Source organism: Camelina sativa, chromosome 7, assembly GCF_030686135.1.
Source record: "Camelina sativa cultivar CO46 ecotype springtype chromosome 7, ASM3068613v1".
Taxonomy (NCBI): domain Eukaryota; kingdom Viridiplantae; phylum Streptophyta; class Magnoliopsida; order Brassicales; family Brassicaceae; genus Camelina; species Camelina sativa.
Window position 1 is genome coordinate 18,146,692 of NC_141886.1, and position 72,089 is coordinate 18,218,780.

Sequence of the window (72,089 nt, forward strand, 5' to 3'; positions counted from 1 at the left end):
GTTTTAAAATTTTCCCCAAATCGGTTTTAACCTAGAATTGTCCAATCCATATCTAAGTTGTTCAAACCGTTTTGTGTGTGGGAGTTGTTGGACAGAGACAATTTAAACCTGTTTCAATTATCGGTTTGTCCATGACCTGTTCATAATGAATTAAACTTAGGGTGACCATGGATAACTCGCCCATTTTAACAGTTCTAACATTTGCCTAAAAACACATTCCCAAATTTTCTAATACATATAAATTAGTTATCTTAATATTTTGATATAAATTTGTTCACATTAATGTTATTATTGTAGTAGTTGCCATTATTATCATATGCATATATATATATATATATATTTGTAACTTGTAAGATATTCTCTAGGTTTAATCATATAATAAACAAAACTAGTGTTGGCAATGGGAAAAAAAAATGAAATGTGGATATCAAACATGCACGCCACTTGTCTAACCCCTTTGAATAACACATTTCCGTGCACACGCACATTCACACTCTCTCTATATATATGTCTCCTAAGGATTCAATAAGCCACAACACACTCTATACAATTTCTTTTAAGTTATACAGTAATTTGGATATATACATTTAATTATTTATCTTTGGTCCATCCGTCCATGGAGGGTTCGTTCAGAGGGTTGACAAGAGGTGCATGGACTCCTGAAGAAGATAAACTCTTGAAGGAGTGCATTGATAAGTATGGAGAAGGAAAATGACACCTAATTCCTTTGAGAAGTGGTATATTATATCCACACGTACACTTATATTCTTATTTGTTTCGAATGAAAATATTTATTAACAAGTAACTGCATAATCACTGATCATATGTCTTAATGTATGACACAGATGAAATATATTATTTTGTTGTCCACATAAAAAAATAAAAATAAGAAATATGTAACCAAATGAGCTAAAAACTGGCTGTATATCTGTGTGATTGTTCTTGATAAGTAAGCATATATACTTCAAAGATCTGATCCCCCAGTATTGGTTATATAGGGTTAAACCGATGCAGGAAGAGCTGTAGACTAAGATGGGTGAATTACTTGGATCCCAATATCAAAAGAGGAGAATTTAGTTCTGATGAAGTTGATCTTCTCCTTCGTCTTCATAAGCTTCTAGGAAACAGGTTTGTGTTGTTCAAACAGGTTGGTGGTCACTGATTGCTGGTAGATTACCTGGTAGAACTGCTAATGACGTCAAGAATTACTGGAACACTAATAGGGCTAAGAAGCAAGAACCGTACTGTACGACCAAAATGAGAAAGAGAGAAGTGACTTCTTCAGCTACCACACCGGCCGAAAAACTCAATGCTACAAGGCTTCGACCTCTATCCTTCTCCAACAACAACGGGTGCACCAGCATCACTGGCCAGTTAGAAGTTGGCCTTAACAAAGTTGGCACCAAAGATGGTGGTATCACATGTAACAAAGATGATGAAAAGTTTGAGTTTTTGAATAATCTAATGGATGGAGAGACTATCTGGTGGGAGAGTTTGCTAGAGGAGAGCCACGAGGCAGACAATTCTTTGATCAAGTCAATGTCGTTAACGTTTGACGTTGATCAGCTTTGGAATCCGTTCAATGCAAATAGTGATTGTGAAGAGGTTTGATTTGAACTATTTAAGAGTTTATAGATCGAAACTCTATTGTGTGTTACATTTACTATATTCAACCGATCGAAACTCTATTTGATCAGCTTAGACATTTACTATATCCTCCTAATAAAATTTAAAATTCATACATGTACTTTCAAAATTGAGCCAAATTCCAAGGTCCACATGACGGATGCTGACTCAGACTCGACGTGTATAACGACGTTGCATCGTCTGCTCCAAACGACGTTGTCTTGCTCTTTTAATTTCAAAAAAATGTCTAAAATGGCAACCCCATTGGTTCGAACCCGCGACCTATAAGACATTTTAAATCTGCTTTAAACCAGTTGAGCCGAAAACCAAATTAGAAAGTAAAACACAATTTTATAATTATAAACCTAAATAATTGACCTATTTATCCATCGTTCACACACATGATCCGACAACCATATACATGGCTCACTCGAATCTTTGTAGCTCCTCGATAAAAACAATCAATTTATCAATTTTTAAGTAATTTTGTGTTAAGGTTTAAAGATTCAAATGAAAACAATGGATTATTAAAGTGAAATTCTTTGTAACCAATTAAATGTTTAGACGATGGATTATTAAACAATGGATTCGATCTCTGCATCTCAAGTTATGGAAGAGGAAAAATCGACGGCATACTACAACGCTCTCATGCGTAAAGGCGAAGGAGCTGCTCACTTCAAGCAAGGCCTCAGCTTCTCTTCCGGTGGCAACGCCGTTTCGGGAAGAAGAAAAACCCTTGATTTCTTAATTTCAGAGAAGAGGAAGAACAAATGAATTCCAAATGAGAAAATCGAATCATGAACCCTAAATTTCTTATTTTTCTCCTAATTCCAATGATGTCGTTTTATATTATCCAAAACTATGTATTATTTAGGTTTATAATTACAAAAGTGTATGTTACGTTTGTATATGGTTATTGGATCAATTGGTTATAAGCATACCCTAGCCAACTTACATGTTGCGGGTTCGAACATAGTGTGTTGCCATTTTAAACATTTTTTTTGAAATAAAAAGAGCAAGACGACGTCGTTTAGAGCAAACGATGCCACATCATTGTACACGTCGAGTCTGAGTCAGCGTTCGTCAATGTGGACTTCGGAATTTGGCTCAATTTTGAAAGTATATGTATGAATTTTAAATTTTATTAGAGTACATGTTTAAATTGGCACTAATAGTTTGTAAAGGTAGAAATTCGCACTTTTGAGAGTGTACATGTATAAAATGGCATTTTTCCCCGTTTAAGACGATGTTGACAACATCGCGGGAATGTAATTTGTACGTGTAAGAATATTTGTAATGTACGTTTTTAATTATATACAAATAATTACCAAAATTGAAGGCTCCAGAAAACTAGACATTTTTTTCTATTTTAAAGAAATTTAATAAATGAAAAAAAAATGTAAAATTGATTAATCAAGCCCTTTTGATACTCAAGTTAATGCGCAAATCACAATTTAAATTGATTAACTAACAAGCATGAATTTCTATCTCTCAATTGACTTGAATCATATATACTTACAAAGAAAGTACCAAGGAAGATCCTGAAAAAGATCACATGCCTTTACAAATATAAATCGTGAAATGACTTTAAAGGTAAGAACAATTTCCCTTAAAATTTCGTAAGAAATTATAACGGAAAATTAGCATTAGTATAACGGAGAAGATAATTGAAAGAAATGAAGAAGATTTTTGAGAATACCATAACCAATTTTTTTTTTTTTTTTGAATTTAATGTTAAAATTATATTTAAAAGTAAAAAATATCGTTTGTACAACTAATGCAACATAAGGTAGAAAAGTTTAAGGAAAGCTGAAAATGAAACTGAAAAATCAAAACCAAGACAGTCACATCCTAGAGTTAAACCAGAATTGTAACCCTTGGTCGTATCTACGATCGCCCAACCGTTGAAGTGCTAGGAGCTTGTTCCTCATCTGTCGATCAATACACTTAATTAATTGAGCAGGAGTAGTAGGTACGATCGCCGTGTATCGCCCAATACGATAACCAATTAACTATAACTAAACCATATTTTAGTTTTCAATTAATGTCTCGTTCATCTTTTTTTTTTTTTTCTTTCCCTGATAAGTATGTTATTTTTAAATTATGTTTATTAAGCAATTAAATGAAAGAGCTTATACAGCCATGAGACAAAACCATGCCAAAAATAAGTAAAAACTAAGGTGAAGCTAATAAAGATTAAAAAAACAGAAGACAATTTGATCTACTCCAGCCATAAAATTGCATTAATTAGGTTAATAAAAGGCTTTAGTGGTATAATAATTAGGTTATACAGAAAATACTCTTTTCAGGAAAACCATTATACTGTATTACTATATATTACTCTCTCTGTTTCACAAAAAAAATTATTTTGACATTATATTTTTTTGTTTTACAATAAGTGTTATTTTAAATTTTCAATGGAAATTTTAGCATACAATTCCAACTTTAACCTCATATCCATTGAAAAATATTAAAAATTAATTTAAATTTAAAGGGTATAAAATATTAATATATTTTCTTAATTTGTGTAAAAATTGTCATAATAACACTTAAATGATTTCACACAATTTAAAAATTAAAAAATATCCTTTTCAAGTGGCTCCAAACTATAAAGATGAATGAAATAGACATAGAGAGCTAAAGATAGGGGTTCCATGAGCTTAACAAAATGATTTTCACATTGAAAAGGTTTTGAGAAATCTATTGGAACCAGAGCGGATTCGTTTTTGAAGTCAGGCTTCACGAAATCCTCGACCAACGGGTGGTCATGAGCGGCTCTAGCGGATGGTACCGATGAGCTTTTAAAAGGGTGTTCCAAAAGAGGGAACGCTTGAGAGTTTTTCCGCCAACCTGAAAGGGTTCAAGGGCATGGGATAGTTTAAGCTTTGAAGAGCAAACATCATGGTTGTAGATGAAGCTGTATTCGGGGATCGCAGGCAGAGGTTATCAAAACATAACAAAGCAGGTGGGTCGTCCCTCTCATGGCAATGGAGGTAAATGAAATCCACACAAAGCTTGTAATCAGTTTGGCCCTGGAAAGCGGAAACATACCCAAGCTTTCGATCTAATGGCAGTCGGTGGTACAAGGGTTCAACGATTTTTGTCGCCAACCTGAGAGGGTTCAATCGCATGGAATACTTAAAGCTTTAAAGAACATACCTCATAGTTGTAGATGAAGCTATAATCGGGGATCGCAGGAAGAGGGTGTCAAACTGTAACAAAGCAGGTGGGTCATCCCTCACATGGCAATGGAGGTAAATGAATTCCACACAAAGCTTGGAGTCAGTTTGGTCCTTGAAAGTTTCAACAGACCCAAGCAATTGATCTACTGGTGGTAGGTGGTACATGGGGTCAAAGGGTTTAAGCAAGGGGTTCAAGCAAGCTATCGGATCTGATTCATAACTATGGTTATACAAGGCCGGCATCCGGACAAAGCTACTAAGCTGACCTCGACAAACAGATTTATCAAGCAGTTCTGAAGACACCAACATTCTGCTACCGGGGGAAACTCGACTTGATCCAGCAGAGACTATTGATACTAAAGAACTGGAACTTGACTTAAGCTTCTCAGTAACAGGTCTAGGTAGATAAATTCTAACACTAAGCAAGCATTGTCGACAATGGAACAACAACTTCACATACGCAGCAAGCAACGACCAAAGAGAAACCGGCAGCAGGCATTTAATATGATTGAACAGATGCATCACAAGGACAAACGTTCGTGTGGAAAATGAAAATACAGACCTGGGCCTCAAAAGATGGAAACAGGGATCGTTAGCTTTGGTAGTGGGCCGAGATGAGGTTACTGGGCCGAGATGAGGTTACTGGGCCTAACAATGGATACAAATCCATTAACAGAAACCCTAGGAAACCACCGGTTGAGCAGGGGGTGGCGATGGAAAGGCGCCGTGCTGACAAGTAGCTTTTCCGACTGGATCCACTGGACTCCAGGAGGGGCATGCACAGCAGAGATCTGGAGTCCTAAGGCTTTGCGGTGAGAGAGGGATTGAAGAGTAGAAAAAAGTAGCTTCGTTATCTCAGCTTCTCGCGGAAATGAGTTTCTTAGCCAGAAGGCGACACCACCGAGACATAGAAATTCAGGCAAGGTGAGGATTTGTTCAGATCTGTACACTGAGAGAGGGGTCAGGTCTACTAGCCGCATCATGGGATTTGGGGAGAGGGGTTGATTCGGGCTGAGGGTCAGCAGAGCGATCCCTCGCCGTCTGACTTTGGATGAGTATCGGATAAAAAGACTTTCCAACGGGGGAGAGGAGACTTGAGGATGAAACTGAGGGAGAATGATTGATTGAGATAGGCACAACACAAAATTAAAAGTAAATAGGACAAGTAAACAGAAGCAGAAAGAAGACGAAGGACCCGACGCCGGCAAGCCGGAGCTTTACCGGCGTCAGAGCAGAATTTGCTTGAGGGGTTCTCGATATTTGTGCTTGAGAGAAAAGGTTTTCTTGTTTGGTTCGTTTTGTTCTATCTGACCCCAAGTATATTAACTTGCGATTAAATGTATCAGGTTATTTTATTCGAGCAATCAACACCTATCAAAATTAAAGCAAGAAGGCTTTGTAATGTGTATTACTTTTTGAAATAACTTGATTATGGCATTTTACCTTTTTAGTAATTATGTTTCTTGAATTATTTGTTGTAGACCGTTATTATTTAACTAATTGCCAATTGATATGATCATGAGACCATCCAAGAAAATCCTTGAACCTTGTTCAACACCAACTAACTTGAAGATCAATTCTTCCAGTAAAACAACCATTTGTGATACATTCTTAACGCATCTAGAGCATATCTTGAAGTCGAATCAGAGTTCAAATGAATGAATTATTCATTTTACAAATCAGGTGAACTCATGGCTACGCGACTTGGACCTACAAGCATTACAAAGAGGATTCCGACCAAGCCAAAATGATTCAAGCTATGAACCAAACTGTTCTGGAATCTTGATCCATTCCAGAACCACGAAGAATTGGAATCACATTGAAATCAGTTCATATGTGAAAGATATGGATATTTCAAGTTAGTGGATCACAGTTTCACGTCGCCAAATATCGTGTTACACAGACCAACTCAGCAACAATTTTGACACAAAACCACTTGGAAGATGTTAATGATCTCTTATGTTTCCAACAAGCTTAGGAACATAATATTTGGTCCACGGAACACAAAGATACACTCCATTTGTCAAAGAAGATCAATCTAGTTCTTCACCTGAAGAGTTTGAGGTCCAATTGGTTTAAGTGCTTGCAGAATTATGTATGGCAACCAGGATTTGTTTCTACTAAGACCATGGTGAAGAAATCATACATCTCATGTTGTTTCTCATCAGCAAGTTGGATCAAAGAGTCAAAGTCAAAGAAGTTAAGGAAACACTTAATGGGTTAATTGAAGAGCTTATGGCGAAAGAGAGCATGATAAATTTTATTGGGGATGTTGTCTATCAAGTCCACTCCACTTTGAGCCTAATTCAAGTCCAAGAAAGCCCAAAATAATCATTTTATTTTGTGGTCAAAGAGGAGTGACGAAAATGAAGTTCAACTCACCTTGGAAATGATACCTTGGGAAGGAAAACTTCAAGAGTTAGGTATTCATTCAACCATCTATCTTTAATGTGTTTTAGTTTCAAGAAAAAAATAATAATTGGCCTTGTTACCAAGTTTCTTATCCTTATATAAACAAATGTAATCTCATTTGATAGTAATCAATCAATTTCCTTTTCATTTTTAGAGTCTATCTCTTTGTTCTTTGTCTAGAACACTTTCTTGTTTCTTGTTATGTAATATTCAAGCAACAACTTCCTCTTGCTAGACTAGTGTGTCATATCTAGCAGCGATTGGAGTTGGGAACATCAGCAGCCTTCCGCAACTGCTGTGCGACCCCTCAATCCATCAAATCTCCCTTGTTGCACCTTGCACCTTGGCGAGTTTCTATCCAATTTAATCTGACTGAGTAATCCTCGAATTTGGACGTATCAAGTGGTATCAGAGCCGCTCAACCGGTATTTGTCTGATCATGTTCTCATCTTCCATTTCTAAATACTTCTTATTCTTTCTATCTTAATTCTGGGCCATTTGGGATCAATTCTTTCAGTTAAACAACCATTTGGGATACATTATTAGCGCGTCTAGAGCATATCTCAAAGTCAAATCAGTCCAATCAGAGTTTAGATGAAGGAGTTATTCATTTTACAAATCAAGTGAACTCATGGCTACACGACTTGGACCTATGAGCATTAAAAAGAGGATTCTGACAAACCCAAAAGGATTCAAGCTATGAACCAAACTGTTCTGGAATCTTGATCCATTCTAGAACCACGGAGAATTGGAATCACATTGAGATCAGTTTATATGTGAAAGATATGGATATTTCAAGTCAGTGGATCTATCTCAATGACAGTTTCACGTCTGAGCCAAATATCGGGTTACACAGACCAACTCAGCAACAATTTCGACCCGAACCACTTGGAAGATGTTAATGGATCTCTTAGTTTCCAACAAGCTCAGGAACATAATATTTGGTCCACGGAACACAACGACACACTCCATTTGCCATAGGAGCTTGATCTAGTTCTTCACCTGAAGAGTTTAAGGTCCTATTTGTTTAAGTACTTGCAGAATTATGTATGGAAGCCAAGAGTTGTTTCTACTAAGACCATGGTGAAGAAATCATATAGACCATGTTGTTTCTCTTCAGCAAGTTGGATCAAAGAGTCAAAGTCAAAGAAGATCAAGGAAAGACTTAATGGGTTAATTGAAGAGCTTATGGCCAAAGAGAGCATTAGAAATTCTATTGGGTATGTTTGAAAAGGTAAGAACTAAACGGTTTGGATCTTTTATTTAAACAACACTCTTTTTATTAGAAAATAAGTTCTTACAAGGTTTCTCCTTAAATCTATTTTCTAATCCTATTCTCTTTAGCCTACTTTGAATCTTCAAACTAATATTTCTTGAAGTTTAAGATTCAAACACTAAGATCTCTTAATTTCTGAAGTGCTGATCTTTCTCAAGACCCAGCCTCTCCTATTTATACTAATTGGACTCAATCACACAATAGGTTAATTTCCAATTCTAATTAAACTAGGAATTGTTAATTTCCTTTTTTTTTTTATAGTTTAAGAAATTAACAATCTTTGTAAAACTTCCTTTTATCCTTATAACAAGAAAGTCTTTACTCTTCCAGAAACTTCTTCTTGCTTCATGTGACTTCTCTTAATTGCCGTAATAGATTTCCTTTCCTTGGTTTAATCCAGCTGATCCACATCTTGTACTACTTTTGTTTTGATACAACAACTATGTCAATAGATGCATCTTTAATCTCCCCCTTTTTAACCTTATGCTTCTTCAAGCAATCAAGATCAATAATTTCAGCAATTGATACTCAATACATAACCTTTATCAAAAGTCTGATTGCCAATCCTTCAACAAAGAACTGAACCAACGCAAAATCATCCCAAAAGATAATCAAACCGAATTGCAAAGTAGTTTTAAGGTTTCAAAACGAGCAAATCGAAACATCGAAAAAGAACTGAAAAAACAGAGAACATTCTGACATGATGCTCCCCCGCAAACATGACACTCCCCCATAAACTAATCCTTCTCCCCCTGCTTGAAGAGTATACAGGTTAAAAACCAATCAAATCATCTTTGACATGGGATGATTCTGGGTCAAACGATACACAACTCCAAACAGACTTTGTAGGACTCGAGCTGTATCACTCAGTGCTCCATAGACCAACTCCGGATCGTTCTGATCTACTAATGGCATATGAATGCTCCCAAGTTGAACCTCATAATAATTTTGACCAGGAGACGCAGCAGGAGGTGATTCAGACGATACCAGTGGAACATAAAAACTGGGACACTCAGGAAACTTAGTATCATAAGCCTTTCCAGTGCGAGCATCTTTCCGATAAGCTACAGGCTTAACATGAACTTTAGACCGAGTTGTTTCTATCTTCTTCTGATGCATAAGAACCTTAAAAATGGTCCTAGGAAACACTAACCATCGAGAATCATTCGTCTTGACCTTAGTCAACTCAAACACTTGATCATACACCATTCTCCCAAAGTCAAATCGAATCCCTTTGAAAATTTTGTAGACAAGCCTAGCACGCTGTTCAGACACATGATTCCTATGAGATGATGGTATCCAGTTAAAACCTGAGATGCTGAATAAAGCTCCAAACGCAGCTGGGAAATCCTTTGGATTCAAATTGTCCCACGTAATATGATCTTCTCCAATCAAAGTCTCAGCATTTTTTTCAAGACTGAGTAAATCAACAGCTGCAGCAGCTTGTTTCTCAACTTCGGACAAAGGTGACTGGTCAAAAACCCGATTAATGACAGCTGGAGAAAATTTATAAATGTGACCACGAACCAACACTTCTACACCATCAGCTGGAGCCTTGTCAGGTAGGTTAGCATAAAACTCAACAATAATCTCCTTCACATATGAACCCAAACCTTCAACACTAGCCGGAATACCCATTCTCTTAATCAAATCAAGATATCCCCATTCATCTTTAGCATCAAGATCTACAAGACGTTCCTCAGTAATGTTCCTAGAACTAAAAGATTTATACCTTGTTTGAGCCGGAATTGTAGCAAACACCTTAGGATCGAACTTTGAATTCGACTTCATGCGAGTGGAACTTGATTCCCCTGTTCTTCTTGTTTTCTTCGGTGGTGCAAGACCAAGTTTTTTGTGCACTCGCTTTTTCTTGGCCATTCGCTCAAATTGTTCTTGAACCGAGACTCCAATAGGATCAACTTCATCACCCGAAAGTTCTAATTCTATCCCCTTTTTAGATTTCTGAACTTGATCAATCGAACTTACAAACGTCGGTTCATCTGACTCCGTTTCTTCGGATTCACCCAGATCAACATCACATGCAGGTCCAAACGATTCGTCATTCTGTCCTTGGGTCTTCTCCGCCGATGATGAGTCCTCCGAATACGGAACCAAAACTGGTGCATGTTCTACTTCCTCGATTTCTTCATCAATCAATTGTGGTCTATTTTTGTCACCATCCATTCGCTTTTCAGATCCACCTTTCCTGTTAATCTTCCCTCTGCGAGTTGTGGTCACCATTGTTGTGATTCGAAGCCTCTTCTCTCAAAATCGTCGTTGTTCTCCCTTTGCGCCTTAGGTTTAATATTTTTGTTTTGTGTTTTTTTGTTTTTTTTTTCTCGAGACTCTTCTTCTTCCCTTTTTATAAAAACAAAACTTCTTCTATTAATCAGCCCAAGCCCATAATCCTTTAAACCATAAACACATAACTGATCCATTTTCTCAAAATAACTTTCAATAACTCCTGAACTAGTTCTTGTACCATGAGTATACACTCATGTAGTACAAACACCAATTAGATTTCTCAGCATCACAAATCTCTGAAAATCTAAAGATTTAGTGAACAGATCAGCCAACTGCATCTCAGTGGATAAATGATCAATCTGGACTTGCTTGTTCTCCACAAGCTCTCTAATAAAATGATGTCTTACATCAATATGCTTTGTTCTAGAGTGCTGTACAGGATTTTTTGAGAGATCTATGGCACTCTTATTATCACACAAGACTTGTAGAATCCCTGAGTCCATTCCATAGTCTGCAGACATCTGCTTCATCGAAAGTAATTGAGTACAGCAACTTCCCATAGCAATATACTCTGACTCAGCTGTTGATAATGATGCAAAATTCTGTTTCTTGCTCAACCAAGAGATTAAGTTCTTTCCCAAAAAGAAACAACCTCCACTTGTAATCTTTCGATCATCCAAACTTCCAGCATAATCTGCATCACAATATCCCACTAAACTTGAATTAGACCCTTTTGACATCCAAAGACCGAGATCGAGTGTTCCCTTGACATACTTAATAATCCTTTTTACAGCTTCTAAATGAGATTGCTTAGGTTTTGCTTGATATCTAGCACAAAATCCTACACTGTAGAACAAATCAGGTCTACTAGCTGTCAAGTATAACAAACTCCCGATCAGTCCTCTATACAAAGTCACATCATCATCTTGCCCTTTCTCATCCCTTGTTAACTTCTTTGTCGTACTCATTGGGATGACTGCTTCTTTGCACTTTTCCAACTTAAACTTTGTCAGTAGCTTCCTTGCATAAGTACTTTGGGACACAAAAATCCCTTCATCTGTTTGAGTGATCTGCAAACCCATAAAGTACTTCAATTCTCCAACAAGACTCATCTCAAATTCTTGAGGCATCTTCTCCACAAACTTATTCACTAAATCTTGCGATGTGCTTCCAAAAATAATATCATCCACATAGATTTATACCACCATGATATTCTGCTCTATGGTTAATACAAACAAGGTCTTGTCCACATTTCCTCGTTCATACCCTTGAAGCAACAGAAAATTAGTCAACCTTTCGTACCATGCCATTGGAGCCTGTTTCAAACCATACAAAGCTTTCTTTAGACTATACACATAATCTGGGTTCCTTGTATCTTCAAATCCTTTAGGCTGCTCCACATATACTTCCTCTTGTAGAATTCCATTTAAGAATGCACTTTTAACATCCATTTGAAACACTTTGAAGTTCATGATACATGCCATTCCCAAGAAGAACCTTATTGATTCAAGTCTTGCTACTGGAGCAAATGTTTCCTTAAAATCAATTCCTTCAATCTGTGTATATCCTTGAGCCACCAATCTGGCCTTGTTTCGAACCACAGTTCCATTCTCATCAGTCTTGTTTTTGAAAATCCATTTTGTCCCTATCACATTCACATTGTTAGGTCGAGGAACTAGATCCCATACCTCGTTTCGCTCAAACTGCTCTAACTCCTCTTCCATTGCTATAATCCATGAGTTATCAGCAAGAGCCTCATTATGATTTTTAGGCTCAACGAATGAGACAAAGCACTCAAAATGAACTTTTTCCCAGCTTGCAAAATTGCTTTCCATTTTCTTGAAATCAATTTTAATACCTCTGGTTTTCATACCTTCTTTGAGATCTCCTATAACATCTGATGATGAATGATTTTTATGAACTTGCAACAATGATTCTTGACTCTGAATTGCCTTTTCTTCAGTTTCATTTATAGCTTCTATATTACCTGATCCACTTGTAGTTAGTTCCTCTGATTCACTGTCAGATTCACATCCTGTCCACTGGTTAAATGAGTAATCATCAAAGACTATGTTGACTGATTCTACTATAGTGTCCAACCTCTTGGTGTAGATTCTGAACGCTGTACTACTCTCTGAATAACCAAGAAATATTCCTTCATCACTTTTAGAATCAAATTTTCCAAGATAATCTTTGTCATTCAAGATATAACATTTGCATCCAAACACATGGAAATAGCACAGATTTGGAACTTTTCCTTTCCAAAGCTCATAAGGGGTCTTGGTCGAGTTCTTCCTTACATATACTCGGTTTATGATGTACCAAGCAGTGTTTAATGCTCCTGCCCAGAATCTTTGTGACACATGATTTCCATGGATCATTGCTCGAGCCATTTCTTGCAATGTTCTATTCTTCCTCTCAACTACTCCATTTTGTTGAGGTGTCCTTGGAGCAGAAAACTGATGTGAAATACCAGTGAGGTCCTGTTTAGGAAATTTGACTGCCTTAGTGGCGACCCTTGTGATATTTTGATGATCTTGTGGGGTCATGAGGTATTCAAGTGAGGGAATATGTGTTGGTAGGACATCATGATGTTTTACGGGAACTATAGGAGGGAGACCTAGTTAGGAGATTGTAACATTCGCGAACCAAATAGTTGGTTTTGGGAGTGGGTGTCGATCGACACCAAGGGGAGTGTCAATCGACACCATAAATTTCTGGTTCGACCGGGTTGATTTAAATTGTCGATTTGGTTTGGTTTGGTTTAATTTAGAATCTCTAACCTACGTTTTTAAAGGGGGAAGTCGACTTGAGTGTTTGGGACAGCCGTTCTTTGTCGCTTTCGAGAGAGTTAGAAGAGGGAATATAGTTTTTGAGAGATTTCAGAGTTTTGGCGCTTTTCCTTGGAGATCTGTTGCTTTGGAGTGAAGATCTTGTGCTAGGAATGAAGGAGAAGCCTTCTACGGGTTGGATTCTTCGTTTTTGGGTCATAATCTATGGCTGATCTAAGCGTGAGAATTCTTTGTTTTGCTTGTTTTGTGCCTGTTTTTGTTGTGTTCTTGTATGCTTTTGATTGGTTGTTGGTTCTCATGAGTTTCCAGAATTTTTGGGAGAGTTTCAGAAGATTTGGAGGAATCGGAAAATGGATCTTCAACTTTCGGTTTTGGGCAGAACGTGTCTATGGAGTCGGTGTCGATTTAGACAGGTGGGTCTCGGTCGACACCAAGGGGTAGACGGCACAAAGACTTGGCGAGTGTCGGTTTTAGTGTTTCCGGGACGAGGAGGGGTGTCAGTCGATCTCAAGAGGTGGTGTCAGTCGACATTGAAGGGCAGTGTCGGTCGACACCAATATATTTCAGAAGCGGCTGATACTTATGTCCCTGGTTTGTTTATGTTTGTTTGTTGCTTGTTTAATATTGAAATCTCAGTTGCTTGTGTGTATAGCCCCAGTAGATGGAAGGATTGCCTCACTGAGTGTTTATGACCATATTTATGCATCTCAATTTGTGTTTATGGTGCAAGTAAAGACAAAGTGTGATCGTGCAATCAAGGCGATGAAGAGGAGGATGTTCTAATGGCTCATTGATGTTGTGACACTCCGGTTTCAGAGACTTGCAGAGAGGTTTAAAAGAATTGATTTGGCCACCTATGTCACCAAAGTTTACTTATCTTTTCGGTTAAGGGACCTGAGAGAACTCCAGAGTTAATCGTGCTTGAGCTGGAGTAGTCTTAGGATGGGTGACCTTCCGGAAAGTGACAATTGCTGACTGATGTTATGGGTTTATTGGTTATTAGATAATTGCTGACTGATGTTATGGGCTTAATGATGTTTCATTTTTGCTGTTAAATTGATTGGGGTTAGGGTGTTAGTCATTATGAAATCATTAGTTTAATATTGCTTGAGAAACAAAAATAAAAGGGTCAGCTCGTTTTAATTTTTTTTTTAAAAGATGTATAATATAGATTAGATTTAAATTAAATGACTACAAATAGTTTGAATTTATGTAATGAATGTTGATTCAAATGTATAATGGCATAATAGTAGTTAATATTAATTAATGAAAGTTATCTATATATAGAAAATTGGCTTTTCACTATTCTCCTTCCTCCACCTCATCACTTCTTATTTTCAATTTTCACAAATTTATCCACATTATCAAATACATAAAATATAAAGTTAACTCATCAATTAATTCACTCATTTTTGTAATATTTTTATTATTAATACAAATAGTAATTTAAACTAAAATATAAACCAAAAGAGAAAAGAAAAAAAAACAACCAAAAACTATATCAGTGCAAAATATGTATAGAGATTACATAAATAGGGGATTGCATCGGTCAATGCATATAGTGCATCGGTCGATGCAGGTTCAGTTTTCTGCGATTTGAGTTAAGTTAAACGCTGCGTTTTGGGTTAGGAAAAACCCTTAAACTCGATTTTTGTCTCATTAGGCGTGTTTAGCCTCTTTTGAGAGAAACAAAAGAGAGAGAGAAGAGTTCTTGGTGTGCTTGAGTGTTCTTGGTGATTTCTTGGAGTTGGAAGCTGTTTCTGTAGAGATCTGTAGCTGGAATCATTGTAGGAGCTTCCTAGGAACGTTTTCTTCTTGTGTTTGAGTCAGATTTCTTTTGTGGCAAAGGTAAGTGCATGACCATGGCTTATCTAAGCTGGAGATATCTCTGATTTGCTTGTTATGTGTTGTTAGGCTTGTTAGACTGTTATTTGGGACGTTGGGAAGCTTTCTTGTGGCTTAGGATCGAGTTTTGTGGTTGTAGGAACGAAGATCCGGCGAGAAACTTCGGGGGGAAACGATTCTCGGCATTGCATCGGTCGATGCAGTTTGGGCGTCGGTCGATGCAAATGCGAGGACGGCGCGTAAAATCTAACGTTTTCGTGCTATGTCGAGCATGCGTCGATCGATACAATGGGAGCATCGGTCGATGCAATTTAACCTTGCATCGGTCGATGCAGATCTTGCATCGGTCGACGCAACCTCCATCTGGTGTCGGTCGATGCATGTTGATGTCGGTCGATGCATGTTGATGTCGGTCGATACTGAGTCCTGGTTTGTTATTGTTGATTGTTGATTGTTTATTGATGGTTAGAGATGTCTCTATTGTTTGTGTGTATAACCCAGTAGATGGGAGGATTGCCTCACTGAATGTTTATAAAATACTCATACATTACAATTTGTGTTTGTGATGTAGGTAAATGCAAAGTGTGATCGTGGAATCAAGGCAATGAAGAGTAGGATGTTCTTGGGACTCGATTGGATGTTGTTTGGCATTGCTATGTTGCTAGAGTTGGGTCATTAGAAACATTGCTAGGTTGCTGGTTCCATGTTTTCTGATGATTGGTTATGTGAGTATTGTTATATTGATTATTGGTTATTATTTATTGGATTATTATTTGGACATTGGTATCTGTTATTTCTGCTGTTGGTTGTGCTTGTGGCTAGGTGGCTAGTGGGTATGAGACCACTAGTTGTAGTTTATTATTTTTATTATTTTTAAAAAAACGGGTCAGGTAGTTTCACTCTTAAACAAAAAAGTTATTCAATTATTGGTGTTAAATTATTAATTTATTTTATTGATTAAAAGTCGGTGTATATTATTAATTTCAATTATAGTATAATATAATTAATAGTGTGTATATATATATATACAAGATAAGGACCTGCCCGATGGGCAGGTTTAAAGTTTTGTCAATAAAACTAAATTTAGCAAAAATATATTAAAATTTATTGTACATTATTTATAATATTTTATACTATAATACTATTTACCACCACCTTGAAAATATGTATATGAACAAATTAATCTAACTATTATATGTCTCTTTACTTTCACGTTTGCATAATTTTTTAATCACTAAAATTGGTGGCTCAAAAATATTTTGAATAAAAAATAAATTACATCACAATAGTGTATGACTAACCATGGAGGGAACCTCGGTTCCGCTCTACTCCCTTATGGAGAGAATCTTGCGTCCAACCTCCTCCAGCATAGAGAGAACATCGGCTCTGCCCTCCTCCTGTATGGAGAGAACATGTTCACATCTTTTAGTTATCTAACAATGGCTTGCTCCATCAACCAATGAAACTAAAAACTTTTTTCCAACGTCACAAAATCTTGTGATAGTAACTAATGTTAAATTTCCCAATGTATTTCATGGAAGTTTCTTTGACAAACCATGATCTAGCCTCTATCTCCAAGGTCATATGGATCTATCAACAACGATTTATGTTTTCCAATCAGTCTGTGTTTGTTGTAGGCTTATGTTTGATTAGCCTATTTTATCCAACCATTAGGTTGATAACCTTCTCCTCTTTATCTCCTTTTGAGATTGAACGAATGGTAACAATTATGTTTGCACAAAAAAAAAAGTCTATGACCAATCAAAGTTGAGAAATTAGAAGATAATTAATTTGACATAATTTATGAAATAATAGAAAATTATAAACACGGTAATATATGAAACTCAAATAATTCAAATAGAACAAAGTTGAAAGCATTTTGAATAAATTATTTTGTTAGATGAGTAATATGAGACGATCTATGTTTATACTTTAGCGAGTATTTCCATTTTTAGAAATAATAATTTTCTGTATATTTTCCTTAATCTCTTTTCTATTTTATGAGAAAATTTATTCAAATGAGCTCATTGTTTTTTAAAAAATTTCTTGCTTCGCACTCTCTTCTAAGACGTACTCTCGTTCGACGATAAGAACGCTTTCTGTTTAGTTGATCTAGTATTATATAACCTCTGTTGTTATCTTGCACTTATGTATTCATTTTTTTTATGCTATCTGTCCTGAAAATTAATTGAAATAATAATAACATCGTGAGAAATTTTTAATCCCCAAAACCTTAGTTAGTATGCATAAGAAACTTTGTTAACACTTCAAAGTCAAAGATTGCGTAGTATGCATTATGAAATTGAGAAACAAAAAAAAATTCAAAGAAACAACGACGAAAACACGTGGTAATATTTAGGAATCTTTTTATATAGTTGTTTTGATTAGACAACCTACAAACTTCCTTCGAGACTTGTTCAAGAACAATGATGTGTCAAACAAAAGGTTAATAAAAAACAAAAAAACAAATTTTTACCAAGAAAAACAAAGCTAGTCAAAATTATTTTGTTTGGTGAAAAATATGTCCTCATCTATTTGCTTACATAGAGGGGTGTATTTACAATCTTTTTCCTTTTAGGTTAACAAAGTTTTTTTAATATAATAAGATTACAATTATCTTATGCATCGTTTTACCAAGCTTGAAAACTATGATTTTTGATCGTTAAAATTGACATGTGTCACGATCTGATGAGTTACTAACTTTAATATGTGATTTATGATCGTTAAAATTGACACGTGACACGATCTGATGAGTTACTAACTTGGATATTTAATTGTTAAAACTGACACATGTCACGATCTGGCGAGTTTTTAACTTTGATCTCTGATCCTTAAAACTAACACATGTCACGATCTGGTGAGTTAATAACTTGAAGAACCAAACTTTATATAATAAGATATATATTAAAACTTGAGACTATGTTTGTTAGTTTTTATATTATAAATTCATGTAACCAAATAAAAGTAGAAGGATTTAATGCATATTATTATCTAGAATTCTGCATAATATAAAAAGGTAAAATAGTTCTTACAATTACAAATCTCATCGAAAAATCTTCAAAATGTCTGTAATTTTTTCGAAGATTGTATAAATTTTTTCCGTATGTTTCAAATAATTTGTTTAAAGGTATTTTTCATCTAAAAATTCGAGCAAAATGTAATTTTCGATCAATTAATTCCAACAAATTTGCCTTTCTTGAAAGTTAGGCAGATATGATCAGTTTATACATATGATTTTTTTTGTATATTTTGTAGTATTTACTATTATATATATATATATATATATAGATTTATTTTGTAGATTCTGTAAATCTAATATACTAAACCTTAAACCTTTGAAACCTAAATTCAAAAACTAATATTTGGAATGATTGTCATAATCCAGAAAATCCTAACCAAAATCTTACTCAGAACTTCCGAAATTGTGAGATCATATTAATATTACCATGCTCACCAAGCTTATCCCTAAGCACTCACAAAAACCCTACTCTCTAATTGATAGTCTATAAATACTGCTCTTTTTCCCAGCTCATATTTCTCCAGTAAAACTTTCAATGAATACTCAAAACAGAATTTGTAAAGAAAAATATACACATAGCTGAAAAAGATTAATGTTTTTGAGAAAGCTTAACGAGCAAATAATGCAAAATATTACCTCTGTGTGATTCGGCTTCCCTTCAATATTCAACATGCTAGAGAGTAACTCGAAGCTGTTCCTTGTAATCTCAATCTGTTCTTTCTTATCCTCTATCGATAAGTTCCCAAAGTTATAATCAAGACCTTCATCATCCCCACGATCCTGAACTGGATAGCTACCAGGTGGAGGAACTGGAACAGGCCGTTGCATGAGAGACTCCAGAGAGGTTTGTCCCGGCATTGAATTCTCTTCACCACGAGTGTTTAAACCGTTTTCGCCTTCCAAGCCCTAGGAGAAATCACAAACAAACACACAGGAATAAGAAAAACAGAGAAGTACGCATATAATAACAAGAAAACGTCATTGCATGATAAGCAAATCAGATTACCATATAAGTCTGATGAAAAACAGGAAGATAACTAAGATCTTGGGATTGTCCCCAAGCTCTTGTAAAGGTATAGAGAAACACAACACATTGATTCACACTTGGAACGCGCCAAGCCAACGCTTCTTTATTTAATCTTATTAACAAAATTTATCTCTTACAGTGATACAATTTTGTCTCGGCCCTTACTTAACCTATTCTACCCAATAAGATTGATCCCGACTAAGAATGAATCTAAGACTTTCTCTTTTCTATCTAACACAACACTCTATGTAGATCTAAGAGAAGAAAACCAACCCTCTCTCTTTTTATCTATAAGAGAAGAAAACCAACCCTCTCTCTTTTCTATCTAAACTCTCACCAGTGTAGATCTAAGAGAAAGAAAACAATTCTCTACGCACTTAATCACCTCCCTGATTAACGTCACAGAGAACTGGGAACACACCTTTTAAGCCTTATTTTTCTGGCTTCGAAGTTTACAACTGTATCAATATTCTAGAGTGCTCAAATTGGCTCGTGGCCTACTCCTATAATATATATACACGACTTGAGAAACCCTAAAGGGCGGATCTCCAAGTATCAAGGGATAAGGAAACTGTTTGCTCTCATCCTTATCTTTTCCTTATTTGTTGTAGAGAATATTCTTCATATCTCCAAAGATAAGAAAACTGTTTGCTGCTCAAGTTTATCATTTCCTTAATTTGCTGTAGAGAATATTCTTCATATCTCTAAGAACAATCTCGTATATATCTTCAATGCCAAGTAAGCAACCTTCTACGACACATCATCACATCCACTCACGTCCTGCCACGTCAGCTCACATATCCACGTCAGCAACTCAGGCGTTTGTGATCTGATGCAGCTATCTTATTGGCACAACACTCTGTTCGGCACAACGACTTGTTCCTCTCAGCGAGGTTTTCTAGAATCTGCGTTTACAATCTCCTCCTTTTTGACTGAGTTTGATACTCAAGCATATCTCTGGTTTAACCTGAAAAGACACTCCAACAAACACAAGCCAAAAACAGAACAAGCAAGAACTAGAAAAAATAACAGTAATTATCTAGCAAAATCAATTAACAGCTTGTTCAAACAGAACTATAATTATGAACCTAACAATCAGAAACCCCTGCAGGCTGCAGCGGAAACCATGTTCTTAATAGCTCTCTAATTAGACTTAATCAATTGGCATATTCTCAATTATTAACAACCTAAGATAAATAATTATCACCAACCTAAGATCAACCAATAGATCAATTAAGTCTCCCCCATAAACAATGATTTTTCCCCTAAATCAAGTAGCTACAAAGATTCTCCCCCATAAGTACAGAACTCCTTAACATTAGGCGTGAACTCCTTATCATTAGGCGTGAATTAGAATTATATAAAAAACCATAACCATAATCATTCTCCCCCAGCTTGAGTGATCAACTAAGTCAAAAACAGCCATATGTATCACAACAGCATATTGAGTTATGGGAATCACTTACCTGCTAACAGTGCTTCGCATCCTTAAGCACTTTGATGATCAGCCTCTCACCTATTGAACAGCTTCACGTTTGTAGGCATTTTGACTCTCCTTGCAACCACAACTGAATGTTGGGCAATAGGACGTTGATAGTCGAGAATTCGAACAACAAGTAGCTCTTTGATCGAATCACAGTGTGACCTTGACCATACACAAGCTTTGCAAGAAAAAACAGCAGCTTGTGTATCATGTTCTACACTTTCAAACCTCAGTTTCACTGTAGAGAAACTTCATCCTTGCATCTAGACCAGTTTCTTTGAACGATTCTACACAAATGAGCTACCTAATTGGATGAGCTAAGCACATATCACTTCTCTAATTCGTCATCTGTAGGGAACTGAAACATATGATCATCTGTTTACTCAACAATCATCAGTCTCACATGTCTAATACCAGCCTAGCCATTTACTCCACCACAATCAAACAAAGAGTTGATTGTACATGTGAAACTCTAAATGCACAGTTTTTCACAAGAGCATTCACTGTCTTGATCAAACCCCTGACAGTTGACAGATTAGCCCACAAAACTCATATACCTTTGGATATGTAAGGCTTAATCTCAGACACAGTTTTTCGGAAGCCCAGCAGCTTCAAACATCCTCATCCATCATTATTAGAACCAAACACAAGCGTTCGTTCTTCAATCATTCAATGGATGTAAACGACCTAAAACAGAGTATCACACACCTCTGTTTTCACTGCAGATAACATGTCTTATCACAATCATATTCACCTGTAGATCATCAAGGGTGAGACGATATCCTGTCCCTCTTTTGTTAACTCCACGACACTGAAGTATCAACACACTTCTGCAGATTTTCTCTTAACTTAAGAAGATGTCTTCTCGGTGATTCAAATGATAATGCACACGTCAAACAGCTAGTGGGACATAGACACTTTCTTTGTAGCACAATCCATCTTCTGGTAACAGTCCCTTGCATCACATACTTTGATAAAAGAAGGGTCTGAAATGAACAGCCACCTGTTGTACAAACATGAAAGTCAAATAACAACTTCCAATCATAGTCTTCTGTCTAGGAACACTCATCAGCCTCTGGTACTGATAGTTACATTCCTTTGCATCATGGAACGGTCATTATACTCTTTTATAGATCTAGACCCAATATCAGTCGTTTGATTCACCTTCAGACACATGACGACTCAGCAGCAATCCTCTAAAACACTTTCATAGCTTGAACCAGGTTGTGAGTTTTAGTAACATCTACTTCCAATCCTTCAGAACTCTTAGTACACCCAAATATTTAGATGAACACTCAGCTCTTTGATCCTACTTCCATGATCAATCCATCGTTCAAAATGTCAGACCCTTGATCTATTGCTGTTCTATGGATTTTACCACTTAGAGAATCATGATCATTCTTGTGAGTTAAAACAAATATGCTTAAACCTGAAAACACTTAACACACATTAGTGCACACCTGCTGAAAACATACAAGCATTCTTCATTAACAATATCTACAATCAGCCTAGTGTTACATCAATCAATCATATGGTTTTAATTATGCAACATTGATTTTACAACACATTTATTCATTTCAGCCATTTACACACGATCTCAGACTTCCAAACATAGTTAAACACAAGAAGTGAGGGAACCAGAAAAGCAGTAGACCATTAAGAGCACTATTCTATTATTTTTTTACTTCTTAAAGCAAGAGGTTTTCATACCTTGAGATCTGTTCTATGATGTGTGCCAACTACTTGTTAGGGACTTCATCAGAAATTACCACAACCTTTTGTGAATCTTCAAGAAAAAGTTCTGTGATCAGTGGCTAGTCTTTCGCTCTGACATGCCTTTGATTCTCATGGTTCACTATCAACATGAAGTACGCAGCTGGAATTTCCTTTGGAGAGTGCATTGACAGGAGTGTATCAAGTCCTTTTCCTTTTTTTTTTTTTTTTTTTTTGACTTTGCTTGACACACTACCTTGGAGCTTAGATTCAACAGACATGAATGATCTTCACAGTTGATGATATGAACAATCTTCTGCTGAATCTCCTGGTTCCTATCAGCGATATCACTTGACTTCTCAACCGCGAATATTTGTGCATTCCCTTGTTATTATTCTTCAGGGCTCTGTTGCAGACTTACCAGCCACATTACTTTTTTTTTTTAAACTTACAATCCACTGGTACTCCATTCAGAATGGAATGCATTATAATGCCTCTCCTCAGCTCTTTGACCTCTTCCTTCACGAAAACGTTTTACGAGATTCCCAATATGAATCGGCATAACAGGCAGCTGTTTTCCACTGACTCTTGCTTAGACAGAGTGTTGATCTTTTATACATTCTAGAAATTCCATGGCCTGTTCTGATGCATGTCCCTGTATCTTATCAACACAACTCACCGAACATATTAGATCTCACAAACATAAATGAATTTTCTCAGAAACATGTGTTGATCCAAGTCCAATGGTTTTGTAAACAAATCAGCAATTTGCAAATCAGTGCTCTAATGTTCTATTACTATCAGTTTTTCCACAACTACTCTATGAACAAACTGATATTCAGGGTCCTGAAATTTAATTTTAGTATCTAATACATGATCTACAACAATATTAGCAAACAAACAATTATCACACAAAGTTGAAGCATAGTTTGAGAATGTACCGTACGCTGTTCTCAATTGTTTGATCCTCATCAGGTGACTGAAACAGGTTCCCAAAACATTAACATTAGATCCAACAATTGAACAAGGTACCTTAACAAGCTTCTGAGCGTAGCAGAAGATCAGCTTTGTTCCCAAAAGGCAATAGCCACCAGATCCTTCACGGTGATTTAGAGAGCGATATCTCTTTAAGTTTCTGCTAGCTCCTTTCGTCAAGATCAACCCTATGTTGCATGAGCCTTTGACAATCCTTTCAGCAGCTTGCATGTGTGATACTTTACAAATGTCACTAAAACACCCACAACTTGCAAGAACATAACAGATGACTGGTTTGCTGGTACGACACATCTTTTGACGACTAATCAACCTACCGTGCGAGTTACCATTTACACAATCTCTTAAATCAACTTTAAAGATAGAACATTTCCAACTCCCATGGGTGTGGCTTCATCTTCACTTCTTTGTAAATCACATGCACTGATCAAACCTTTGGCATACTTGCATTGGTATAGGAATACCTCAAAACCTTGCAGATGCTCTAGGTAAACAGTTTTCTGAAAGAAGCCATTCCTAGAAATCCTGGAGTTGAAGTGAAGGTGCTGCGTCTAGCCAGCTCTCCTTAGAGCTTTGTATGACCACTCATGCCTTGTTCTCCACAACTTGTCCACATTTGTCTCTTGTGTTCTTGAAGACCCACAAACAATTGACTTTGTTCAACACAATGATTTTATCAGCAAAAGTATAAACTGCAACGACATTCGTAGACCTAGTAGCCACCTCTGTAGCTTCGCCCGTCTGAGATAGATCACATTGTTGCTGTTTGAATCCATTTGCAAAACTCTGAATTGCCATACCATTAATTACATCCGAACAACTCTGCGTAGTAGCAGTAGACACAACAACTCTGCCCTCCTGAATCCTTCCAGCAGCTTCTTGATGGATGTGATTCTCACAATTTCCTGGCTGCTGCAGCTTACACTTAACAGAAGCAAGTTAATGTGTTCCTTCTAAGATCATGTCTCTAGGCATCATAGAACACTGCTGATTGAGCTCTTTTGCTTGTGGATTGGACGACCTCCATATACAATAGCTATTATGAGAGCGCTGACCTTCGACTTGATATTGTGGCGCTCATCAACCACCTGACATCCTTTCTTGGTGAAGGTAACATCGAAACCCTCATTACACAACTGACTGCTGCTAATGAGATTGGTTCTTAGAACATCGACAAGGTAGACAATGAGATTGGGCTGATCTTTACCACACCTTTGCCTTTGATTTTACCTTCAGCTTCATCTCCAAAAGTGACCTTGTCAGCTGAGCCTGCTCCAAAGTTGTGTAGCCTTCCTTGATTCTCAGTCATGTGTCTTTAACAAGCACTATCAAAGAACTAGTGCTTCAACACAACAGGCTGTTGATCATCAACAGTTTGAGCAACATAATTCATGTCACGCTTAATGATGTTTACTCGCCTGTATCTTCGAACATCTTTGTGACACTCCTTCAGATGCGTGAGTGGTATAGTACAATCTAGAAACTTGAAACAGGCAGCTTTGTGGAGGTTCTGATTCGCATAGTAACAATGACATGTTCAGATCTTCGACACTCCACAATCTTACCCCAACTTCTGATCTTTTCTTTGTGGAATTTCATTTGGCGTATGAGTTGACTTACACGATTCTTAAATCTGTAACAATCAACCTTAATATGACCAATCACACCACAATACCAACAACGATGCAGTTTCCCTCTCAGTTGTTCACAACAATCATCTGTTTCGTCTTCTGTACGTTGGACTCAGACACCCGTTTGAACAACATCACCTCCATTTAACAGCACTTTTGTTCCATGACCTTTGTATGAAATATTCTGAGCATACAAGGACCCATTAACTACACTCTTGACACCGCTTGAGTTTCCTCCATGATTTCTCATCGCAGTTTGAAATCAAAATACCCTTGTGAGTGATCAGCCCCTTGTACAAATCTTTTGCTTCTTTACTCAGCTTCTTGTTATTCTTTAGCTGATCCTTAAGGCATTGTCTCAACACAGACAAAATGACTTTCTCCTCAGACAACAATTTCTCAAGAGTGAAGACTCTACAAAGCAGCTCTTCCTTCTCAGACACCAGATCATAGTTCTCCTTCTTCTGCAGAATCAGATCCTTAGACAGGGTGATGACTTGTTTCTCAACAGATAAGCCAGCCACATCATCCTTAGGCTTCAAAACAGACTTCTGATTCTCATCATCTTCTTTGGCTGGATCAATATCACTCCATGACAGACAAGATTTTGTATGACCACAGCCTTGACGATTGTAACACTTCAGCACACTTCTTCTTTCAAGTGTAGAGCATTCTGATTGGAAGTGTCCAGAACCTTGATATTCAGAACTTTGAGATTCTTTCTCTACACTAGATCTAGATCATGAAGATTGATACTGATGTTGTACATCCTTCAGCCTTCTAAACTGCTTCTTGCTCACTACTTCCTTATTCCCTTGAACAGACGTCTGAGTTTCTACAGTCTTCAGAGTGAATGATTCCTCAGTCTTTTGACCGTTCTTTCTCATCTGCAGTTCATCTGTCTGAACTAATTTTACCCACGGATCAACCTTCTGTTTACCAGAACTTAAAGCACATTTACCATCAGATTTGTGAGAAAGATATCCATGTGATAAGCTTCTGAGAAATTCCTTGACAAACCTCTTATCCTTGTATACCTTCTTCAGCACTACCACTTCCATATAAGAGGAGCTTAGATGACTGTTGAAATGATAAGATGGTGATACATCAAATTTTTCCTTCTTCACCCTTCTAGTTTCCTCAAAGAATGCTTCCAAAAGATCCCAAGCTTCTTTTTCCGACATACACACTTGCACCATCGCGAACAGATCCATCGACAAGCAGCTGAAAATAGTAGATAGCGCTTCAGCGTTTTGTTTTCCCTTTAACTTCTCCTCAGCCGTCCAAAGCTTAGAGAGATTTATTACAATTTCTTCTCTCATGTTCGTAAGTGTTGGAGGTGACCATCCATCTTCAACAGCGAACCAGGCTTTCATATCATGACACTGAATCATCTGTCTGATTTGTGCTTTCCAATCATATAATGCTCAACGTCAAGCATCAGCGGATTGTTCTCATCAACGAACTGTTGTGGATTCTCCATACCTCGTCTCAAGATCTCACCTGTTGAAAAGATAAACAATTCTTTTATCAGGCGTCTGCTATGATACCAATTGTAAAGATATAGAGAAACACAACACACTGATTCACACTTGGAACGCGCCAAGCCAACGCTTCTCTATTCAATCTTATTAACAAAATTTATCTCTTACAGTGATACAATTTTGTCTCGGCCCTAACTCAACCTATTCTACCCAATATGATTGATCCCGACTAAGAATGAATCTAAGACTTTCTATTTTCTATCTAATACAACACTCTGTGTAGATCTAAGAGAAGAAAACCAACCCTCTCTCTTTATATCTATAAGAGAAGAAAATCAACCCTCTCTCTTTTCTATCTAAACTCTCACCAGTGTAGATCTAAGATAAAGAAAACAATTCTCTGCGCACTTAATCACCTCCCGGATTAACGTCACAGAGAACTGGGAACACACCTTCTAAGCCTTATTTTTCTGGCTTCAAAGTTTACAACTGTATTCTAGAGTGCTCAAATTGGCTCGTGGACTACTCCTAAAATATATATACACGACTTGAGAAACCCTAAAAGGCGAATCTCCAAGTATCAAGGGATAAGGAAACTGTTTGCTCACATCCTTATCTTTTCATTATTTGTTGTAGAGAATATTCTTCATATTTCCAAAGATAAGAAAAATGTTTGCTGCTCAAGTTTATCATTTCCTTAATTTGCTGTGGAGAATATTCTTCATATCTCTAAGAACAATCTCGTCTATATCTTCAATGCCAAGTCAGCAACCTTCTACGACACATCATCACATCCACTCACGTCCTGCCACGTCAGCTCACACATCCACGTCAGGAACTCAGGCGTTTGTGATCTGATGCAGCTTCCTGATTGGCACAACATTCTGTTCGGCACAACGATTTGTTCCTCTCCGCAAGTTGTTCTAGAATCTGCATTTACAGCTCTAATAAGCTGAAAAGCTCGCTTCCTGTTCTCAGGATCAGCTTCACCGTTCTTGACTAACCAAACCATCTTCCTCTTGATAGCTCTTACAATCTCGGCGCCGTTAAACTCGTCGTTGTTAATCTGAGCACAAATCCTCATGTTCATTCCCCAATTACCAATAATCCACAAATCCTCATGTTCATTCCTCATGCCCACAATCAAAAGCGATAAACACATACACAAGAGCTTAGTTACCAATTGTTTGATCAAATTAGGGGAGATTTATAGAGACCTAAACCAGTTCTTTTTTCTCAGTCAGTCCCCTACGCTGGATGAATCCTCTCTTGGGGCATGTGTGTTCATCTGGTAATCAACCTTAGGGAAGACCAACAACACAAAGAAAAGAAAAATGATATTTTTACTTTGGACTTATCAAGTAGGAGCAGCATACTGTAACACCATCATATGCTTTAACAAGACCTCCAATTCCAAGTTTGATTCCACAAATTAAATATCTAACGAGAGAAGGAACGTAGAAGAGGATTTTGTATTGTTATAATTAATTTTTATTATTATTCCTCATTAGCTCACATGTAAAAGTTATAATGTGTCGGCTGTACGATCTTCGTGTCCACGACAGTTCTTGACAAACATGGTTGTTTTTATGATGTAACCACTCTAGAGGTTATATGGTTCACCCCGTTACAAACTCCCTCTTCCTGTTTTCAATTATAGATCGATATAATTTTATTACGGGATGGGGTTACATGGCAAATTTAAAATAGAAATTTAAAATTTTATTGATTTAGTGTTACATCTATAATAAATAATTATTTTATCATATCAATATCAGAATAATAAATATATATAATTAATTTGATTGTAAAAAAATATTTTTTTTCTCGTCGTGATTTAAATCATAAAATTAACAATCAAAGTATAATAACATAATCTTAGACAATAAACAAAACAAATTAACTAATAAATAAAATTTAAAAAAATAAAATTTTTGGTAAAAAAAAGTTCGTCCTGTGGTATATCGAGTGTTAAAATCTAGTCTATATTTTTTTTACAGCAAAAAAATCTAGACTAGTTTAAAACCCTATATTTGTTATTCTAAAGGATGTATTCAATCTAATATTTCAAATAATTTATATTTTATGAGATTTTGATTTTATGGAAGTTGGTATGAATTATTATAAAGTTCTTTTAAATCCTACCTAAAACCATGATATTTGTATTTTTGTATTTTTAACTAAATAAGTCATCTCAATACCTCCAGAATTTTTAAAAATCATTAAAATCTAAATCCATAAACAGTTTTGAATAACAGTAGATTTTAAGGTAGATTTTTAAATTATTAGTTCCATAACAGTAAATTTCAGGAGACTTTTTAAAATTCATGATTGAATAACATAGGATTTGTAAATTTTACTCAAATCACTTAAAATGTCAAGTTGAATACACCTCCTAAATGTTTTGAAGATTTGGATTTTATTGTTATTATTAAGGATTCTCGAAGATTTTAGAATATTTCTTTAGTTCAAAATACATAAATCTTAATCTTGTGGTTTTATGTAGGATTTAAAAGAATTTTCTAATAAATCATACAAACTTCGCTAAAATCATCAAAATTATATAAAAATTCACTGAAACAAAAATCAGTTAAAATGTTAGATTGAATACACCGTATCAACTTCTAAGAAATGATACCCACATATATTAATTGGTTACCATATGAAGGAGTTCGACTCTTTTCTACCTCATTAATATCATTGTTTGTTTTTTTTTTCTGAATAGAGTTACAACTGAAGCCTCTTTTCCAAAAATAAATAAATAAATAAGAAGGTAAACCAGCTATGGAATTACTTTCGCTAATTTTGCTGCCCGATGATAGCTATGACATATTCACTTTTGTAGTTTTGTTAATGCAGTAGCCAATTTTGCAACTGAAACTCTTGGTAAATGTTGAATCTGGGTTTCGCCCCAACATTTGTAGAGGCCTAAATATAAAATCCATCAAATTTGAGGACTTCAAGTCATAAAACAAGTCCATTTGACCGCAGGACCAAAATCGTCATTTGCGAAACCGTAGGTTAATGGCCCACTATGAATAACAGAGGCTATTATCAGACACATGATTCAAACTTTGGGCAATCAGAGAGAAAAGAACATTTTAGTAATCGTATTTACTGCACTTTACATTATCATTTTCTGTACTCTTTCTTCGATTCTACGTTAATAAAAAGATCAGTTCCGATCTTATCCCCTAAAATTTTCATACTATTTATATTGTCTATTTCTTATATCAACAATAAATGTTTTGTTTAATTAGTCAGTTATCAATTTTTTTGAACATGTGACAGCTTTTTCACGCGAATGTGGCGGTTCTGAAGTGAGCATTTCCAATATAAGAGTAATGATATCAGACAACAACAATTAACTACGATTGACGACGTATGTATATTGTTTTTAGCTACGACATTTAGTCCACAAATGTATCTTTCATCGTAATTTTGATTTTACCTAGATATTTTTGATTATGCGAAACAGAGAAATACATAGCTAAATTCATTGTTTTTGAAGTGGTTTTTTAAAAATTAAATATTATTGTTCAACAAGAAGAAACAAATCTTACAACAAAAAGAAAATATATTGTGAAAAGAAAAGAAAAGTATAGAGGTCAAAACTCGAGGGTCGTGGTTTTACGAGAGAACTCTTGCAAATCAAGAGCTTACATTATACTAAAAAAAAATTTTACAGTGAATTTTTTAACAAGTTATTTTTTACTCAAGGCTAATTGATTTTGAAATGATATTAAAAAAAATATTGATTTTGAAATGCTTTTGTAGTTACCGATACTTCTAAATTTGTAAGAATAGTCTTAATTATCCAGACAAAACAATTTTTGGCAAAAATAAGGAAAATTTGAAATGTGGATATCAAACTTGCACGTCGTCACTCCCGTAAGCTCCTCACATGCGTAGCAGTATATCGTGTTTACTCTCTATATATGTGTTACGAGGTTTCAATGAGTCACAATACACTATTCCCTGCTCATTTATTTTTGCAACTTTTATACTTATTTGGTTAGATAATTATAAGTTTTATCTTGGTCCATGGACAGATCAGCCAAAGGGTTAAAAAAAGGTGCATGGACTCCCGAAGAAGATAGTCTTTTAAGGCAATGCATTGATAAGTATGGGGAAGGAAAATGGCATCAAGTCCCTCTACGTGCTGGTATATATATATATACATATATATATATATATATATTTATATATATATATATTATACATTATTTATATACATTTTTGCTCTCTCTATAAAACTAATTAATAAGTTGAAACGTAGAAATTCGTAAACACGTAAAACGTATTACATGCTTTATGCAATCATTTATTCATATTTTTGTGTATAGCCGTGTATAAGGATGTCCGGTGAGACCGACGACATCTCTTGTTCTTTTATTACCGATAACCGTAAGTTGAGGTTTGGCACCGTGTGACTCATCTAGACGAAGAGTAGAAAAAACTAGGTCATTTGAGTTGTTAGGATCTTCACTCTAATACTAAGCAGAAGTACTAGATATTCAATTGGCACGTTGGTTACTAGAAAAAACTAGGTCATTTGACGTTTGTCGTTCCGTAAATGAACAAAAAATTTAAAATTTGTGGACGTATCTTAGTTTTGAGATTCTTCATGATAAAAAGTAATCAGGTATACTTAAATTTTTTTTTATTCATTGTTATTTATAAACAAGTAGTAATTAAGTATACTTATTTTTTTTTTTATTCATTGTTATTTATAAACAAGTATGTACATGCTAAAATTGACCCCTAAGTATTGATTATCTAGGGTTAAACCGATGCAGGAAGAGCTGCAGATTAAGATGGGTGAACTACTTGAATCCCAATATCAACAGAGGAGAATTTACTTCTGACGAAATTGATCTTCTCCTTCGTCTTCATAAGCTTCTAGGAAACAGGTATATATAGGTCAGACACAAATTCAAATATTATAGATTTACACAATGTAATGATCAAATATTAGTAAGTCATATACAAATTATTCAAATGCATGCTTAGGTGGTCATTGATTGCTGGTAGATTGCCTGGTCGGACCGCTAATGATGTCAAGAATTACTGGAACACCAATTTGGCTAAGAAGCAAGAATCGCGTTTGAGGAGCAAAACGAGAAATAGAGAAGCTGCTTGTTCAGATGCAACACCGGCCCAAAAACACAATGTTATAAGGCCTCGACCTCGTTCCTTCTCCAACAACAATTGGTCCATCTCGGTTAATGATCTGTCCGAAGTTGGCATTGGCGAAGTTATCAGCACGAAATATGGTTGTATCACAAGTAAGCTATTATTACAAGATATATGCTTGATATAGTTAGGAGATATTGCTTGATCCGGTACATGATATTGCGCGATCTTCTACATTAATGTAACAAAAAAACAAATACAAGAGCATTTTGTGTCCACGAGATGCCCCTTTCACATGCATTTTGCAAATCATATTTTGATAAATGTAATGCATTTTTAATTCCAAATAAATTGATAATTTGAGATTTTTAACACAATTCTTTGAGATAATGTTTTTTTTTTGGGCATCTTATACAGAACCTCACTCTAAATTTTGGAATATACCATTGTATGACAACTCAATTTGTGTCAATGACGATGTTAACAGTCTTGTACTATACTGTATACACAATTCTAAGTCCATTATTGTATTAATTATTCGTTTTGCGAAACCTAACACATTTATTCAATTTATAGATTTTTGGGTCTATTTTGAACATACATAACGGTAGCCAAGATTTGTTTTCAAAATCAATTAATATTATAAGAACTATGGTCATAGACTTCACCATAGCTAGCTTCCATCACTCTGGGTAAAGTTCTCCACCAATATCCTTCATATACCCACATGTTGTTGGTCTGACACTCCAACCCTTCAACACCTCTGTAGATGATCTCCTCCATCCTTCCACCTTGTTTTTCCACTAGAACATCTCCCATGACGACACATCCAAGGTAGCCACAAAAAAATCACACAACGCTACAAAAGCGCACAAACAACAAGGAATCATTGACACAATCACCAAAACAAATCACACAAATCACACAAATCACACAAAATAACACAACTCAGATAAGCTATGGTCACAAGCTCTCTGAAAAAAAACAAACAATCCCACGAAAACAGTGGCTCCTTCTCACCCCCCAAGAGCTACTAATCTCCTTCTCCTTACCTTGAAAGCGCCAAAACTCAACCCTCTTGGTCCTTAATCCTCACATAAGACTCTCCTTAGCCCTCCGAACAATTGGGAACCAACTCTCTCTTTCTCTTTCACCAAGGAATGACAAACACACACCTAGGGCAAGGAAAGAGGTTGTGTCGAAATTTTAAAAAGATTTAGGATTTTTCCCAAAAACTAACCCAAGCTAAACTGGCGATTTCAAGCTAAACCGATAACATTCGTCAATCGACACCCACCCAAAGTTGGGCTGGAGTGTTACAGTCAGAATCTTCCACCTCATAGAAAGTAACAAAAACAAATAAAATAAATATTCAATATTATCCATATAAAAAAACTAATAATATACCATTAAGTTTTGATTTATAGAGTTATATGTCGGTTTAATTTTATTAAAAGAATGTATAGGAAAAATATTTTACAAATTATATGTCGGTTTGAGTTTACTACGAAAATTATGGTTTAGATTTTATAATTAAACAAAGTATATGTCTCTGATACCCCAGTTTCAGGGACATGCAGAGAAGTTTAAAAGAATTGATTTGGCCACCTATGTCACTAAAGTGCACTTATCTTTTCGATCAAGGATCCGGATAGAACTCTAGAGTTAAGCGTGCTTGAGCTGGAGTAGTCTTAGGATGGGTGCCGAGAAGTGACTATTGGAACTGTGCGAGTGAGGAGAAAACACAGGAAAATATCATGTGGTGATTTGTAGGGACGGTAACAAGTCTTTAAAACCTCTCGGACGTAGCAAACCGATCGTCGGATATGGATGGGCCTAGTGAGAGGACGTGAGATCCATTAAGAAAGGTGGGTCCACTAAGTGGTGGTGGCCGGGGCATTACAATGTCAGTTTGGGTTTATAAAGTGTGACACCCCAGTTTCAGGGACATGCAGAGAGGTTTAGTATAATTGATTTGGCCACCTGTCTCACAAAAGTGCACTTATCTTTTCGGTCAAAGGCCCTAAGAGAATTCCACAATTAAGCGTTCTTATGCTGGAGTAACCTCAGGAAGGGTGACCTTCATATGGACTGCACCTTCGAAACAAAATATCAAGTTTTTCACTTGTAGCTACTCGACACCAGTATGGACTGCACCTTGTGCAACATCTCTCATATTCCGCTCTTGATCTAATTCAAACTTTCTTAGATTGATACAGCTTTCAAATTGCGATACATTTTCTATCGAAGGAGTGCAATGGGTGGAAACAAGTGCCCATTGCGTTTGTTTGGATAAATAAACGAATTAGCAACCAATTTACAGTGATTCGGGCTACAACCAACAAGAGATTTTACAATACCTCCAAGCTTCTTTGCATCTAGGAGTTAATTGTAGTTTTTCAAATTTATTCTCATCAAAAATCTCATTCTCATTTGATGTAACAAACGTTACTCTTTTTAAAATATATTTTAACGTTATACTAAAAAAGGAAAAACATATAAATATAAAGAATTTGTTAGAAATGCTTTTTTTGACCTATTCCTTTCAAAAATACCCCCTTTTCATAGTTACAGTAAGTTAAATTAATTTTTGGGATTTTTTTTAGATTTGGATTCATTATTTTATATTTAGAGTATAGTTTTAAAGAGGGGGAGGGGGAATATTTAGTATTTAGGGTTTATGAATTAGAATTTAATTATTTTATATATTAAAAATGTGGGTTTGATTGGTAAGGTAACCAAAACTGTACAAAAAAGCTGTAAGCTGTTACGGAATAGTGCAAAATTGTAAGAAAAAACTGTACGTGAAAGTTGTACCAAAAAGCTGAGAGTAAAGCTTTTAATAAGGTTTTTGGTAAAGTTTTTGTGATTGGAAAAAATTTAAAGTTGTACCACTTGTATTATTTTGTTTAAGTTCACCAATCACTACCATGAAATTGTGTATTGACGACACTTTTGTTAAACAAACTACTGTATACAGTATATGAAAATGAAATATATATGGCTTAATTCTTTATATATATATATATATTATAAGAATGTAAATATTCATTTTATAATGAAAGGTTGACTTACAATTAAGAATAACAAAATACATGGTCCAATGCTAAAAAAAAAAAAAAAAAAAAAAAACAAAGAAGCATACTACATTCTTGCACCAAATCATCAAATTCAAACCACTAGCATACTGATAATGGAAAAAGATAGTTTGATTCAAGATAAAAACGAATACCTAAAATCAATCTAGAAGTCAAAACAAGAATGAAAAATATGACAAAGAAGCAAAGCGTTTGATCGAGTAGCAGTCCGTTCAATGGCGATATTCTTCATTTGAGCGACATATTTGCCCTTTCATATTTCCGATTTCTCTTTTGTTTTATTCTTGTTAGATTTTTATGGTTACTTATTATGGTTTGATTTATATGTATTTTGATTTTATATGTGCATGACTCATGAGTGTGACGTATATTTAGCATTCCCCAACCTCTACCTAGGAGCTTATAGCCTATGTCAATAAATAATGAAACATATTTTATTTAGAAAATATTAAAGTTTTGTTGAAAAGAAATGTAGCTAGTATTATCCAAATCATATCATTTAATAATCACATTTACATGATTAAATCTTATTTGTTAGAATACATGTATGATTTATATTTTAGGACATGAATGGTAGCAGCGATTGAGGGGTGGATTAGACCGCTTTTTAGTTGTCATTCAGCGTAGTTTGTAGTGGCGCAGTTTAAAGAAAACAGAAACAAAATCGTAACAGAATAACTATTGACCGCTTTGGCATACAAATATAGTTGAACCACAATGATTTCTTGTCTACACTAAAAATATAGCGGTGTAATACACAAACAAATTTATCTGTTTCGACAACAGTTTATAGATTATACCGCTTTGTCTTTAGTGTGGACAAGAAACGATTGTGGTCAAACTATATTTGTATGTCAAAGCGGTTAACTACCAGTTTGGTTTTAAAGTTTTAAGTTTTCCTTAAGTTTATTTTGCCCAAAATTGTTTTAGGTTTATTAGTAGCAAAATAATATAATGTAAAAATCAATGTTGATGATTTTGTAGTTGTAGTTTTATGCGTGGTGAATATTAATCAAATATAGCTTTCATCCTACTACGGCTCTGACTGGTAGAACTAATAATATCATTGAAAGTTTGTAGAAACTGTTAAAATTTTAAAATATCATTGAAAGTAGAAGAAAGAGACAAAAATTGGATGTGTCCAAAAATATCATTAAAGAAAACGTGTCTTGGATGTGTCCAAAAATGAAAATCAAGAAAGAGTAGAAGAAAGAGACAAAAATTGGACTTTTGTATGCTGACTCAATAATATCACAATACAACCTTACAGCTGCTTTTATGAGATCAAGTCTTTTATAGAAAATTTACCTGCCGACAAACGAGCAGGCAGGGCCGGCCTATACTATAAGCATTTCCAAAAACGTAAGGAAAAAATAAAAAAACACTAAGATTTGAACCTAGGTCTTTTATTTTTAGTTTTAAAGAATTTTTTTCTGCTTATTACAGTAGAAATGTTTTTTTTTTTCTAATAAACATTAGCAGAACCAAATCACCAATTACTCTTATTTTTCTTTTCTCCTATATGTGATGATCTTGATCTAATTCATTCAGTTTCATGAACGACTGCATGCACACAAAACACAACTAAGACTTGCACCACGTGGATCTATAAATATTTGCATTCAAAAAAAAAATTTATTTTACCACAAACGTGGTCACGCGTGCATTATGTGTACGGTGTACCTAAATTATATATATCCACAAATTGCTGGGACCTCGGACAGGACTCCAGACAATAGATAGTAATGTAAAATAAAATGAAAATTTTGGTTAACAACCTTGTATACATGTTCGCTTCATGTAATAAAAATAGTTATATCTTTAATACAAAAAAATAGATAAGGGCACATAGTTTATCATGTTTGAGACATATTGAATTTCTTGGATATTCAAAATACCGTTTTCGAAATTGAAATATGAAAAAATTGGATAGACTGGATCTTGTAATTTTCATAAATAATAAAAAATTAAAACTCTATAGATATTATTTGTAAAGAGGAATTCCTTCATATATTATAATTTGAGTTTTTGCTAAAAATACTGCTATTATTTAAAAAAAAAATACATAAAAATTTATTTTCCAAAAATACTACAAACAAAAAAAGTTGAATAATTACAAAGGTTTGCAACTTATTTTTTTAGGTTGGGGTTGACTATTTTAGGTTTTGAATATAGTTTTTAGTGGGTAAGATTTAGTTTTTTTTTCTAGTTTTGAAAAATAAATTTTAATTGTATTTTAAAAAGTAAAACTAATAATGATATTTGAATAATGTTTATGAGAATTGTCTTTATCTAAATGCGATAGAAAATTTATGACAGATTTTTCATGCTAAAAAAGAATTGTGATAGAATATAGAATTTTTATTTAAAATTTAAATTCAGTATCATTGACCCGATACTGGTGAGTAGTGTGCCTCTAATTAGATGTACGTACCATTAGGGTTGTTGTTGGATTTGGCATTGGACGGACGGCATGGTCACTGTTAAGGGTAGTGGTGACAAAGTTGTCTAGTTGCAGAAATGAAAGAGAGATTAAAGAGTTTAGTTAGAAATTGGAACAACTGCAGTATTACTAGTAGAGGTGTCAAAATGGGTTAAATTTTATGGATCAACTCAATTCAAATCAACCCATGAACCCTAGTGAGTTAAAAACTTTCACCCTATTGATTTCATGGATAAAATGAGTTAGTGGATCAATTGGTTCACTGAATCAAATGAATTGAGTTATAATGGGTAATGGTTTAACCATTTAATCTATCAATTATACTTTCAATGAGTCAAATTAACTCAAATGTTTAAACCATGTGTAAACCGGATTAATATAACCAAAAAGCTGTAAAACAATCAAATGTATAAACCAACTAATGATTTGATTTTCCCCCTAAACAGCTTCGTGAGGAGAAAAATAGAATTTGGATCGCCGTTGGTGGTCTTCAACGGCGTGAATCAAGCAGCTGGTTCGCTCCTCTCATATTTGCCGGATCTTCTCTCTCTCCTTCTCCCTCTCTCTCTTTCTCTCTCTCTTTGTGTCTCTCTTGGTCTTTCTATCTCATATGGTTCTGTCTTATGGGTTTTATTATTGATTCTATTTCTCCTTCAGTCATTGAAATCTCAAAGTGGGTTTTAGGTGTTACGGACTAAATTGCCTACACATTATCAAGACAGAAGTTACATGGACTCACTACGGAAGCAATCTCTTATTTTTCCCTCTGCAACAAAGAGACATTACTAACTGTTTAGAGCATCTTTCTCTTTCTTAGCATTTCTTAGTATTGTTATGTGAGGAGTTAAGCGATGTCACTATAAAAAACAATTATGTAGCCATAGTTACAATTTCTCATTCTCTAAAATCATGGTTAACCCATATAACCATTTAACTCATAAAATTAAATGAGTTCATGGGTTAACTCAACTCATTTCTTAAATGATTTGGGTTAATCCATCAACTTATTTTATCTAAACTCATTAGGTAATGAGTTGAATTGAGTTGAGTTAATCATTTTGACATCTCTAACTACTAGATTAACACAATTGTAATATATATATATATATATATATATCTATGTTTTTATTTACATTTAAAATTTATCTATTTTCAATAAATGGTTATTCGAATACTTAATTATGTTGGATTAACATAAGAACTTCTCCAAAAAAAAAATTAAAGTAGACCTCATTATTAAAATTTTACCTTCCACTTTTAGAAAATATAAATCAATCATATACAATAACAATCCATACACAAAAGAAGCCTTATAAGTATATTTTTAATTTCTTTTCACGATTAAATTATGAAAATTATAAATATAGATTTGGATTCCAAGTCAAAAAGGTTTTAGTTTAATATATTGTTTTGAATATTTTACAATTTTAACTATAATGAATACAAGTCACATTATGTATTATTTTTGACTTTATATGATTGATTTTAGTTTCGAGGGATAGAGTGTTTTTTTTGGGTCATATATATCCCTTTCAATATATTAATATGAGTTTCTTACAAGCCTAAGGGCTTCTTTTTCCATTTCGTCCGCTTTTTGACTAGATCTCTTTAAATTGGATTTCAAGATATAGAAAGTTAAGATGTACAAAAAATGGTAGAAAATCATACATTTTGAGTAGACCTACCTAAAATAGGTGGACAGAAGTGCACTGATCTAAAGAAAAAAGTACATAAGGAAAATATCCATATATTTCTTAAGAGTGCAAATTGGCCTGAATTTTTTGGAAAAATGGTTAAAGTCTTAAAGAACATCATATTTCCGTGATTTATTTTAAGAAGGTTCATTTTTTTTTCTGGGTTGTTAAACCCTCACATTTTTGTAAATGTAAATAACCCCTCATATTTGTAGACTCCCACCTTTATATATATATATAATCAAAAAAATATCATATATAATAGAAACTTTTATCTGAAATTAAATCAAACCTAAAATCAGTCTTAAAAAAATTAGAGCCTAGTTTGAACATGTTTTCTTAAATTTGAAATTGAATGTCGAAGTCAAAATTTAAGTGAAAATATAATAGATTGACACAAATTGTGTAAAAATAACTCAGCTGACATATTATAGTATCTCATTACCAGATTTACACAACATTTATGTAGGAAAAAAAACCCCAACTATTATTTTAATTAAGTGTTTTCTTAGAAAAAAATGGAATGAAAATCATAAATAAAAAAAGAGAATTTGTTAAAAATATCCTTTTTGATATATCTCTTTTCAAAAATACCCTTTTTTGGCCATTTTAATTTTTGCCCTCATTTAATTTTTAATGACTATTTTACGCTTAAATTATTTGATTCAATAAAAAGAAAAACAAAATTTTCCCGCAAAAAAAATTTCCAACATATTTTCCCGCCAAAACAATTTCGAAAAATTTTCCCGCCAAAAATTTTTTGTCAAAAAAATTTTGATAAAATTTTCAACAACAAAACTTTTCCGCCAAAAATTTTCCCGCCAAAAAAATTTACAAGATGTTTAAAAAGTTTTATAAGGTAGAAACCTCATAAAAACCTTATAAACACCTTGTAAACGCTTTTAGAAGATTTTTAAAAGGTTTTTAAAAGGATTTTTAGACACCTTCTAAACACTTTTACAAGGTTTTTATAAGGTTTTCAAAATGTTTTTGAAAAGGTGTTTAAAAACCTTTTAAAAAGGTTTTTAAACACTTTGTAAACGTTTTTAAAAACTTTTAAAAGCGTTTACAAGGTTTTTAAACACCTTTTAAACGTTTTTACAAGGTTTTTGTAAGATTTTTAAAAACGTTTACAAGGTTTTTAAAATATATAAATTTCAAAAATTTGGCGGAAAAAAATAATTATTGACAGGAAAAATTTTTGATTTTTGCGGGAAAGAAATAATTTTTGGCGGGAAATTTTTTTTTATTTTTGGCGGGAAATTTTTTCATTTTTGGCGGGAATTTTTTCTAATTTTTGCGACTGTACATTCTTGTTGTCATTAAAAAGAAAGGGTAATTTTAAAAATGGTCAATAAAAAGAGGTATTTTTAAAAAGTGGAATGAAAAAGGGGTAATTTTGCTTTTCTCCCTATAAAAAATAAATAAAACAAAAAAAAGAACTCAATTTAGATAAAATAACTCAATTGACATACTATAGTAATTCAATTACTAGATTTACTATAGTATGTCATTACTAAATTTAATTATTCTACAAAATTTCTAATGGTAAGATAACCGACTTACTATATCTCAAGTCTAAACTAAATGTCACAATTTTTTCATTTCTTGTTGTTTCGTCAAAATAATATTTATTTATTTCAAATAGTCCAGTATCAAAAATAATAGTTTTGATGGAGGGTTTACAGACGCCGACAAAAAAAGATTCTGATATTACAAGATTCTGATATTTGGAGAGAAAATCTGCTACAAAATTACAAGATCTATTACTATAACAAATTGATTGAGAGATAGATTTTTGTTTCCAAAATCTCACATCGAGCATATTCACCGTTGATGACCTTGACGAGGACTTCACTATCTCCTTCAAAAATCACTGATGTTTGTTGTAGAGCTATTAACAGAGCTTTTGTTTCAGCTACTAACGGAGAAGACATTTTACCGAAATCAGTTGATTCCCAAGCTTTCTAAAAACCATGATGATATCTAATAATCCATCCACTTGTGCTTTTGAAGTTTGTTGATCATAGCTTGCATCAAAATTATATTTAACCGAATGTGAAGTTGGCAAAGTCCAGTGAGTAGTTTTCTGTTTTTTAAACCGTTGTGAAGAATCCTGGTGACGTTGTGGGATTTGTGTTGAGCACTATTCAAATACTTCAGCTTTAGTCTTAATCACAATTTTGGAAGGGCTTTCCCAATAATTGTTAAAGACCCAATTATTCCTTGCTTTCCAGATTCTCTACATTATCCAAAAAGGTTCTAATTGTTTGTCAATTATCTCATTTGAGGAATTGGTGGAACTCAAGATTGGTAGTGATGTTTGTCACAATTTATTCATATGTACGTTTGTTTTGTCACAAAAAGCTTTTAGGAGAAGGGAAAACTATAATTAAGGAAATAGCATATAGTAAACCATAGATTTGAAAAGAATTAAGAAAAAAATCCATGGTGTCAAACTACTCTCTCTTCAATTACAATTATTTAATAAAATCATGCAAAACACTTAATCTCTTCTGATATTTCTATCATTGTGTGACTTTTAACGTCTGTCATTTTTCATTGTAACATGTTTTTTTCAAACTTACATAAAACACTTAATTTCTTTTAGAATCTTCGTCATCATGTTGTTTTTAACTGTTAGTTAGTTTCTTTTGTAACATGTTACTTATTTGAATAACACGTGATAAGAGGAGATTTAGCTTGTTTTTACACATTATTTTATTATATTACATATATATTAGTTATTACATGTTTTTCTGAAAACCAATGTATTTTTTTACAAATTCAATTTCAATTGTTGTGTTATTTTTAACTGATTCAATTTTTGTTATTTTCCTTGACCTCGGTCCCACATCTCACTTTCTCTCTATGATATCATGTCTTTTATAGAAAATTTACTTGTCAGACAAACGAGCAGGCAGGGTCGGCCCTATATTATAAAGTGGCCTAAAGTATTTCCAAAATATAAAGGAAGAAAAATTATTGGCCTGTAGCATGAACAACTCTCATTCACCTTTTTTTTATTCACTAATCAGAATACAAAAATATAACATGTCATATCTTTTATATAAAAAAATAAATCAAAATTAAAATAAAAATAAAATAAATTAAGGAAATAAATTGTGTAGATTTTTTATTAAGTAAATTATGTCAATTTAGGTTTAAATATATAATTTTAACAATTATATTTCGGTTTGAGTTTACAAAAGAATGGTTAAAATTTAGATTTTATAATTAAACAAAATTATATGTCGGTTTAGGTTTGGATTTTTAAAAAACTCTTTTGGGTTTAGATTTTACAATTAAACGAAATTATATGTCAGTTTGGGTTTACAAAAGAGTGGTTAGAGTTTATATGTTACAATTAAACAAAATTATATGTCGGTTTAGGTTTATAAAACTGTGGTTATAGATCAGATTTTATACTTAAACAAAATTATATGTCGGTTTAGATTTATAAAAATGGTTAGAGTTTAGATGTTATTATTAAAAATTAAACTGTAATAGAATATTAGAATTAACAATTTTAAAATTGATTGATCTACCAAATTTGTTTACTTAATTAATATTTGTTTCCTTAATTTAAAAGGGGTAAATAAGAGAGGTACACCCAAAAATTGTCCACCAAAATAAGATTTGAATTTGGGATGTTAGACATAACCTTCGGTACTACGCCTTTTATTTTTGGTTTTAAAGAGTTTTTTTTTTCTGATTTTAATTACAAAAAACTTTTTTTCTAATAAACATTAGCAGAACCAAATCACCAATTATTCCAGCTTCATCCTATTATTATTTTCTCCTATATGTGATGATCTAATTCATCCAGTTTCATGAACGACTGCATGCACACAAGACTTGCACCACCTTAATCTACAAATATTTGCATTGTAAAAATTAAACGTTATCTGTGGTAAGGTTTCATTTCAATGTTGTCAAACTAACAGTTTTTAAGCCCAAAAAATAAGTTTCTTCTTTCTTTCATTACTAGGTTTTTGTTAGATTGTAGTACTTAGTTATAATACCAATTGTGGAAAGAAAGTTTTGGTTGACTAACTAAAATATATGTTTTGAGTTAAAAACTTGTCGGAACAGAGAGACGATTACGCCATAGGAAGTTTGAAACCCGTGAGAGATGAAACTAGACTTCACATCACACCACCCACAAATCAGACCTCGCTAAAAATTCGTACGTTTGACATTTTTCCAATATAGATTATCTATACTGTTTATCACTGACTTGCAAAATTGGACCATTTTTTTCTTCTTTCTAATATTTGTCATTTTCTTCTTATCATGGTCTCGAGTTTACTGTCCAAGAGATAGATACAACATCAAGACTAACAACATTGCGGAATCTATCAAGTGCATGCTAAAGAAAGCCAAAAGTTATCCCATCACATATCTCATTGAGTTTATTACGAAAAATTTAGGTAGGTGGTATTGGAAAAGACGATAGGATGCACTAAGTCTGACAACCACTTTTAGTCGGGGTGTTCAATACTTATTGGCCGTAAGGGAGCATATGCAGATATAATGACGGTCGAACGCATTGACGGTTGGCGTTTCCACGTACGTGGTGGGCAACGTGACTGTTTGGTTAACTTAAAAGAAAAATCTTGTTCATGCGGGGTGTTTGGTGTTGAGAAAATACCATGTTAATTTCGCTGTCAAGTCCGCTGGATGGCATATGTCTACTGTGGTAGAAGCTTACTATAGAAAATATTATGTGTATGCGTCGTACGCGGCTAACATTATGCCCGATGTCGAGCACACTCCGATTGGGCCAGATATCCGATGTATACCTCCAATACCGAAGCGGAAGCCTGGTAGGCAAAAGAAGTCTCGTTGGCTTACATGGCTAGAACTGTCTCGTAAAAAGGGTACGAAGCCGCGAAAGACACAAAAGTCATATGCTTGTTCAAAATGCAGGCAGCCTGGACATACTCGACCTCATTGTGTGAGTAACATTCAATCAGATTATTTTTAATGTTTTGTGGCTGTTTTTGGTGGTTATACTAATAGATCTTGTTCAGGTTACTGAAGACGGAGAGTAGAAGTTACCTTCATCGTGAAGTCAACTGGAATGATTGGACCATTAATTTTTCTTTGTAATATTTTCAGATATATTCCACGTGTTCAAGTCGACATTATCTATTACAGACAATCATTTCTCTTAAGGGGATCCTCACTTTCTTCTCTTCTTCATCAAATAGCATCAGATAGAGAATAATGAGTCAAATTTCGGGGTCAGATTCAGATACAAATTCGCAAATACAAATTCCTGGTCCAATCTACAACCACTATGGTAGATCTACGGTACTTGTGAAATCATGGACAGATGCAAACCCGGGAAGAAATTTCTTCAGGTGCACTGTTCATGGCTTTTCTCATTGTTCAGATGAAGAACCATCACATGGATGGCAAAAGCGGAGCTTATTGGAGTCGAGGGACGAGATTCGTCGGCAGAAATAAGAAATCAAGGTACTTAAAGAATCTATATGAGCAATGAATAAACAAGTTGTTAATGGTTTGGTGAACTCTCAGTTGGTTAACAAATATGAGGAAGATAAGAAACAGTTTGAGTGTGAGGTTATGACAGCCAAAGATCGGGAAAAAATGCTTCGACAATTCTTGTGAATGTCTTGGATAGGTTTCATTGTTTTCATCGCAATGTGTCTTGGGATGTGTACGAAGTCTCTAAGTTAACTTCAATCAGATGTCTATTAAGCTTTCGATGTATGATATTGTTTCAAGTCTACATTCATTGTACCATTTCGCTATCTCTACATTCGTTGTACCCTTTCGCTATCTATACATTCGTTTTACCCTTTCAATTTCTCTACATTCGTTGTATCATTTCCGTCTCTTCATCTTCTTCTTCGATCATTGCACCTATAAATATCCTCTCAATTTCCACTCAATCTATTGCATCTCCTTCTTCGATAAAAAGAGAATAAGTTGGTTACGATTGTTTTCATTTTGATTCTCGAGCTATGGCCGGAGAGAGTTCCAGTAAGCGTAAGTGAAGCAGTTCCGATTTCGAGTGGGAAGAGGAAGTAATAGATGCCATGAAAGACGCGTTTGAGAGGACGAGAGTCGTGTTTGAAGAAGAGACGAAGGATCGCTTCAAAACAATTCTTCGTATGATGAGAGATCACATGAAGAAGAAGGAAGAGGCTACCGCCCTTGTGCATCAAGTGGATCTGATAGACGCTCAATTATCCCAACTGAATCAAATATTGGGTCAACAACTTGTCGACTTCGAGGTAGAGTACAAGAGGTTAGAGGAGATGAGAGAAGTTGCGGAAGCTGATGTCAAACAGTGTGTGATTCCTCCTCCTATTGATTGGGGCAAACTTCATGTCCGTCTCGACGATTAGTTGCATCACCCAAACTCCTATTTGTATTTTATTTTGTTAACTTAATGTATCCATACTGAATACCTATTTCTATTTCTATTGGTCAACTCTACATGTCCCTCGTGCATCAAGATCCATTCGAAGTCTCTAATTTAACATCAGAAAGATGTCTACTAGGCTTTTGCTGTACACTATTGTTTAGAGAAGACAATATCACATAGTAATTAATATTTTTATAACTAACTAATGAGGAACATACAAGTGTAAAAATAAACAGAGGCGAGGATTCTACCACAAGTACTTTAAGCATCGGTTCTCTCCTCTTACTCTCTCTTTATGTATTATTTTATTAATTTTTAATAAAAATTGAAAATAACACATTCCCTGAGAAAGTTTATAAATCTGTCACATTTTATATTATTTTATGTTGTTTCTCGGGTTCCGACAGCAGAGTAAAGGGAGTATCGGCGGGAGAGCAGGTCAAAAAGCACTTTGTTGGCATTTATTGGAACTCTATAGATGCCTTGGCATTAGGTCCGACAGCAAAAGGATGAACCACTGTTTTAGTGTTGAGATGTTAGGTGAGAGACAACGTTAAAAGAGATAATTACGAGTACAAGAACAGTAATCTGTTTACATTATAGTAATAAAGAGGATCCCACTAAAATATATGGATAGCAGCCTATCATCAGAGTTAAACAAAAAATTTAACTACGAGAACAAGAACTCTACATGTCTATTGGACAACAATATTCATTCGAAGTCTCTAATTTAACTTCAGTAAGATGTCTACTAGGCTTTCGTTGTATGCTATTGTTTAGAGATAAACAAGTAATTAATATTTTAATAACTAACTAATGAGGAACAGACAAGTGTACAAATAAACACACAATCTGTATTATTTTATCAATTTTTTAATAAAAATTCCCGAGAGAGTTTCTAAAATCTGACACCTTGCTGGCATTGTTGAAACTCTGTAGATGCCTTGGCATTAATTGTTGGCAAAAGGATGAACCACTGTTTTAGTATTGAGATGTTAGGTGAGAGACAAAGTGAAAATAGATAATTATGAATACAAGAATTGTATACTAGTAGACATAAATCTTACAAGAACTCTACATAAATCTTACAAGAAGTTTACTAGTAGACTTACCGAATCTCGAAGCCACACTGTTCTTGTATGCAGTTCGTACCACCAAAGACAACATCGGGATTTATCTGGAACCTTGTTCTTGTACGTCCCGTGGATGAAGAATGGTTTGGAAACATATAAGTTACAAGATTTTCGAAACGTAGAATTTTGAAACATAACATAAAATGTAGTAGACTTACGGATCTTCCTTTAAGAAGTCAAGCAAAACCTTCTTCTTCTCCTTGTCTGCTTTATCAAACGGATTGTATGCTGACGTATTTGACTTACCACCCATGATAGTCTTGGCCGTGTTATCACCAACAAATGGAGAACACTGACTTGACGCCAATCTCTTAACCCTTTCAGCCTTGCCCTGTGCCGCAAGCATAGCAGCTTCAACCCGTGGTTTTTGCTTCTTAGCTCTGGCAGTGTAGTCAGCTGCTGTTGGGATTTCTGTGCGAAGGAACACATGTGGGTCTGAATCAGTGTCAGATGAATCAGAGCTGCCCACCTTTGGCACCTTCTTATCCGTACGAGTAACATATGGAGAAGTGTTCAGTGTCTGCAAATTCTGATTTAAAAGTTACATGATCATTGATGTAAACAAATAAAATTAAATCTGCCATATGTTTGAGAGTCTTGAATTTGACAAACAAAGACAACATAAAGTTGAAGTCAACTTCACATAATGAAGTCTAACAAATACACTTGATGAGAAGTCTGCGAAGTTGACAACTTCTATAAGTTTTTTTTTTTCGCCTTGTACCTAGTATTGTGTTTGTGAGGAAACGTAGTAGGAATTTTCGATTGTTCAGAACTAACCATATCCATGGTTTTTTTAGTGTTAGGCTCTTCCTCTTCAGCAGTAGCTTCAGGAGCATTATGTTCCTTTGGGTTGGTATCGACATCTGACGTACCAGTTACATCTCCCTTCATTTTGGAAAGATCCGAAGCCATGCTTTCCACCTTCTTATTCAGCATGTCAAACTTCAAATCGCAACTACTGAATCCATCCTTCATCTCTTGAATCAGAGCTGCTCCCCACATGCCGAGCTCATCTTTAAGGGAATCCAAGATATTGATATCCAAGGCAGTTGAAGTACCTGGACAGTGCCTCTTCCCACTTGTTTCATCAAATGTACCGGCTCTCTTCTTCTTTACCTTTTCCTCCATCTTCATCTTCACATTGTTGGATGCATGAATACCGTCCGTCTCCCACAAGCCTCTTCCCCACTTCCATGGACCAAAATCCCCAGTCAATGCCTTCATAATGTTATCAATTTTGTCATCTGCTTCATCCTCTTCCGAAACAGGGCTACTCATGTCACCAATGGTCAACGAAAAGTCCACAGAGAAATCTACTTAAGCAAAACCCTAAATCATATAATGTTAACGTATTTTCTTGTTGGGCTTTTTATTAACCTCTTTCTGTTTTTAAGGATAATCGATTTGAACATTTGCTTGATAGTCAAACTTAGACTTCTAGGGTTTATTATTCAGACTTCAGAGGAATATAAATACTCTTAGTCATTTATCGGTGGTTATTTGCTTTTAATAAAAAGTCTTTGAATTGAACTCCGATCATCAATTGTTAACTCTTGATCGTTAACAACGAAGGTCAAATTTTGGTACATTTTTAATAATAACAAAAGTATATGTATATGCATATGTAAATTTTTATACGTAAATTATTGAAATCACACCGTACCTTATGGAACCTCTAAGAGCATCGACTAATTATAAGAATTGCATATAAAAGAAAATTTAAATGCTGAACTCGAGAAAACTATCATAGTATATTGGCAAAATCCATAGGTTACCAATTCTCACATGAGAAGTTTAAAAATCCACAGATTTCTACCTTTGTTGGTGAGGCTAAAAATAAATACAGCAAGAACTATAATCTGGCATATAATTTCAAAAGCATATGTATTGTTGTTTCTTGAGTTCTTTTGTCTGGGTGAATAGCAATTCTGGCTCTCGACTTGTGCGAGCGGTGCAATAGCACAGGGCCGAAGACCCAAAAAAAGATTATCTTTAAGTTTTCGGTATGCCCAACAATTTGTTCTCTTTTTTCAAACCTCTTTCTCTCACTTTTTATTTGGTTCTTGCTTGAGGACTAGCAAGAAATAAGTTTTGAGGAGTTGATATATTGTGTTTTTGTTGAGTTTTAAAACCTGTTTTTGCATAGTTTTGTTGTATACTCGGACATGATAAAAAGGAACAAAACAATGAAAATGAATGAAAATTGCATTATATTAAAAGGTAGAATAGAGTAAAAAGAGTACAAGATAGAAATCTAAGAAAACTACAAAAACTATGAAATAAAAATGCAAAATGAAAGAGAAAATGTTTGAGTCGCTCAGTTCTCTCACAGAAGCTCTCGCTCTCTGGTTTGAGGGTCTGCGGCGTGCTCTTTTGCGAGCTAGGAGAGGAGGGGGTTTATATATGGAAACCCTTTTAACCTAGCTTCCCAGATCTGCCCGATGGTCTACTCGATGGGGTACACGAGGGTGAAGTCGGGTTACTCCTCGGGTGGATCTTCAGGTTGCTCTTCATGCTCTTGGATCCTCCTCGGTCGTGTTGGGGTTTGGACTTGTTCTTGCAGCTCGATGGCTCCTTCGGGTACATGCTCGGGTTGTCCTTGTTTTTCCCATTTTTGGCTCTTTAGCACCTATTTTCATCCAAAATATGCAAATGCAGAAATGCAACACCTAAATGGTCTAAAAGTGGATTCCTATAGTAAATGACCTAAAAATGCTAAGTTAGAGGTATGAACAATGCAAAATATGAAAAAAAAAGGAATGCTAAAAACATATAAATTAGAGAGTTATCAGACCCCCAAACTTAAATCTTGCTAGTCCTCTAGCAAGGAAGTAAGAGGGTGCGGTTTGAAAGTGGGGACTCATAACCCTAAGATGCTAAGCGAAGGATTCAAGCTATAGTCCTTAAAGACAGTTTAAGGGTGCTAAGATCAATCAACATACTTACAAATATTTTTCTATGCTTATTACCATGCATCGATCTAGCTCAACCTCCAACTAAAGGTAAAGAACATCTCTTTCACATTCAATTAAGTGTTTGGCGAATTCTTGCAAATGGAAGGTGAATCAGGCTTAATCGGTTTCAAGGGTAAGACTTTTAATAAGGTGGTTTCAAACAAATTCTTTGGGTGGTTTTCTCTCAAAAGAAGGAATGCTAGACAGTTGTGAAAACTATCTAAGACTGAGAACAATTTGGGCATACAAAGCTTAACTCTTGATGATCTACCCTTTTCTCATTCACTTTTTTTTATTATTAATCCCCCTAGAATTAAACTACCCACATCCTTGATTCTAACTTTTTTTTTTTATATATATTCCCTAAGGTTTAGATTTTTAGACTTTAAACTTCTAGCTCTCTCTCTCTCTCTCTTTTTTTTCCTTTTTTTTTCTTTTCTTTCTTTGCTAAACTCCTAATATGAATATATATTTTTCTCTTTCTTTATTTCTTTCTAGGAGACTATAGCAAGATCTTTTCTCTACTTTTTAGAGACTTAGAGCTAATTGATTCTAACCTTAGGGACATTTTCTTATTTTTTTTATTACACAACCCAACCCCAAATAAACATTCTACCCACCTATCTTTTTAAACAAGGTGGTTTTAATCATTGTCTCCTAAAATGCATATGCGACAATCCTATATGAAACAAACTAGACTCAATCCTAATATGCAAATACAACTACATGAACAATCTCTTTTTTTTTTTTTTCTTTTTTTTTTTTTGATGCACATAGATGCAGACTAAAATTAATGAAACTAGCATGCAAAATTTTGGAATAATAAAAATAAGAAAATAAAACACAATGTTAAATACATTCTAGGACCTTCCCCCAAGCTTAAATTACACAGTCCCTGTGTAAATAAAAGTTGGAAAAAGAATCCAAGAATCACACAAAATGAAATAAACTAAATGCAATGGTATATACAAGGGTTGGATGAAATTGGTACCTCATGGGTTGGTGAAGAAGGAGGTTGTAGCAGCCTCCATACTCGCCAACGTGTAGCCTCGGTCGTCTTCGGCTTCAGCACGTGCCGGTGTTTGCTTGTCAGAGAGCTCAGAAATGCGCATGGACGACTTACTCGGACCAGCATCCGAGGTGTTGATCGAGGGTGGGATCGCGTAGCTCATCGGGTAGGGTATCGGGTAGTACGACGGAAATGGCGGAAGAGGTCCAGAATGATCATCCGTGTATCCACTCGCATGGTGCATCGTGTATGGCATCGCGAAAGGTGGAGGGAAAACACCTGCGTAATCACCCGATTAGGTGCTCGATGGGTGCATTGGATAGTTCATCGTGTATCCCATCGGGTTTGGCGTCAGGTAAGCGTCAGAATGGCTTCTCCGCGATGCCTCAGGTCGGGTGACGTTCTCATCAGCTTGGGGCTCGTATGATGATGCTCTATAAGGTTCTGGAGGTGGCAGTCCTCGAGTTCCTCCTAGCGGTCCACTTATCCCCATCCAAGCTGGTGCTTGTGTTGAGGTAGGGGCTGAGGCAGACCTTGCCTTGTCTTGCAGCTCCTTAATTTGACCTCCCATCGTCTTCACCGAACCGGCAAGATCTTTCACCTTCTTCGCTAAGAACTTGTTCATCCTCTTCAGCTAGCCGATTCTCTTTTGGGAGCATACATACTCCTCAAAAACGAACTCTTTCGAGCTATCTCCCTGTCTCTGCCCGGTCCCTTCTCTCTTCTCAGCTTCAGACTCCTCCTCCGGGTTGTACAGCTCCTCCAACGGTGGTACGAAGTCAAGGTTGCTTCCCAGCCGAACCTTGGTGCATATGACATTAGGTAGGACCATTTGGGCAGCTCCGGCGGTTGGGTGGATGAACTTGAACAGCATCATGTCATTAGGCCTCTCATGGGCCAAAAATCTCGCCTGCACGAGGTAGTCCGCATCCAACCATCTTGATTCATGAACAATTCCTTTCAAAGGCACATCGCAAGCCACTAGGATCGGTGTGACTAGCCCCCCAATGGAGATCTCTCCGCCTCCTTCTCTTCTTTTCACGGCCCACAATTTCAGATAGAGAAATTGATCGAGTATCACAAACAACATGCTAGTATCCGCAACATCTCCAACTAGTGGTGTACCATCCCTAGCATTGTCCAAAACTCCACACAGTGCAATGTCTAACAGCTAGAGCTCATGATCATTCACATTCCCATTCTCTTTTCTAGCAAAAAGAGTGCATGCAAGGTCCTTGTGAAAATACCTCAAGACAGGGCTCCTTATTTGAGCGGATTTGGAGCTTGTGGACTTGTAGGGGAGCTTGTCTCCTATTGTCAGCCATGGGGACCTCATTTCCTCCTTGCTAACCTCCATTCCTTCTCCACTACCAGCTTTGAAGCCATACAGCTTCTCCATCTCCTTGAAACTGAGTCGGTAGTCCTTGTTCCTCACGGAGAAGGTGATGAACCTGATCCCCCCATCGGGTAGTAGGGTCGGGTGGTCCTCAAAATAATGCAGCTTTAAGGTCGAAAGGAAATGGACTGTCTCCTCCTCATATGCTTCAAGGTGGGCTCGCATCAACTGGCCCAGGTGGTACATGTCGAACAGAAACTCGACATCCCTAGTGATGCCCAATATCTTCATGGTCTCGCGGTGAGGGTATCGAGTACCAACAAAGCGCATCGTCTTGAAGACCTTGAATAGTCTTGCGGGAGTGTCCACCTCCTTCTGCTTTAGCCTCCTCGAGGCTAGTCATGTCCTTTCTCTCTGCTCCTCTTCTCTCTCTTGGTCCTCCTCCTCTGCGTGTTCATCCTCTTCCTCAACTGCTCTCCCAAATACCTTCTCAGCCTCCTCTGAAGCCGGTCTCTTCCCTCTTGCAACCGCAACTCTCCTCCTTGACTGAGAGGTTTGGATCTCCTTTTGCTCTTCTCCTCCAGCATCAGAATCGACCTCCATGGGGTCGGTAAGGGTTCTTTCGGACGTAGACAGGTCCCTACGCCGAGGAGAACGGCGAACAACACTCGCTATTTGACTCGGTGAGCGAACTCGGGTGCCTACTCGATCGGTTACTCGAGCATCAAGTCGTGTGGTGGTTCGGGTTGAGCATCAGGTTGGGGAGGCAAAATGTCCAGCCAGCGGTTGGGAATGTGAAACGTTTCCTCTTCCTTGAGACTCTCGAGCTTCGACGGCATCACCTCCGGTTGTAGCAGCGGTGGAGGTTGATCTCCTTCCCTTCCTTTGATAGGTTCTCGCAATTGGCTCCATGTTTGAATCCCTTGAGAAGAAAAAGGCTAAGTCTCGAAGTTAATAGGGTTAGTCTCAAAGAAACCGATAGAGCTTGAGATCAAAAGAGAATAGAAACTTATGGAAACCAAAAAGCTTTAGAGTAGAGGGGAGACTTAACGGTGGTAATGAGGGAGAAGAGTCTCAAAACCCTTAAATAGACTAGGGTTTGGTTGGTGGGCTTCACTGAGAGTGAGCACGATCAGGCGCGTCGAGTACGGTGTCGGGTTAACCCTCGGATTCCCCAATTTTCCTCTTTTCAATTTTTCCATTTGTTTTTTTTATAATTGCAAAAAGGGAAAAATAAATAAAACAAATATGCTAAAATCTAAAAGATACCTATGGGACTTCCTCCCAAGTGAGCTTGTTTAAAGTCACTAAGCTTGACTCTTCATGCTCCTTAGGCATGGGGTTCGTGTGGAAGAGGTTCTGTAATCCTCTCCACTGCAGTAGGCTGGTTCAACAGATTTTCCAGGTATTGTCGAGGTTCTAAAGCAAATGTAGTGTTGACCTCTTCAAGATGTTGCACCTTCCTTTGTTTGGTCTTAGTGGAAAAAGCTTGACCATCTATTGTTGGCCTCTTAATCCCTTTCTTAGCATCAAACTCCATTTTGAAATGCTCACCATGCTCTATTCTGATCTGACCTTGTTTCACCTCGATCACAGCACAAACTGTTGCCAAGAATGGTCTCCCTAGAATCAATGGATCGTCTGGTTCCTTGTCCATATCAAGGATCATGAAGTCGGTAGGTACTTCCACTCTTCCAATCCGGAGAGGCAGATTTTCAAGGATCCCAATCGGATGCCTCACTGTTCTATCAGCTAGAACCAAATATAGATTACTTGGTTTAAAATCAGTGAATCCCATCTTGTTGGCAATTGACAGCGGCATAATGCTAACTGAAGCTCCAAGGTTGCACAAACAGTTCTTGAAAATCCGAAGTCCTATCGAGCACGACAAAGTGAAAGAGCCAGGATCTTCTAGTTTTTCCTCAATCCGCAAATCCGGATCCAAGCATACCCCACTCCTCAAAATTTCAAAACCAATCTCCTTGACAGCTTCCTTAACCTCATTTTCCAATCGAGCTGCTTCATTAACGGCTTCCTTCTGATGCTCGTGTGGGGGCAAAAGCGTAGGCAGTGGAGCTTTACGTTTAACCATTCGCTCTGCAAGCGCCTCCAACTGTATGTCAAGTGCAGCATTGAACCTTTCCTCCAACTCCCCTCCTGATGTAGTATCTTTTCTATCAATTAAATTATCAATCCACAATTTGCCTTAATCAATTCACTAAGAATACACAAAAATAGTTAATTTATTCTTAAACAGGAAAATGTTCTTTTGTAACAATCTTAACTAAGAAACTGATTCAAAGAAAGAAATCAAGACAATTCAAAGAAAGCAAATTCAAAGAAACAGAGCACAACTAGAAACAAACTTTAAATCAAGATTAACAAGTGAACCTTGGGCAAGATAATTGACTTGGGAGATAGCTAACCAATCCTAGATGTCTAAGCAACAATCAAGAACAATCCTATGGCTAAGAACACTTATGCAAATCAATCCATTTCCATGATAGAGATCCTATGCTAATCAAGTGATAATCAACAATTTCCAAAGGCAATCACAAGGAAAGCATGCATTATAAACAAGTCTAAATACCACTAAGCACCCTAAATATGAATTTCCATTGGCTAGGAATGCAAAGCTCTTGAATAGTTTGGTTCAAGAATTTCATCAAACACCTTGTGGGCATGGAAATCCTAATGTCTAGATTCAAGCTTGATCAAGGCTATCTAGCATTATTAACACTAATCAAGATAGGAAATACATAAATAAAGCCCTAGACATCAAAGATCAATCATCTATCTCCCTAATCTACCAAGCCCAAAGTTCTAATGGATCTACTCACTCATGGTTATGATCACACAAAGGTAGATGTTTGATCTTTGTGAAATCATAATTAGAGATTGTAGATTAGGAGATTTGAAAGAGAAATTGCTATTAAAAACTGGAAAATCAACCAAGGATTCAACAAACCAAGCGTAAATAAGCTTAAGAACCCTAAGTGGCTGCTAAACAAAAGATAAGATAAGAGATAAGAGATCTCATCCCCTTAATAGGGTTAGTGTATTTATAGGAAAATAGAAACTAAACCGGAACAAACCGGATTGCAATTAAACAAATCAGAGATAATCGGAACAAACCGGGTTCTGGTTCCAAAAATAGTGCTTGATCGATGGCAAGATCGACCATTTGGTCGATTGTTCCTCCGTCATGATCGACCATTTGGTCTATTCCTTGGTCGATCGGTCAAGTCTCGGAAGTCTCGGCTCGCGTCACGATCGACCCTTTGGTCGGTTGCTCCGTCGATCAGTCAAGTTTCCGAAGTCTGGTGAAGTCTTCATCGATGAGACGATCGACCATTTGGTCGATTGTTTTGTCTTGAGGCCAATCCGCGGAATCCGATAGTGCTTTGATCGACCAAATTGTCGATCTGTTGGTCGATCGTTTTGCCTTCTTGCCCTCTTTTCCATTTTCTTGCAAATTCTTGACTTATTTGGCTCCAAAGCACACTTTCCTTTTATATCTCTACTCCAACACCTGAGATACCAGACTTGATGCAAAATGCAGCCTAAACAACCTAAATGCTCATGAATATGCACAAAACAATGAAGAATTAAGCTCTAAAAACACATAAAAACACAAGATATCAACTCACCCGAACTTATACTTTGCTAGTCCTATAGCACAAACCAAGTGGAAAACAAGGGAGAGAGGTTTAAAAAAATGGGACTCAGAACCTAAAGGCAAGAGACAAAGGATTCAAACCAAAGTCCTTAGATGCAGTTCAATGGTGGTAAGATCAATCAAATTCCTTACAAATATTTTTCTATGCTTAACACAAAGCACCACTCTAGTTCATCTTCTATCTATTGGCAAAGACTTGCAATCCTATTGAACATCTCTTTCACATTCATTAAAGTGTTTGGTGTGATCTTGCAAATGGAAAATAAATCAAGCTCAATTGGTTTAAGGGAAAGGCTGTTTATAAAGTGGTTGGAGAAGGTGTTTTTGGGTGGTTAACTCTCAAACAAAGAGGAATGCTAGACAGTCATGAAATCTATCTAAGACTGAGAATAATTTGGGTATACAAAGCTTAGCTCTTGATGTTCTACCCACCTAGAAGCTTTTCTACCATTTTTCTCATCATTCTTTCTTTTTTCAAACCCAAAAACTCAACTTTGATCTCTTAAACCCCTTTTTGTAACTTCTGGTCTTATTCTTTTTGTATATCTCTAAGGCTGTTCTTTGCTTTAAACACTAGCTCATTTTCTTTCTTATTCTTTCTTTGCTATACTCCCAATCTTATTTGATTTTTCTTTACTCTTTTCTTTTTGATTCTAGGAGATTATAACAATACTTTCTATCCCTTTTCCTTGAGACTTAGAGCTTATAACCAAACTTAACCTTAGAGACTTTTCTTTCCTTTTCTCTTGACCAAGTAAACCTTTATTTCCCTTCTTATTCTCTCTTGTTCCCAAACTTGAACCCAAATCAACATTCTAACCACCTATTTCTTTCAAAACCAGTCCTATTAGCTAGCTATAAAGATTCCAAATCTAGCTAAAACAAGAGATATGAACACATTGGCAAGGGGGAAGTTTGTTAGCTACAAGACCAAGATCACACATGTTCGTCATCCAGTAGTTCGCTATGCAATCAAGACTATTGGGCACACTCTCTTTAGTAGAGGAAAGGTTGGAGCAGCAACCAAGTTGGAGTTATGCTTCATCTTCCAAGGGTCAAAAGACATCCTTGAGGAGAGCATTAATGAAAATAATGAGGGCGAAGAAGTTAATGATGATCTGGAAGACGATGTAAACTATGGTTGCATTTTTGCTCACTACTTGGCTTCATACACAAAGAACATCATCAAAGGGAAGACCAAAGCCACTTACATAGGTGGTGTGCTAACTCCTCTCTTCAACAAAGCGGGAGTCGATCTCTCCAAGTTTGAGCCATGCAACCGGCGATCCTATCTTGACTACCATCACTTGGTGAGCTCCAAATTTCTGAGACTTACCACAAACCCCGCTAGCTTTGTCCACAATTTCATTGATCAAGAAGGGGTTGCAAAGGAGTGTATGCTACCTTCGGATAGGCTGACCGCTCTGAACTACCATTATGATGTTCTATTTGTGCCGCTTGATGAAGAGATTTCCCCACCGCAAGAAGAGCCAGCAGAGATTGGAGAAGACTCGCCACCTCCTCCAACTTTCCAGCATGATCCTTACCGCCTCAGTAGATATAAGTTGCCTCAGTTCGACTTTGTGCCAAAGACCAAGACAGAGAATATCCTTTCGAAGTTCATTAAGGTCCAGCAGAAGATCAACAAATGGCAAGCCTATGCTATGGGAAAGCTCTTTAGGAAGTTGAAGAAGCTGCAACCTGCGGGATATGTCTCATCCGATGATGATATGGAGCAGCCACAGGACAGTTCAGATGACGCAAATGATGTTGAGCAGGCAGAGTCTGGAGATGATGATGATGTCATGGAGGAGGATGCTCAAGAGCCAGCACGCCAGTCCTTGATGATGATGATGTTATACAAGAAATTTTCAGAATTTAACAAACCTTGGTGAATTCGAAATTACTTTGAAATAGAGATGTTACCTTGTTTGCTTAAGAAATAGAGTGATAAAGAAGGATTCTAGGGCCAAATTCGAGTGAAAAAGAGCTTTGAATCAATAAGTTTGAGCAAGATCTGAGAGAGTTGTGTGTGTTTGAAATCGCAAAAGAGAGAACAAAGAGGAGGAAGAATCGAGTGTTTGCTCGATTGTCCCTTTTGTTTTGCCACAAATCGAAATTGACCGGCTAAGGGTGGTTTCAAAGCTAGACCAAGGAGGATTTTGCGGTTCAATCTAAGTAGATCAAAGTCAGAATTTTGACTTACCTTGACTTACCTGGGCAGGGAGACTTTGATCGACAAACCGATCGATCATTTCCCGAGTCTGGGCAGCATCTGGTGCCGTCTGGTTGAAATGATCGACCACACGATCGACCATTTGGTCGATCGTTCTTCCGCGCTGACCGACCATTTGGTCGATTGGTCCCTCGATCGTATGGTCCAATCCTCACCATTTGGAGTCTCATTGAGCTGATCTTAACACTCCGACTTCCTGAAACTTTTAGCAACCAAAGAGCACACAAAACACACCAAATATACTAATTTAAACTAAGGATAAAGAAAATATTTACAAGGATACCATGGGAATGCCTCTCAAGTGCGCTTGTTTTACGTCACTGAGCTTGACGTTACCGTGCCTTTTAGGCGTCTTGGGGTTCCGAGAGAGAAACCGTGGTTCCTTCCTCGATGAAATCATTGGCCAAATAGGGCTTCAACCTCTGTCCATTCACAACAAACTCTTTCCCAGACTTGTTCAATAACACAAAGGCTCCATAGGGACGAACTTCTTTGATCTTGAATGGTCCTGACCAACGAGACTTGAGCTTTCCTGGGAATAGCCTCAAACGAGAATTGAACAGCAAGACCAGGTCTCCTTCTTTGAAAACCCTTGGAAGAATTCTCTTGTCATGGAATGCCTTGGTCCTTTCTTTGTAGATTTTTGAACTCTCATAAGCATCAAGGCGTATTTCCTCTAACTCATTCAATTGTACCAAGCGTTTCTCATGAGCATTCTTGATATCAAAGTTAAGAAGCTTGACTGCCCACATTGCCTTATACTCTAATTCAACTGGCAAATGACAAGACTTTCCATAGAGAAGGTTGAATGGAGTGGTTCCATTGGTGTCTTGTAGGCAGTTCTATATGCCCATAGAGCATCATCTAGCTTCTTTGCCCAATCCTTCCTTGTGATACCAACTGCTTTCTCTAGAATTGACTTGATCTCTTTGTTTGAAATCTCAACCTGAACACTAGTTTGGGGATGGTAAGGTGTAGCAACTTTATGCTTCACTCCATGCTTCTTGAGAAGACTCTGAAAGACCTTGTTGATAAAGCTCTTGGAATACCAAACCTTGGAAAAATGATTGTCTTGAAAAACTTCAACACTATCTTTGCATCATTGGTGGGACTAGCTATGGCTTCCACCCATTTAGAGACATAATCAACAGCCACAAGTATGTATTGTTACCATATGAAGAAGGAAATGGTCCCATGAAGTCTATACCCCTTCAACCTTTAAAATAGGAGTTTGTGGCATTTCCTTTCTCCTGCTCATGTTGCCTTTTCTTTCACATGAATCACACTTGGAGATGATCTCTTGAGTGTCCTTGAACATTGTAGGCCACCACAAACCAGCTTAAAGAATCTTTGTGACTGTCTTCAATGTAGCAAAATGACCTCCATAGGCTGCTCCATGACAAAGTTCTACCAACCCTTCTATCTCTTCTTTGCCAACACATCTTCTATAAATCTTGTCCTTACAAAGAGTGTAGAGGAATGGTGCATCCCAATAGTATTTGTTGATGTCCTTGAAGAATTTTTTTCTATCATAACCAACCAAATTTGGTGGCTCTAAACCACAAGCAAGATAGTTAACATAATCAGCATACCAAGGACCATTTTCTTCCAACCTCATCACCTCTCCAAGCTTTTTCCAAGTCTCATGGCTCTTGTCAAGGAGTTGAATTGCCATTATTTGTTATTCAGGAAGTGCATCATTGATTGGAATATCATTGTCAATCCTTAATCTTGATAGATGATCAGCTACTCCATTCTCAATGCCCTTCTTGTCTTTAATCTCCAAATCAAACTGTTGAAGTAGCAATATCCATCTCAACAGCCTTGGTTTAGCATCCTTCTTTGCTAAAAGATATTTCAATGCTGCATGATCAGTGTGAACAACCACTTTTGAACCCACCAAGTACTGCCTAAACTTTTCGAATGCAAAGACAATAGCTAGGAGCTCTTTTTCTGTTGTAGCGTACTTGACTTGGGCTTCATCCAAGGTTCTACTTGCATAGTATATAACATGAAGCTTCTTATCTTTTCTTTGACCAAGCACTGCTCCAACTGCATAGTCACTAACCAGCTCTTCCTTTATCTTCTTGAAAGCTTGAAGACACTCCTCATTAAACTCAAATTCAACTTCCTTACACAACAATCTTGTAAGAGGTCTAGCAATCTTTGAGAAGTTTTTAATGAACCTTCTATAGAATCCAGCATGGCCCAAAAAGCTTCTTATTCCCTTTACCGAATTTGGAGGTGCTAGATTGGTCATCACATCAATCTTAGCTCTATCAACTTCAATGCCTTTCTCAGAAATCTTATGACCCAAAACAATTCCTTCCTTCACCATGAAGTGACACTTCTCCAATTCAAGACCATTTGTTTCCTCACACCTCTTTAAGACCCTGCACAAATTAGAAAGACAACCAGAAAAAGAATGTCCATAGACAGAGAAGTCATCCATGAAAACCTCCACAACATCCTCAATTAGATCAGAAAAAATTGACATCATGCATCTTTGGAAAGTAGCTGGAGCATTACACAATCCAAATGACATCCTTCTATAAGCTAAAGTACCATAAGGACATGTGAAAGTAGTATTTTCTTGATCATTAGGATGTATGGGGATTTGAAAGAAACCAGAATAACCATCAAGAAAGCAATAATGAGTATGACTAGCAAGCCTCTCTAACATTTGATCAATAAATAGTAAAGGAAAGTGATCTTTTCTAGATGCAGCATTGAGTCGCCTATAATCTATACACATGCGATGACCAGTTATAGTTCTAATAGGAATCAACTCATCTTTATTATTCTTAACAACTGTAACTCCTCCTTTCTTTGGCACCACATGTACAGGTGAAACCCATGTACTATCTGATATGGGATATATGATACTAGCATCAAGGAGTTTTAGAATCTCTTTCCTAACCACATCTCTTAAGTTAGGGTTTAACCTTCTTTGTGGTTCAATGGAAGTCATAGATTCATCATCTAAATGAATTCTATGCATGCAAAGAGTTTCTGATAATCCTTTAATATCATCAAGTGAATAACCAATAGCTCTCCTATACTTTTTTTAATTCACCTAGAAGAGTAACGGTTTCTTGTTCACTAAGTTCCTCATTGATAATGACAGGGTAAGTAGAGTTTTTACCTAGAAAAGCATACCTTAGCCCCTTAGGGAGTGCTTTGATTTCAATCTTGGGTGCCTTAAGCTCACTCCAATCTTCATTTGAATCTACTTCAACTGAACACACCACTTGCTCTTTTAACTCTAGGAAGCTTCCCCCATCATTAGAAGGCTTGTGAGAGTCAAGGATCTTTTCATACCCTTCACTATCTTCCTTTAGCAAACCAAACACTCCTTGTTTAACTGTCAAAGTGCTTTGGAGCTCATCTTCTATAGCCAATTCCTCCAAAAGCTCATCAGCTAAAGCTTCCATCTTCTCAATGTAGAAAACTTGACCATCAATTGTAGGCTTCCTCATCACTTTATTGATGTCAAAAGTCAAAGCTTCCTTTCCCAAATTCAATTGAATTGTCCCACTCTTCACATCAATCATTGTTCCTGCTGTTCTTAAGAATGGTCTCCCCAAGATGAGTGGATCTTTTGGTTCTTCATCCATTTCAAGCACACCAAAATTGGTTGGGATCTCAAAGTGGCCAATCATCACTGGTAGATCTTCAAGCACTCCAACTGGTTTTCGAACTGACCTATCAGCAAGAACAAGGGTGATCATACACTTCTTGTAGTGTGTGAAACCCAATCTTTTTGCAACTGAGAGAGGCATCAAGATCACAATAGACCCCATATCACATAAACAATGGGGACCAAACTCTATAATACCCTTGCAATCAAAAGTTTATTCATCAATACCCTTTTGTGGTCTAAGTACCCTTTGACAAAGGGTTGACCAACATATCTCATTTTTACCCCTAACCTTTTATTTAATAAATCATAAAATTTTAAAAAGAAAAACATGTGGACCCCATCAATTTTTCTCCACCAATCGGGTTCCTTCTCTCTCCCCTCTCTCTCCCCTCTCTCTCCCGATCTCGTCCCCGCTCCCCCATTGTTGCTCCTCTCCCCCTTCCAATCGATACAAATCGAGTCCATAGAAATCGATTTGATTCCAAACGAAAGCAAAAGATTGGGATTGAAGCAAACAGCAAAGCAAAGCAGAAGATTCAGGTGATATTCTTACATTTATTTACCAATGCAATTAGGGTTCTTGAAGTTCATCCTAAAGCAATTAGGATATATACCTTGAATGCTCATTCAATTTATTCTCATTTGTATTAGTGTCGAAATGGGTCGCATACTAAGTGGATTGTAACACTTCATTCGAACTGAATCGTAAAAATATTCCGAAATAAATAGTGATTTTGTGGAGTCGATGTAGTACAACTGGTAGACTAGGTATAACTGATACAGGTACAACTGGTAATAGTTTGGTACAAATTAAACGGGTACAACTGATACAATTTTGGTACAACTTGGTAATACTATTTACACGACAGAGGTTTCAATGTGAGTTTTTTATTTTATTTCAGGCACAATGAATAATAATCGTCGGATGATCATCGTTTTTGATTACGGGGGATATTATGCAACAAGGGAAAATGAACTAAGATGGATTTCAAGAGAAAAAGTTCATCAATCTCTTAGAATGGAGACATCTATTGAAGAGGTCAGTTATTCTGCATTGATGCAGAAAATATGCAGAAAGGCGAAGGTTGATGAAACTTTGACTGAGCTGAAATTGAGTTACGTTCCCGAATCAGTGCATCCTAAGAGATCGATACACATACATGATGATGATGATCTGATTTGTTATTTGGAAATGAATCCAGATCAATTCCAAGTTTTGCATGTGGAAGTCGTGAATGATGTTGAAATAAATCAGGGGGATGAGCAAAGTCGAGGGACTGTAGGTTGTTCACTTAATGAGGAGTTGATTTCAAGTAGTAGAGCGACATATGAGAACACGATGTATGAAGGTGAGCCGTCTGAACGTTTTGAGATGATGGAGAATAGTGATGGGAACATGGTTCTTTATCAAGAACAGTCTGAAGAACGAGCAATAGCAGATACCTGTGATATGATTGAAGGTTCTGAGGTCACACCAGTTGTAAATCGTGAATGGGAAGATGGTTTGGATTTGACTTTACGTCAAGAATTTGAAAGCAAGCAAGCAGTTAAAGATTTAGTTGAAAAAGCTGCACACAAGAACTGTTTTGAGTTTGTTATTGTGAAGTCGGATACTATGTTGTTTGTGGTTAAATGTTGTGAATTTAAAAGGGGTTGCAAGTGGTCTTTACGAGCTGCGAGGAATAGGAATTCAGACAGTTTCTCGGTCAGAACTTACAACAAGACGCATACGTGCTTGAGGTCAGATACAAGTACAATGAGGAGAAAAAGGAGAGGCACACCACATTTAGTTGTATCAGTTTTGCGTGAAGATTACCCATGTTTGATAGACACTCCAACTCCCAAAAATCTCATCCCTTTGGTTCAATCAAGAGTTGGTGTTAAAGTGTCTTACTCGACCGAAAATAGAGGAAAAAAACTAGCTGCATATGATCTTCGCGGTACTCCAGAGGATAGTTTTAAGATGGTGCATTGTTATATGCACATGCTGCAGACAATGAACTCAGGTACAATTTCATTTGTTGAATTGGATGAAGCACAAAGGTTTAAGTACTTGTTCTTCGCCTTGGGAGCGTGCATTGAAGGCTTCAAAGCTATGAGAAAGGTGATCATTGTTGATGCAACAAGTATTAAAAATGTCTATGGTGGAGTACTAATCGTGGCTACAGCTCAAGATCCGGATCATCACCATTATCCGATTGCATTTGGTGTAGTTGATGGTGAGAAAGATACAAGTTGGACCGGGTTTTTCAGCAAATTGAAATCAGTTGTACCAGATTGTCCTGAACTGGTCTTCTGTTCTGATAGAAATCAAAGCCTAATCAAGTCAATAAATACGGTGTACCCGTTATCTCATCATGGGTATTGTATTTATCATTTGTCCCAGAATGTTAAATTGAGCTGCAAAAACGTGAACAAGGATTTAGTTGCGACGAAGTTCATGGAATGTGCTAAGGCTTACACAGAGCCTGAGTTTGAGAAACTCTATGCTGATTTTATCAGAAGGTATCCAGCTGCAAGTACTTATCTTGATAATCATGTAGGACAGAACAAACGGGCTCGATGTTATTTTCCAGGAGCTAGATACAACATAGACACCACTAATACGGTTGAATCTATCAATGGTGTCTTTCGATTTGCAAGGGCATACCCGTTATTACCAATGATTGATGCAATTGTTAGTAAAGTGGCTGAATGGTTTAACAAATACAGGAAGATATCTTTAGAGACTCCAAAAGAGCAGAAACTAGTCCCTTTTGTTGAGACACTGATGCACACAAGGTGTTCTGAAGCAAAGCTCTTACCAGTGACTGAACTAAACAGCTATTTTCTGGAATACAGCGTGACTGGAGTTGATGGTAGTAGTTATGTGGTTGATCTGAGAAGGAAAACGTGCTACTGTAAACAATTTGATATTGACAGATATCCGTGTGTGCATGCAATTGCTGCTGCGATGGAAGCAGCAAGGAACGCCGGTAATGAGATCCAACTGCATGACTTGTGCAGTAAGTACTATTGGATGGAGCAGTGGGCATTGGGGTATTCGAGGACGATATATCCAGTTCCTATCATGTCTATGTGGATGGTCCCTGACGATGTACGTGCTAAGATTGTTCTTCCTAAGTTTTATGTCACAAAAAGAGGAAGAAAACCAACAAAAAGGATTCCATCAGCCGGAGAACATGGACGCAGGAAGAAGAAGAAAAATTCGAGTAGGAGCTGGTTTGATAGTGAGGGTTCTCGGACTTAGTTTCTTATTTGGAGAACTTAGTAAAACTTGTTTTTTCCTCGGTACAACTATTGTCATTTGTGTGTGTTTGTTTTTTGTGGATTATCTTGATAGACATGTTTGCTTATCTTTATGGGAAAACTTATTTCAGTTAAATTGTGATTATCTTCCTTAGGTTAGTTGAAAAAAATAATTATATATATTATTTATAATTAATAAATTGTAATTAAAATTTTATAATTAAAAATAATTAAAAAAAATCAAAATAACTATATTATTATTTATAAATTTTCAAATAAAAATAAATATGATATTTGTTAACAACAAAAATATTATATAACTAATTGAAAGAAAGAATTGTCATAACAATTTTCATCATATTCAATGTTTACCATGAAACACCATATACTTTAAGGGTTCATTTGTCGTTGTAAACCACATATAATTACAAAAGTTTAGGAAATTATCTTTTCAAACATATGATCGCATGAACATGTGTAAATGTATCTCAATTAATCGTAAACCATGTGTGCAACTAAAATTATTGGGTTTTGACATGGTATAACTAAAAACAATAAAAATTTCGGAATTGTACAACTTGTCAAGATCGGTACAATCTGAAAACTTGGAACAACTAGTGCATTTTGGCGGCTACACATGTGTAAATTGGCGGCTACAAGTGTGTAAATTGGCGGCTACACGTGTTTTTTATGTGTCCCAAACAAAATTTCAATTTTTGAAAAATTAAAATTGGAGCCAAGTATGCTAGGGCGGGTTTAGGCTCGATTTTGCGATTTCTGGGTCAAAAAAAAAAAATCATTTCTCTCCCTCTCTTGCGATTTCTGGGTTCCTACAAAAAAAAATTCCTCTCTCCCGATTTCTGGTTTTCGTTTTCGATTTCTGGGTTCACACAAAATCTTCTCTCCCGATTTCTGGTTTTCGTTTTCGATTTCTGGGTTCATACAAAATCTTCTCTCCCGATTTCGATTTCCCCTCTCCCGATCTCCCGATTTCGATTCCCAAACTCCTCTCTTTCCTAGTTAGGGTTTGCGATTTCTGGGTCATCTCAAATCTTGAAATGAGCTACGATTCTGGAGCATCGAGGACCTCATGTGGCAATTTCTCTAATCGAGTAAGGTTTCCAGGCATCCAAAAAAAATGTCATTGTGGTTCGGCAGTAGTTGAGATAATCTCTCACTCGATCTCAAACCCTTGTCGTCGCTACTACCGTTGTGCGTATGCAGCACAAAGAAAGGTAAATATATTCTAATATTCGTTGATTATCTCTTACATTTATTTACCAATTTCTGTCTTATATGTAGCTTGTCAACGACACGCATGTATTTAAATGGGTTGATGAGACATTGGTGGATGAAGTACAACAATTAGATTTTCAAGTGGGTGTCCTCGAAGAAGAAGTTAGACAGCTGAAGATGGATAGGAGCAGAGATATGAAGAAAATTAAGCAGATCTGTTTTCTCGTTTTTTTTGGATGTCTTCTTGTGGTATGTCTCGGAAGATGGTACAACTAAGTAGAACTTGTTCTTGGAAGATGTTACAACTACGTAGTACTTTGTAATAGTACAACTAAGTAAAACTTGTTCTTTGTAATGGTACAACTAAGGATCGTTTGTCTGGTTCCATTTGACGATTACCGGTAATTTGTCTTGTTCTTTTGTGTTATTTTGTTTGCTTAAACACACAAAGAGTTCACATACTGACTTTAACATTCCAACCATACTTAAAAACATAGAGTTGTACTTAAAAAAACAGAGTTGTACCTAGTTAAACATTCCGAGTACTTAACAAAAAACATAAAAACAACCAAAAAGTTCACATACTGACTCATACAAGATTACATGCTCCTTACTTTTTGGAGTGCTTCTGCCTTGTTATAATAGGACTCCGACTCCTTACGACAACGGAAGGTCCCGTCCCCTGATTACTTATAATCTTCACCTTTGTACCAAGTTGTTCTCCACTGTCTCCTTCTCTTGTTCTCTTTTTTCTCTCGTATCTCACTAGATCCTTCTCCATTGGATCCTTCTCCACTGGATCCTTCTCCATTGGATCCTTCTCCATTGGATCCTTATCCACTGGATCCTTCTCCCTCTCGGCCTTCTCCTTCTCGGCCTTCTCCCTCTCGGCCTTCTCCTTCTCCGCCTTCTCCTTTTCAGCCTTCTCCTTTTCGGCTTTCTCCCTCTCGGCCTTCTCCTTCTCGGCCTTCTCCCTCTCGGCCTTCTCCTTCTCGGCCTTCTCCCTCTCGGCCTTCTCCTTCTCGGCCTTCTCCCTCTCGGCCTTCTCCTTCTCGGCATCCTCCTCCTCTATAGCCTCATTTGCACCAACTCCGTCACACTCATTTGCACCAACTTCCTCGCTTGGAAAAACTCCTTCTCCATTTCTTTCCCAGTTCACATATGTTTCCACCGATTTGATCCTAGCATCCATGTCATCAAATTTTTTGTTGATTTCCTTAAACCCCTTCTTCACCAGATCTTCTAGCTGAATCAAGCTAGCTCTTAGCTGAATCAAGCTACCTCCTACCATATCATTCTCTGAATTCACATCATCCTTAGCCACATCATTCGGATCCACATCATCCGGATCCACATTCTCAATCACCGGATTAGCCTCAAATGATCGGGCGGCCACATCTAGGTTGTGAAGCTCTTCAAACCAAATTGACTTGTCCTTTTCAATTAAACGTTTGCTCCAACCATCAGCAACTGGATCATCTGCATCATCCCAGCCACCATCCTCATCTATGATCATGGCTAAAAGGCGTGCCTCCCGAGGAGTTGGAGTTAACATACTATCAATCTCCTGTCAAAATAAACAAACATAACATACTATCAATCTCCTATCAACCAATGTTACATAAATAATGAATCTGATAAGTAATTTACATAAATAATGAATATGAATAACTAACCTTAGTTGTACCAAGTTGGTCATATATTTCTTTCAAAGAAAAACCTTTCTTCTTACTTGCTTTAAACTTCATCTTGCACATCCGAGGACAGTTACGGTGTGCATGTGAATCAGAAACGTCTTCTCGGAAGGTGTTCTTTAGCACAAGAATTGCTTCAAACGCAAGAAGCTACACACAACACAAGAACATTCAATGTTTAGTTGGATCCAGTTATACTAAGTTGTATATTTTGAAAACTAGTAATTACCTCCAAAGGAATGATGAAACTAGGAAAGACCCACTGTGGACCCACAACTCCATCAAAGTGTCCCATCAAATGAAAGATGTCTTTCATGTTCTCATCAAATGTCATTCGACCCCAAGGGAATGTTCTACACAAATCAAGATCATCCACAGAGGGTGCATTCTTTCCACCCTTTTTCTTCTCTATGATGACGCTAGATAAAAAATACAGTACGGCCATCTTCAAACGATCCTTTGAAGGTTTCTTCATCGAAAGTAGCTTCGCTTTGACATCTCCATATTGTATTATTTGTCCACCTTTAAATTGCTTCCGAGCAAAATTTAAACTGCCCAAACCATCCTTGAATTTTGGATACTGATGGCAATATAACCCAGAAATGATTGCCATTTCTCTGAGAGAATACCGGATGGGAGTCCCATTAACAACGAACCAGCATTCATTTTTCTTCTCCAAATGCGCTGTGCGAAGCAACAACATCCACATACCCATTAACTTATGATTCGAATCCTTAGGCATATGGAAGAAATGCTTGAACTGTGGGTGCCCTAAGAACCATTCCAACTCCTCTTCCTTAAGATGACCGCCTAATAAGTTTACCGCCTCTAAAATATAACACTTTCCAGACATCTTGAAAGGCTTCGTATACTGGGAGTAATCAAAGTACATACTCAAAGGTTGCATTACATCGGATTCATCCTCAGATTCCTGCAAGACACATATCTAGTTATACCAAGTTTTTCTAAGTTATACCTTTTCTAAGTTATACCAAGTTATACAATTATACTTTTTAGAACGAATTCTTATACGGTTATACCAATATAGGGAGAGATACTTACCGATGAATCCTTATCATTTGACTTCTCAATTGAGTCCGTTTTATTGGAATCACGTTCTGATTCATCTCCACGAGTTGCTTCTTCTTCGAGATCTGCTAGGGGATTCGATTTTTCCACATAGCTTGGGTTCTTTGTACGAACCATTATGATTCTTCCACACATGCACACAAAAAACAAAAACCAATTTCAACTTCAACTTCCACTCCAATTCATGAAAAAAATCGACAAAACCCCAAAATTGAAAACCAAATTATCGAAAATCGAAACCCATATTACCCGATTTTGAAAAACAAATAACCCAAATTCGAAAAACTCCAACCTATTTCAACTTACCCAGAATCGAGTTATCCTTAGTTGCACTTGAGGGAGAAGAATAATTAACGGGAATTGAACGAGGGAGAGTGGAGTCGTGAATGAAGGAATTCGAGAGTTGTGTAGTTAAAGGAGAGATCCGATTTCAACTGGATTGTCCGAATTTTGTGGGTTTGGGTGGGTATAAGGTGGTTGGATCTGTAAATAACAAAAATGATATAGGTTTTTTTGTCTTTAACCACATTTTTGATTAAAAAAATAAAATAAATAGTTTGTTATTTTCGCAGGGGGATATGAGAATAGAAGTTTGATTAGAAGGGTATATTAGATTTTAGTCGAAACAATGGCTAAAAGATAAAGGTCCCAATGTGCAAGGGAGAGTGAAAATAATAGCACTACACTCATGAGTCAAAATAACCATTCCTTGTAGAGATTTCTTCTTCTCCAAAACTGCAACCTTGAGGAACTTGCTGTATGATGGGTTCAGCAAGAATGCATCGATGATAGGCATTGTGACAGCAACATCCTTCATTTGTGAATCAAACATGGCTCTATACTTGTCCACTTGTTGCTTCTTAAACCTACCAGGAAATGAAAATCTTGGTTCATATGGTGGAGGCAGAAATAGAGTTTCTTTGGCAACACCTTTACATTTCTTGAAAACTTCATCAATGGCCTTGTCTTGGTTTGGTTCCTCAACCACTTTACTCTTCCCTTTGTCAACCACAACTTCTTCAGCTTCTTTTTATTTACCCAAATCTGTCAATATCAACTCATCTTCATCCTCAATCTCAACCACTACCTCCCTTCCTTTAGGCTCAATGTCCCTATTGAGCTCATTAGTTGGTAGTTGCTTACCACTTCTCAACATGATGGCATTGATGAACTCTTTGGGGTTTGGTTCAGGTTTTCCTGGTAATGAACCCATTTTTCTTGTAGAGGAGGAGGAAGCTTGGCCTTGGACTTGTGTTTGCAACCTCTCAATCTTAGCATTTAACTCACCATAGACATTTTTTTTTAACCTTGTTGTGCATGGCTTTCATTTGTGTAGCAAGTTCAATGGCACCTCTTCCTTGTCCTTCTAGGAGTTGTCTAAGTAGAGCATTTGTGTCATCTACTGACCTTGAGGATGTGGTGCATTCATTTGTTGTTGAGGGTGAGAATAGGTTTGGGGCTTGGCTGATAATTGGGTTGGGAAGGAAAACCAGGTGGTTTTGTGGTGGATAAGACTGATCTTGTGGGTTCTCCACATTGGTGCTGCGGTAAGAGAGATTAGGGTGGTTGCGGTAATTAGGATTGAACTTGTTATACCCTTGTCCACCTACATAGTTGACCTCTTCTTGTCCCTCAACACAAGCTTCCATACCATCTTGATACCCTTGATAGACGTCACTCTCTGTAACAAAGTGGACTGGCTTTTGAGTGGCAAGAAGCATCACTTTTGAGTGGCTTTGTCATTCAATGCTTTGATCTCCTTGCGGTGATGCTCATTCATATCAGAATGATCTCTTGTAGTTCGATCATAATCCTCCCCATAGTTGCCATCACTTTGAGCAAGATTCTCCACCAAAGTCATACCAACATCAACATCTTGGCCAAGAAAGTTACCTTGACTTGCTGTGTCAAGCAACATCCTTATCTTTGGGAGCACCCCTCTATATAATGTGCTGAGAAGAGACTCCTTGGAGAAACCATGATGAGGACATTGCATAGTATAGCCCTTGAATCTCTCCCATGCTTCACAAAAACTCTCATTTCCCTTTTGAGCAAAGCTTGGTATTTCATTTCTCAACCTTGCTGTTCTTGTAGTAGAGAAAAACTTGGATAGTAAAGCTCTCTTGAAATGATCCCGAGATGTGACTGATCCCACTGAGAGGTTCTTCTCCCAAGTCCTAGCTCTATCTCCAAGAGAAAATGGAAAGAGGCGGAGCTTGAATGCATCTTTAGAGATTCCATTGATTTTCACTATCCCACACATCATATCAAATTGATCCAAGTGATTAAGAGGGTCTTCCATAGGTAAACCATGAAACTTTGAGCTCTGCACCATGTTGATAAGACTTGACTTGATCTCATAGTTATTGTTTTCAACAGGAGGTGCTCTAATTCCTTGGCGGTTCCCATGAATGTTGGGTTGATCATAAGTTCCAATGACTCTTGGTTGTCTTGGAGGATGGAGAGGAGCTTGGTCGTCATTGGGCTGATCATTTCCATTATGACCAGCAGCAGGAGGAGGATTGTTCTCCATGGCTTGGCGGACTAAACGGCGGTTCTCTTGTTCACGAAGGTGAATGTCTTCAACAGGCTCAAATAAGTTGGCTTGGCCTTGACTTCTCAAGTTCATACACCTTACAAAAGAGAAAACAAAACACTAATGCAACCCAAGTAACAAACAACGTAAAGTAAATGAATAGGCTCAAGCAAAGATGAAATCCTAATTGTCAAATTGAATGCAAATGGGCAACGACGCCAAATTGATGTAGTATCTTTTCTATCAATTAAATTATCAATCCACAATTTGCATTAATCAACTCACTAAGAATACACAAAGATGCTTAATCTATTCTTAAACAGGAAAATGTTCTTTTGTAACAATCTTAACTAAGAAACTGATTCAAAGAAAGAAATCAAGACAATTCAAACAAAGCAAATTCAAAGAAACAGAGCACAACTAGAAACAAACTTTAAATCAAGATTAACAAGTGAACCTTGGGCAAGGTAATTGACTTGGGAGATAGCTAACCAATCCTAGATGTCTAAGCAACAATCAAGAACAATCCTATGGCTAAGAACACTTCTGCAAATCAATCCTTTCCATGATAGAGATCCTATGCTAATCAAGTGATAATCAACAATTTCCAAATGAAATCACAAGGAAAGCATGCATTATAAACAAGTCTAAATACCACTAAGCACCCTAAATATGAATTTCCATTGGCTAGGAATGCAAAGCTCTTGAATAGTTTGGTTCAGGAATTTCATCAAACACCTTGTGGGCATGGAAATCCTAATGTCTAGATTCAAGCTTGATCAAGGCTATCT

General features: G+C 36.4%; 5 protein-coding genes, 1 non-coding gene and 1 pseudogene across 6 annotated transcripts in view; 3 read left to right on the forward strand and 4 right to left on the reverse strand.

Annotated features, from left to right (window-relative positions):
* The first annotated feature begins 616 nt into the window (after nt 1-616).
* LOC104704658 (transcription factor MYB114 pseudogene) lies at nt 617-1,677 on the forward strand (annotated as a pseudogene).
* Nucleotides 1,678-16,702: 15,025 nt separating this feature from the next.
* LOC104704659 (TOM1-like protein 2) lies at nt 16,703-27,862 on the reverse strand. The gene is made up of 4 exons (XM_010420707.1): nt 27,675-27,862; nt 19,403-19,463; nt 19,033-19,302; nt 16,703-16,774 (listed from the first exon to the last, which is right to left on the reverse strand). Exons 1-4 carry the CDS (start codon nt 27,860-27,862, stop codon nt 16,703-16,705), a joined length of 591 nt encoding a protein of 196 aa, XP_010419009.1.
* Nucleotides 27,863-58,195: 30,333 nt separating this feature from the next.
* LOC104704662 (uncharacterized) lies at nt 58,196-58,603 on the reverse strand. The gene has a single exon (XM_010420709.2). It carries the CDS (start codon nt 58,601-58,603, stop codon nt 58,196-58,198), a length of 408 nt encoding a protein of 135 aa, XP_010419011.2.
* Nucleotides 58,604-62,562: 3,959 nt separating this feature from the next.
* Nucleotides 62,563-64,765, forward strand: LOC147941385 (uncharacterized). Its single transcript, XM_087456597.1, has 2 exons — nt 62,563-62,578; nt 62,697-64,765. The coding sequence occupies exons 1-2, from the start codon at nt 62,563-62,565 to the stop codon at nt 64,742-64,744; spliced, it is 2,064 nt and encodes a 687-aa protein (XP_087312723.1). The 3' UTR covers nt 64,745-64,765.
* Nucleotides 64,766-66,504: 1,739 nt separating this feature from the next.
* On the reverse strand, nt 66,505-68,879 carry LOC104701228 (uncharacterized protein At3g43530-like). The gene is made up of 5 exons (XM_087458501.1): nt 68,736-68,879; nt 67,903-68,604; nt 67,656-67,823; nt 67,066-67,546; nt 66,505-66,524 (listed from the first exon to the last, which is right to left on the reverse strand). Exons 1-5 carry the CDS (start codon nt 68,877-68,879, stop codon nt 66,505-66,507), a joined length of 1,515 nt encoding a protein of 504 aa, XP_087314627.1.
* Nucleotides 68,880-69,392: 513 nt separating this feature from the next.
* Nucleotides 69,393-72,089, reverse strand: part of LOC147941386 (uncharacterized) — a 2,957-nt gene continuing 260 nt past the window's right edge. The window contains exon 1 of the mRNA XM_087460341.1: nt 69,393-72,089. This exon is cut by the window's right edge and continues 260 nt beyond it. Within this exon, the coding sequence (XP_087316467.1) occupies nt 70,483-71,391 (909 nt within the window). The 5' untranslated portion in view covers nt 71,392-72,089 and the 3' untranslated portion in view covers nt 69,393-70,482.
* Nucleotides 70,736-70,842, forward strand: LOC147941387 (small nucleolar RNA R71). The gene has a single exon (XR_015563064.1). It is a non-coding gene; the product is annotated as a small nucleolar RNA R71 (small nucleolar RNA).

Coding starts and splice junctions, on each gene's coding strand:
- LOC104704659 (XM_010420707.1), bottom strand. CDS start 27,862: ATGAGGAATGAACATGAGGATTTGTGGATTATTGGTAATTGGGGAATG. Junction 19,464..27,674: donor AAGCGAGCTTTTCAGCTTAT/TAGAGCTGTAAA, acceptor CTATACCTTTAC/AAGAGCTTGGGGACAATCCC. Junction 19,303..19,402: donor TTTTTCATCAGACTTATATG/GTAATCTGATTT, acceptor GATTTCTCCTAG/GGCTTGGAAGGCGAAAACGG.
- LOC104704662 (XM_010420709.2), bottom strand. CDS start 58,603: ATGTGGGCAGTCAAGCTTCTTAACTTTGATATCAAGAATGCTCATGAG.
- LOC104701228 (XM_087458501.1), bottom strand. CDS start 68,879: ATGGTTCGTACAAAGAACCCAAGCTATGTGGAAAAATCGAATCCCCTA. Junction 68,605..68,735: donor CAAATGATAAGGATTCATCG/GTAAGTATCTCT, acceptor TGTGTCTTGCAG/GAATCTGAGGATGAATCCGA. Junction 67,824..67,902: donor GTTTCATCATTCCTTTGGAG/GTAATTACTAGT, acceptor TGTTGTGTGTAG/CTTCTTGCGTTTGAAGCAAT.